This window comes from Cannabis sativa, chromosome 9 (genome assembly GCF_029168945.1).
Source record: "Cannabis sativa cultivar Pink pepper isolate KNU-18-1 chromosome 9, ASM2916894v1, whole genome shotgun sequence".
NCBI lineage: Eukaryota > Viridiplantae > Streptophyta > Magnoliopsida > Rosales > Cannabaceae > Cannabis > Cannabis sativa.
In genome coordinates, this window is record NC_083609.1 from 48,405,011 (window position 1) to 48,458,701 (window position 53,691).

At 33.2% G+C, this 53,691-nt stretch overlaps 3 protein-coding genes, 1 long non-coding RNA gene and 2 other non-coding genes across 8 annotated transcripts; 3 read left to right on the forward strand and 3 right to left on the reverse strand.

Moving 5' to 3' along the window:
- Window positions 1-6,921: 6,921 nt before the first annotated feature.
- On the forward strand, window positions 6,922-7,028 carry LOC115724378 (small nucleolar RNA R71). Its single transcript, XR_004013171.2, has one exon. It is a non-coding gene; the product is annotated as a small nucleolar RNA R71 (small nucleolar RNA).
- A 2,136-nt stretch (window positions 7,029-9,164) lies between these two features.
- Window positions 9,165-9,271, reverse strand: LOC133031591 (small nucleolar RNA R71). The gene has a single exon (XR_009684693.1). It is a non-coding gene; the product is annotated as a small nucleolar RNA R71 (small nucleolar RNA).
- A 12,073-nt stretch (window positions 9,272-21,344) lies between these two features.
- On the reverse strand, window positions 21,345-22,109 carry LOC115723650 (agamous-like MADS-box protein AGL11). Its single transcript, XM_030653133.2, has one exon. The coding sequence runs from the start codon at window positions 22,107-22,109 to the stop codon at window positions 21,345-21,347; it is 765 nt and encodes a 254-aa protein (XP_030508993.2).
- Window positions 22,110-26,296: 4,187 nt separating this feature from the next.
- On the forward strand, window positions 26,297-28,499 carry LOC115723649 (uncharacterized). Its single transcript, XM_061104942.1, has 3 exons — window positions 26,297-26,898; window positions 26,964-28,164; window positions 28,230-28,499. The coding sequence occupies exons 1-3, from the start codon at window positions 26,297-26,299 to the stop codon at window positions 28,497-28,499; spliced, it is 2,073 nt and encodes a 690-aa protein (XP_060960925.1).
- A 9,556-nt stretch (window positions 28,500-38,055) lies between these two features.
- Window positions 38,056-39,557, reverse strand: LOC133030951 (uncharacterized). 3 transcript variants are annotated; one of them, XR_009684489.1, is made up of 2 exons: window positions 39,217-39,557; window positions 38,056-38,577 (listed from the first exon to the last, which is right to left on the reverse strand). It is a non-coding gene; the product is annotated as an uncharacterized LOC133030951 (long non-coding RNA). The 3 variants fall into 3 exon arrangements; XR_009684491.1 differs by having other exon boundaries at window positions 38,056-38,853; XR_009684490.1 differs by having other exon boundaries at window positions 38,056-38,874.
- Window positions 39,558-45,851: 6,294 nt separating this feature from the next.
- On the forward strand, window positions 45,852-47,695 carry LOC115723631 (sugar carrier protein C-like). The gene has a single exon (XM_061103636.1). It carries the CDS (start codon window positions 45,956-45,958, stop codon window positions 47,420-47,422), a length of 1,467 nt encoding a protein of 488 aa, XP_060959619.1. The 5' UTR covers window positions 45,852-45,955; the 3' UTR covers window positions 47,423-47,695.
- The last annotated feature ends 5,996 nt before the right edge of the window (window positions 47,696-53,691 follow it).

Here is a 53,691-nt window from a genome sequence, read left to right on the forward strand (position 1 = left end):
CCCTTCCGATGCATACTCCATGCATCCAACCTGAGCTTTACTTTAACCAATGCTCTGGAAAGAACATAGCACTTCTCCAAATGCAAGTAAACTCTGTTGTAGATTATCATATCAGTAAAACCCTATGTCTGATAAATCTAGGAAACTTTATTCACATAGTCATGTTTACTTTCCAATGTGTTGACGGCACAATAAACAGGATCAAGTATGTGAAAAGGGTTTCAGATGAATTTATACATTGTGTGCATATAATCATGAAATAAATCATGTGAACCATGCAACATTAAATGTTATTTCTGATCTATATTAATAAGCAAATCTGATTATATTGAAAATGAGTTTTATTTAGGGCATAAAACCCAACAAACTCCCACTTGCACTAATATAAAACAAAAAGTGCGTTTCAAATAATCTCAACACCTTGATATACAAATCAAGTGTAGTAGTAGTAAACTCCTCGTAATAGGATCTGAAAGGTTGAATTAACCACAACCTTTTCTCCACTATTACTCTTCCTTTAATCACAAAATCATTGATAATGTGAAATTCCTCTCTATATGTCTACTCTCTTGGGATACTGGATTCTATATCTTTGGCAACTACATTTGGTTAATCAGGAAATTAACACTAGTAGTTTAAGGCAATTTGGAATGATGCCAAAAATGTATAGAACTTTCCTTAGACTGAATAAGTACCTTTCCTGCAACCTTAACATTCAGTCCCTCTCTGGTAGACCTAGAGACTTCAGATAGGTTTTTACACTTCTCCAAAATCACTATTTCACCCCCAGAGTAACCACCATCTTATCAGAAATATTTACTAGCACATAGGCAAATTTCGAAAATCTGATATGGTGTAGTCTAAGAGTTTTAAACACACTCTTATAGAATAACATATAGTTCCTCTTCTTAATCTTAGGATTTACTTGATTGTCTTCCAATGTTCTTCTCCTGGATTAATCTGATACCTACTCATTACTCCCACTCAACAGCAGGTGTCTGGTCTAAGGCATACAAAAGCATATCTAAGACCTCTCACTGTTGATCTAAGAAATTCTTTCATGGCTTTATCTTTTCTGGAATAGTTGAGACTTTTCCTTAGATAAATAAAATCTATGTCTAAGAAGTTGTGAAGCTTCTATAGGTTGCCATTAGAAAGAAAATGCTTCAGCATCTTACTAAAGTAAGTTGCTTGCATTAGAGTAAGTAATTACCAGGTATACCACAAGCCATAGGTTTAGATAAACTCAAACCTTAATACTAAGAACAGGAAGTTTGTTAAGTCCATTGAATAGACTTATAAACAAAAATTTCCTTTTATGTCCTTGTAATAGAAAACTTTAGGTTACTCCATGTGAATGGATTAAATCATAGTTCTATTGGCTTTCTTCTTAGTTTCTTATCTTGACAATCCATTACTTGTTTAAACTCACAATGGATTTTAATCACTAGTGTCTCCCAAGTCATAAGAAGGTGAGTTCCTAGAAACTCTCCCACTACGACAAGGCACCGTGAATTATGTCTAAGAAAACTAAATGGTATTGATCTCTTCGGTTGTGACAAGACAACAGAGGCTGTGGGATCATCATATGTTAAATAAGATGATAGAACACTTTTGGAATCAAGAATTAAATAGCTCCTTTATTTGCTACTTGTTTTCAGACTTAGTCATTATCTTAGAAAAGTAGTATTTGTTTGAACAAACACTTTCTTATCTATTGACTATGGGATGGTCCACCCCTAATCACTTAGAATAGCTAAGAAACCATGGTTAACAGTTCTAGCTTTTCTTAAGATTTTGATTAGGTCATCCATGAATCTAGTAATGATTTACACTAAGTATATAACCATTACATCATTCTAAAATTGTATTACCATAGAAGGAAGGCAACGACTAGTAACTAATCATCAACATGCAACTCGAAATTTCTGGGGAGGTAAGTTTGGATATAATTCAAAAATCAATTTAATGATCTTTGAACTGCATATCTACTAACTATTTCTCCACCCCTATCAGTTCGCAAGACCTTTAACCACATACCTTAATGGTGTTTAACCATTGCTAGAAATTTAAGAAATTTTTCAAACATTTCAAATTTCTTTGCATAAGGTATAATCTAGAGTGATCGTTTTAAGAATACAACGAAAAACTCATATCCACCCCTGAATGTACATCCATCTGCGAATGAGATGAACTACTTTCAGTGGATATAGGCATATTAACTCTTTGCAGAGATTGATCTTGTCAAATCCACTATGAACAAGATACAAATGCCATAGATTAAGAAAAATGTGGTAGTGTCTATGATGACATAGGTTTAGTTACATCAAAGAGTTCTTAGAATACTGCAAGTGGATCCTGGTCACAGAATACCTAACTCATATTCCATACAGTTTTAATCCATTAATAGAAGATGGATATTAAACACTTGAGAAAGTGTAACTGTATTGTATTCTGGAATTAGAAATATAAGAAAATTTCTATTTGGAATCTAAAATTAAAGTCAAAGACTTAAATTTATACCAAATATTATGAGTAATTCTATCTTGGACCACCACTACTGATACAAACTCTAAGTCAGATTTGTCCATACAAGTAGGAGATTTCTAAGATTGAGGATTTATATCAATTGGGAATAGAATTTCAAGATTATAATCATATGCGTCATTTAATTTCTGAAGAGAAAATATAATGACATGAAATGATTTATAGACCATTCATCCAATGATATGTTTTGAAGCTAATTCGAAATGAATAAGCTTAGAGGAATTAGGATAATTTCGTTTAAAATAAGAATCCAACGATGCTTCGATTAGCGAAAGTCAAAGTAATCTTATTTATATAATCTTCTTGTTTCATATCGTAAAAATACTAGTCTAAGGTGTCATCAATTGATGAACAGCTAGATGTCGCATATACAATATTTATCTTTCGAGATCTAACACTATTATGAATGTCTAATGGTGAAAATCCACTAGGGATTTATCTCATTAGATAAACAAGCCAAGTTAGACCAACAATGAAGATTCGAAATTAAACTACAACTTAATAACAGAAAATAACATGGTTCAATATAAATTCATACATAATTCAGAAATTATAAACATATAGCAAGTAGGAATGACAAGTGAAAATACTAAAACTTACAATCCTAAATAATTTCCAAGGTTTTCAACAAACTGATATCAGTGTCCCGTTTAGGCGAGAGTCAAAGCTACCATTCATTGAATAGAGTTGTCAGCTCGTCTAAAATGTTAAACATTCTAGCAACCTTTTATTCGATCAAGATTGGAATTCAGCGTTGTCCCGTTTAGGCGAGAGTCAAGGCAATTCTATCTTATGAGCTTCCACCATTGTTTCATAATTTGCAAGTCAAGTATGGTCGCCACCATTAGGGTGATCCATACCATACAAAACACTTACAAACTACTTATCATGCGAGGTTAAACGGTGCGAAATTGCTAATGAACGTTCCTCCATTAGGGAGGATTACTCACTAAAACAAACGCGGTGTAAAACCCACAATGGAGATCGAATGTCTCTAGATAATAAAGCTCATTATTTAAAAAGAGTTGTATTTTCTTTTATTCTCTTTATTTATTCTATTTATTTTAAATATATATTTATTTAAATAAAATTTCCAATTTAGAATGAAAAATTCTAAATATAAATTTTAATTTAATATTTATAAATTTTACTTAGATGGATATGAAATAATATGAATTATTTCCATCTTAGTAATAATTTCCAATAAATATTTAGAAAAATATTCAATTTAAGTTGTTACAAAATTAATATAAATTAATTTACAACTCAAATTTAATTTTCTATAAATATATATTGCATTTCGAAAAATTAAAGTATTTAAGAATACAATTTTCGAAAAAATGCATATTAAAATAAAGAATAAATCCTGGAAAAATTATTCTAATTTAATGTTGGCCCAAAATTAATTAATAAAATTAATTTACAACAAAAAAATATAATTTTCCTATTCAATTAAATATATAAGAAAAATTTCAAATATTTAAGTATGATGATGAAAATCAACTTAAATATTAATTTTCTATTTAATTAAATACACTAGAAAAATACTTCAAGCAAAAATATCATCTATCTAGATTTTCCATTGACTAATTAATTCAATTTCTAATAATATACTTTAATTCAATTTATTTTAAATTAATCAATAAATGAAAAAATCATTGATTTAAGTTGATCCAAGAATTAATTAAAATAAATAATTAATTTACAACTTAATCTATTTTTCAAGATAAAATTCGAAATTCTAGCATTTAAGAAATGCAATTTCGAAAATTGATTAATAAAATAAAAAAAATATATTTTGAAAATTATTTAAATTTAGTTGAAAAAAAAAATAAATTTCAACTAAAAATAATTTTCTATTTAATTAATGTCATGAAAAAAGAAATATTTAAGTATGATGATAAAAATCAACTTAGATATTTAATTTTCAAATTAATTAAATGTATTAAATTCAAGAAATAAATAATTAAGTGTAGAGAAGGCTTAATTATTAATCTCTAGTTTAATACTAGGAAAAATATACTTAAAATAAATTGTACCAAAATTAATTAAATAATTAATTTCACAATTTATAATATTTTCCTATTTAATATTAGAAATAATAAGTAGTCTAGAAATAACTATCTAGAAAATATCTTATTTGACTAAGTATCTTTTCCACAAAATTTGAAAAAATATCTAATTTAAGTTTTATTAGAAAAAATCTAGAACTTAAATATTTTTCAAATTAAAATTTAATTAAATATCAAAAATTAAGTTGTAACCACTTAATTTGAAAATATTCCATTTTAAGTTAATATTCGAAAAGATATTAACTTAACAAAAAATATCTAAAGAATCTTAATAACCAATGCCTAAAATTCCTCAACTTAATTTTGAAATTTGAGATTCAAAAGATATTCAGATTTAAGTTGGTTAGTTGTAGATAACTAAATATCAACTTAAATAAGAATATTTAATGAAAAATTTAAATTAAGTTCCAGAAAGAATCTAGATGGTTATAATTCTATATTTAATTAAATACAAGAAAATACATATAGTTTAGCTTAGAATAAAAAATACTTTAAACTATAATTTTCTTAAATTAATTTCAAAATAAATGAAATTAATTATGTTGCTAATCAATTTTATTAGGTTAAACTAGTGTAATTAACCTAGTACAGTTGTTCAAATCAGGCAAATGGGCCTTCACAATTGGGGTGGTTCATGTGAGGGGGTGCTAGGTTCAGTATGTCGTACCCACTTCTATGGCTCCCAACTCTCACACAAGGCCCAAAAGAGAGGAATTTAACCTTAATAAGAACAACTGTTATTAATTGAATAGGCCCAAAAACTAAATGGGCCTAAATAAATTCTATCAATAACTATGATAATTTATTTTAGCAACATTAACCTATATGCATCTATAATAAAATTAAACACATATGCTCACACAGGCACATTTTGGATGGGTCCTATCATGTTGCTAGGTCATACACAGATGAAAGAAGATTGTAAATTATACCTGTTACAAATTATTAACTTGACCAAGGGAGCCATCAGATCATTAGATCTGGCAAAAAGTAACCATGGCTATTTGCAATCAAGTAATAATAGGTTTTGAAAACTTACAAACAAGCTAAAACACATACTCCTGCAACAAGGTTAGCTGGATAGTTGGATGTAGGATTTATTTAATTTTAAATTAAATTATTAATTTCGAAATAATTAATTAAATAAATAAAATATTTATTTTTCTAAAATTTAAAAAAAATAAAAAAAAATTCGAAAATTTAAAAATTTAAAAAAAATTTAAATTTAAAATTAAACCCACAATTTTGAAAAATTAGGTTTCAACCAACCTAAATATCATTTCAAAATTTGCTAACTACTTTTAAAAATTAAATGTTATTTTAAAAATAAAAATTAAATAAAAATTAGAAAAGATAAATGAAATATCTTTTCAGATTTTAAATTTAATTTAAATAAATAAAATAACAAAATTTAAAAGTTAGCAAAATATCTTACATCTATTTAAAATTACATGATTATAAATATCTTATTTTAAATTTAAATAAGGTCAAAAATTCTAAAAAGATTTCATTTTAAAAAAAAAAAATCTTAAAAGATAAGATATAATTAAAAATATCTTAAAAGATAAGATATTTTAAAAAATATCTTAAAAGATTTTATAAATATCTTATAAAATCTGACCTTAAATTAAAAAAAATAAGATATAATCAAATTTAAAAATAAGATAGATTTTTAAGCAAGAAGATAGATACTAATTCTATTCAAATTCAAATTACACTAATATCTTGAATTAAATTTAAAAAATATTAAATTAATTCCATTTGAGTTTCTAGAGTTTTAATAGAGGCTCTAGTTTCCATCATGAATTGGAGCAATAAATCAGCTTGGATATTGGAGCCACTAGGACTTTGTTGTTGGTTTTGTTGGGGCTGATTTCTCTGCTGGTAGAACCCCTGTTGGTTGTGCCCATAATTATTATTTTGGGAGTAGTTCCCAATGGCTTTTGCTTGATCCATTGGCAAATTATCCACATCTGCCTGACACTCTGAAAAGTGATGGTTGCCTCCACATATCTCACAAATAACTTGGGCTTGTTTAGCTTGCCCTGCAATGATTTTAGTCAATGCCTCAACCTGAGCTGTTAACTTTGTGATGGCATCAACCTCTAGCACACCAGCTACTTTCTTAGTTTGACTCCTTTCAGTTGGCCACTGCTGATTATTTAGAGCCATCTCCTCTAATAGATCGTAAGCCTCATTAGCACTCTTTCTCATAAAAGCTCCACCAGCTGCTGCATCTATTAAAGTTCTAGTATTACCAACCAGCCCGTTATAAAAGTTGTGAACCAGCATCCACTTCTCTATACCATGATGAGGACACCTCCTGATCAGATCTTTAAACCTCTCCCAAGCCTCATGGAGAGATTCATTATCTTGTTGGCAGAAATTATTGATCTCTCCTCTTAGCTTTGCAGACTTAGCTGGAGGAAAGAACTTTGACAAGAATTTTGTTGCCAGATCATTCCATGTAGCAATAGAATTAGGTGGCAAAGAATTCAACCAACTCTTGGCTCGTTCTCTGAGCGAGAATGGAAACAACCTCAGTCGAATGGCATCATCGCTAACTCCATTAACCTTAAAAGTTTCACAAAGTTCCATGAAGTTAGAGAGATGCAAATTAGGATCTTCAGAAGGGAGACCACCAACCGAATCGAAGATCGCACCATTTGAAGGATGGCGAGGCTTAATCTCGAAATTATTTGCATCCATCGCCGTGGCCTGATACATGACTGCACTCCCGTCAGAGTAGGGAGAATGTAATCTCTCAAGCTACGGCCATTAGCTTGATCTTCCACGGCACCTCCATTATTACCGTTATTACCCCCATTGTTTCCAGCATTATTGTTCACATTGGCAGCCATGATCTCTGATGTTTCAGCGATTCTTTGAAACTCTTTCTTGCCTCTTGTTCTTTCGATTCCTCCTGCAAGTTTTCTCGATTTCAGGATCAACTGGTAATATGACTGTTTGTCCTTGACGGCGCATGCACTTAGGATTCCTGAAATAGATCAAGAAATTATTGCAAGAAAAAGGTTAGAAAAATCAGCAAGAGATTATATACCAAAGTAGAAGTTAGTATAATTTTATGTAATATTAATCTTTAACAATTCCCCGGCAACGGCGCCAAAAACTTGTTGCTATATTTTTAAACACTACGCAAGTATACGCAATCAAGTAGTAAATCTCACACAGGTGAGGTCGATCCCACAGGGAATTGGATTAAGTACTACTAAATTATACTTATGATTCTATTCGGTAAATCAAAAGCAATTATGATTTAAAAACAGTAAAATATGAAAGAAATTCAGAAAACTTAATAACACAATTTAAAGTTAAGCAAGATGAGACAATAGGGAGGAGAATCCTGTTGTTGTTTACCCAAATCGTTAATGATTAATTACTATCCTATTCTTGGAGTGAATGACAGATTATGAAATAACCTAGCTCCTTTCAGATCTTCTAGATTCTAAATCACATGTTATCTAATTAATTCCTTAATTAAACTAACATGAAATCAGCATTAAGTAATAATCTACTCGTCACATAAGTCATGTAAATACTTTCGTTTCACATAGAACATTGATTATCTTAATTTTAGCATTCTCAATTCTCACTTTTCAGATTTTGAATTGAGATCATAAAGCATGCACAAGGTGATCAATCTTAAACATGAAATTAAGAACAAATTAAGATAATTTCACACACAAGAATGGAGGAATGGTAATTAAACATTAACTAGGCAAAACATTAAACAACAATCATCATCCTCCCTAAATGGGAAATTTAGTTCAGAAACAAATCCATAACCATTCCTATGACAATATTCAACATAAATAAATTAAAGAGGAATAAAGAAAAGAACTGTTGGTGGATGAATTCTGGATCTTCACTTGAATCTCTATGCTCTTCCTGCCGCTCTCAGCTGTGTTTTAGGGTTCTAAATCGCTCTTCCTGACTTTCAATCGCAGTTTTCTATTTATAATTGAAATTTAGGGTTCGATGGACGAAAATGCCCCTGGTCCGTACGGGATCTCGCCGCGGCCAAGCTTCCTCTCGCCGCGGCGAGAAATTGCCAAATTTAGGCTCTCTCTGTATCTCGTAACTCGCCGCGGCCAGCCTCTTCATCGCCGCGGCGACTGATGCCTTCTGAATTCTCGAGATCTAGCCGCGGCCAAGTTGTGTTTAGCCGCGGCCAGATATGCACAAAAACTCAAAAATTGAGTTTTCTTCGGCTCAGCACGTCTTTTAACGAATTTCTGCACCCGAGATCTCTTTTATTCCAAAGAACCTGAAAACATAGAAAACAAGCGTAATTCCGTCCCAACACAGCTAAAAACGCACATAAATTGGATCCAAAACATAGGCTAAAAATAGCCTAACATTAATGGAGTTAGTGATGATGCTATTCGACTGAGACTGTTCCCATTCTCTCTTAGAGAGCGAGCCAAGAGTTGGCTAAACTCCTTGCCACCCAACTCTATTGCCACCTGGAATGATCTTGCAACGAAATTCTTGTCAAAGTTCTTTCCTCCAGCCAAGTCTGCAAAGCTGAGAGGAGAAATTAATAACTTCTGCCAACAAGATAATGAATCTCTCCATGAGGCTTGGGAGAGGTTTAAAGATCTGATCAGAAAGTGCCCGCACCATGGTATAGAGAAGTGGATGCTAGTCCACAACTTCTATAATGGATTGGTAGGAAATACAAGAACTTTAATAGATGCTGCAGCTGGAGGAGCCTTTATGAGGAAGAGTGCTAATGAGGCTTATGATCTATTAGAGGAGATGGCTCTTAACAATCAACAGTGGCCAACTGAGAGGAGTCAATCAAAGAAGATAGCTGGTGTGTTGGAGGTCGATGCCATCACCAAGTTGACAGCACAGGTTGAGGCATTGACAAAGATAATTGCAGGGCAAGCTAAACAAGCGCAAGTTGTGTGTGAGTTATGTGGGGGAAGCCATCACTTTTCAGAATGCCAAGCTGATGTGGATGATTTGCCAATGGATGAAGCTAAAGCCATTGGAAACTATTCACAGAACAACAACAACAACTATGGGTTCAACCAGGGTAATAACCGAAGAAACAGTGGGTTCTATCAGCAACGAAATCAGAACCAGAATCAGAATCAACAGTTTAATCAGCAACAAACCTCTGGTGGAAATTCTAGTTTGCAGACAGATTTACTGCTTCAATTCATGACTGAAACTAGATCTTCAATCAAAGACCTGCAGACACAGATGGGCCAACTAGCAACTCAAGTAGCAACCCGTCCTCAAGGGAATTTGCCTAGCACAACAGAAGTAAACCCCAAGGATAGCGCAAGGCAATTACACCGAGAAGCGGTAAAAATTATGATGGTCCTGAAATGCCACAACTACTGAATGGAGAAAAGGAGAATGAAGAGCAACCAATGTCAACCCCAACACCCACTCCAACGAGGACTACTGATAGTCAACCACAGCCACAGCAGTCTCCACCAACTAATATAGATCACCATGTGAAAATACCCTATCCTCAGAGGCTAAGAAAGTCAAGTCTAGACAAGCAGTTCACCAAATTCCTGGAAGTGTTCAAAAGACTTCACATTAACATTCCCTTTGCTGAAGCTTTAGAGCAGATGCCAAGTTATGTGAAGTTTATGAAGGAAATCTGTCAAGGAAGAGAAAGATGGAGGACTATGAGACAGCTTGCTCTAGCGAAGAGTGCAGTGCCATCCTACAGAAGAAACTCCCACCTAAACTCAGAGATCCAGGGAGTTTCACTATTCCTTGTACTATAGGAAAAATTGAGGGAATAAATGCACTTTGTGACTTGGGAGCTAGCATTAACTTGATGCCTCTATCGGTGTTTAAAAGACTGCAGTTGGGTGAAGCAAAGCCAACAACAGTAACTCTCCAATTGGCGGACCGATCACTAGCCCATCCTAGAGGAGTCATTGAAGATGTGTTAGTTAAGGTTGATAAGTTCATCTTTCCAGCTGATTTCATCTTTTTGGATATGGAAGAAGATAGCAATGTCCCAATTATTCTGGGGAGACCATTCTTGGCAACTGGCCAAGCCTTAATCGATGTTCAGAAGGGTGAATTAAAGCTGAGAGTCCAAGGAGAAGAAGTGGTCTTTAATGTGCTCAAGGCTATGACTTACCCAAAGGCAAGTGATAACTGTTTCTTCATTGATTTGATTGATGAAATGGTGAGTGAGAAAAAGCTGCTAGATGATCCTCTTGAACTAAGTCTAACTGAAGATGAATTGACGGAGCAAGAAGGACAAGAGGTCATGGGGTATGTGAAGTGGCTTGATTCTTATGGGCCTTTGAACAGAAGATACTTTGAGGAATTGGGAGCGGTTCTAAAAGAGCTGAAGCCATCGACTGAAAAGCCCCCAGAACTTGAATTGAAGGTGCTTCCTAGTCACTTGAGGTATGAGTTTTTAGGTCAAGATAAAAACTGCCAGTTATTGTTTCAGCTTCTCTCTCTGATGTGGAAACTGATAGACTTTTGAGGGTACTTCGAGCTCATAACAAGGCCATCGCTTGGACACTAGGAGATGTTAAAGGAATCAGTCCTTCAATAATGATGCATCGAATTCTCATGGAAGACAACGCCAAACCAACAATTGATGCTCAAAGAAGACTCAATCCACCCATGAAAGAAGTAGTCAGAAAAGAAGTAGTTAAGTGGTTGGATGCTGGAGTTGCTTATCCTATTTCAGATAGTAAATGGGTTAGCCCGGTGCAAGTGGTCCCGAAGAAAGGTGGAATGACGGTGATCAAGAATGAAAAGAATGAGTTGATTCCTACAAGAACAGTCACCGGTTGGAGGATCTGCATCGATTATAGGAAACTAAACAAGGCAACCAGAAAAGATCACTTCCCTTTGCCCTTCATTGATCAAATGCTAGACAGATTAGCAGGGCAAGAATATTACTGTTTTCTTGATGGATATTCTGGATACCACCAGATAGCTATAGCACCTGAAGATCAGGAGAAGACAACTTTCACATGCCCCTATGGTACCTTTGCTTTCAGAAGAATGCCCTTCGGCTTGTGCAACGCCCCTGCCACTTTTCAAAGGTGTATGATGGCTATCTTTTCAAATTTAATTGAATCTTGTATTGAAATTTTTATGGATGACTTCTCAGTGTTTGGTTCTTCCTTTGATCATTGTTTGGAATTCCTGGAAAAAGTACTAACAAGGTGCGAGAAGTCTAACTTGGTGTTAAACTGGGAGAAGTGTCACTTTATGGTAACAGAAGGAATTGTTCTTGGGCACAAAATTTCAAAAGCAGGAATTGAGGTGGATAAAGCAAAGGTCTCAACAATAGAAAATTTGCCACCTCCAGTTTCTGTAAAAGGAGTGAGGAGTTTCCTGGGACATGCTGGCTTCTACCGTAGATTTATCAAGGAATTCTCTAAAATCTCAAAACCTTTATCGAGCTTACTTGTAAATGGAGTTCCATTTGAGTTCGGAGAAGATTGTTTAAAAGCTTTCAAGATTTTAAAGGAGAAATTGATTACAGCACTGATAGTAACTTCACCAAATTGGGGACTGCCGTTTGAGTTGATGCGTGATGCTAGTGACTATGCCATTGGAGCGGTTCTGGGTCAAAGAGTTGACAGAGTATTCCACACAATCTACTATGCTAGTAGAACTCTGAATGATGCTCAATTAAACTACGCTACTACAGAGAAAGAAATGCTGGCAATAGTGTTTTCTTGTGACAAATTTCGACCCTACCTAATTGGAAATAAGGTAATTGTTTACACAGATCATTCAGCAATCAAATACCTTATGACCAAGAAGGATGCAAAACCAAGACTAATTCGGTGGGTACTCTTACTTCAAGAGTTCGATTTAGAGATAAAAGATAAAAAAGGGCACCGAGAACCTGGTAGCAGACAATTTGTCAAGATTAGAGCTGCAAGAGAGTCAGAATACAAAGGAGGTACAAATAAATGAGCAATTTCCTGATGAACAACTCTTTAGTGTGAGGGAAAACCTGATGGTACCTTGGTACGCTGACTATGTTAATTTCTTGGCTGCAAAAATAACTCCACCCGAGCTTTCGCGTCAACAATTGAAGAAATTCTTTTCTGAGGTGAAACATTACTATTGGGAAGAACCAATCCTCTACAAGCACTGCGCCGATCAGATCATAAGGAGATGTGTTCCTGAAGAGGAGATGTATTCTATCCTAAATCACTGTCATGCTTTACCATGTGGGGGACATTTTAGTGGAAATAGAACAGCTGCAAAGGTGTTGCAAAGTGGATTCTTTTGGCCAACGCTATTCAAGGATGCTACTACTTTTGTAAAGGCATGTGATCATTGTCAACGAACAGGTAATATCTCAAGAAGAAACGAGATGCCTTTAACAGGAATTCTAGAAGTTGAATTGTTTGATGTATGGGGAATAGACTTTATGGGTCCTTTTCCTTCATCCTTTAGCAATCAGTACATTCTTTTGGCTGTTGATTATGTGTCTAAATGGGTCGAAGCGTCAGCTACACCTCAAAATGATGGAAAGACAGTTCTCCGCTTCTTACAAAAGAACATTTTTACTCGGTTTGGTACTCCTCGAGCAATAGTAAGCGATGAAGGGAGCCACTTTGTAACAAGCAGTTTGAAGCACTTCTTTCAAGATATGGTGTTCGACATCGAACTGCTTTACCATACCATCCCCAAAGTAATGGCCAAGCTGAAATCTCTAACCGAGAGATTAAGATGATTCTGGAGAAAACAGTGCAAAGATCAAGGAAAGATTGGTCAAGGAAGTTGGATGATGCACTGTGGGCATACAGAACAGCTTTCAAAACACCGATTGGCATGTCCCCATATCGGTTGGTGTTTGGAAAGGTTTGTCATTTACCGGTGGAGTTAGAGCATAGAGCTTTTTGGGCCATGAAGACTCTTAACATGGAACTAAAAGTCATAGGAGAAAAGACTCGTTACATACCGAATGAGCTAGATGAATTTCGGAACGAAGCCTATGAAAACGCAAAGATATACAAAGAGAGAACTAAAAAGTGGCACGATCAAGGTCTAATACGAAAAGAGTTTCAACCAGGACAGCAAGTGTTAATCTTCAATTCAAGGCTGAAACTGTTTCCTGGAAAGCTGAAATCAAGATGGTCAGGACCATTTACGGTGGTCAAGGTGTTTCCTTATGGAGCGGTGGAGTTAAAAGGTGAAAGTCCAACAACTTTCAAAGTCAATGGACAAAGGTTAAAGCTCTACTTGGGAGGTCAGTTTGACCAAGCCAAGTCCGCCATGATCTTGGCGCCACTTTGAATTGCAAGGCTCAGCGTCTAGCTGTATGACGATAAACACAGCGCTTCTGGGAGGCAGCCCAAGTATTATTTTGTTTTGGTTGTTTTGTTAGTATTTCAATATTTTAGTTTTAGTACTACACATTATTTCTTTTTAATTGAATCGTGAAAAGCGTGAAAAAAAAAATAAATAAATTTCGACTGGAAGCCCAGAGGTCGCGACTAGCATTAAGCCTAGTCGCGACCCATTTCTCAAGTCGCGACCTCAGTCGCGACTTGCTGATTTTCCAGAAACACCTAAATTTTCCTCGTTAGCAAGTCGCGACTAGCCTTGGCCCAGGTCGCGACTTGCTGACCAAAAATTCTATAAATTCACACTTTCCCCCTCATTCAACCCTACACAAACCAAATTCAAATTTCAAATCCTCTCAGCCGACCCTACCCTATTTTCCTCTCAAAAATTCAAATTTTCATCTTCAAACTTCAATCTTTTCATCTTTTCTCAAATTTCTTAAACCCAATCCAATCAAAAACCCAATTTCACTCAACAATCTACACATATCAGCAAAACCCACACCAAATAATACCCAAATCCAAAACTCACCATTGTTGTCACCCTCAACCTCAAGCTTTTAAGAACATTCAACAATGGAGGTGGAATAAAGCGTTTTCGGGTTTGTAAGTATCACTTTCTTCATTCTTGCAAAAATTTGATTAATTATTTTAAATTTTGAGTGATATAATTGTGTGTGGTGTAAAAATATTGATGATATTGGGTTTATTATTATTGTATTGTGGTATTAAGTGGTTAGGAACATTGATTGAGTGAATTTTTTTTTATTGGGATAGAGGAAATATAAGGGGAGGTGCTGCCCAATTTTTTCTTAGGAAAAAAAAAGAGTTTTAGAAAAAAAGTTTCAGAAAAAAAAAAAAATCGAAAAAAAAAAAAATTTCTAAAAAAAAAAAAAAAAAAGAAAAAAATGGCACCAAAGAGGACAAGGAATGTTGAAGAAGGTTCGTCTTCGAACCCACCACCAACGGGTTTTGATAGAACCCGCTTCGGTAATATCGAGGCTCATAATCGCTTCGTAAGGTTGAAGAATAGAGCTTATATTGAAGATAGGGGTATTGAATTCCCTGAAAATCCATTGAGGCGCCAACCTCGGTTTGAGACAATCCGAGCGCAAATTGAAAGAATGAAGTGGGGAAGTTTTGTGGATACTCGGGGTCGGGCTAATGTTACTATGGCCTGTGAATTCCTTGCAAATTGGCCTGACCGCCGAAATGGGGAAGTGAAGGTTCGTGGAAAGAAAGTTCCCGCCACTGCTGACGCATTCAATGTGATGTTCTCTGTCCCAGATTATACTAGGGAGGAACAACGCCTCCGAATTATTGAGGAGGAAGAGCAATTTGATATGGTGGATGTCGCGGAGACAGTGGGATTTCCTGGGTTGAGGTTCCATGACAATGATGGTACCGAGGGGTCGCCCAATATTCTGTACGGGTGTGAGATTAACCCGGTGGCAAAAACATGGCTGTACTTTGTGAGTGCTCGGTTAGTGCCTAACAAGCATTTTTCCGATGTCCAAATGGATCGCCTTAAATATGTGTATGCCATAATGAAAGGGTACAACATTAACATTGGACAAGTCATACGGCAGAGCATTGACCAAATCGTGCAAGGAGCCACGGGAGGTGGTTTCGGTTTGGCAGGGGTTATCACAGAACTCTGCGGGGCATATGAAGTTCCCCAGTTAGAGTTTGACAACACGGTGTTGCCACTTCGTAAGATGGACATCGCCTTTGTCAACAGGCTGAAAGAGCCACACCCCTATGGGCAGCCACCACCTGATGCACCGCAAGGGCGTAGGTGGCAACGTGAGCCTAGTGTTGAAGAAGAAGAAGAGGAGCAAACACTTCAATTGCCTGGGCCCATCGATCCTACAACACAATACACTCATGCACAGCTGAGTTACATAATTCAGCAGAACAACCACATGCAACAATACATGGTGCAGAGGAGTATCTATGATGAGGGACAAGTTCAGCAACTCAACTCTCTCATCAACAGAATGAACATTGGGATTGATGACCCAAACTACTTGGCACAACCTCCTCGGTTCTATCCCTATGACCAGCCGCCACCACCCAACCCTTTCTGAGAGGGTCTCAGGTAAGTTTCTTCTCTCTGCATTTTACTGTATACATTGGGGACAATGTAATATTTTAGTTTGGGGGGAGAAACTTAAAATTTTTTTAAATTCTGCACTTTAATTTCTGCATTTTAATTTTCTGTTTTAATTTTTAATTTTAGTTAAGGAATGGCAATAAGCTTGATGATAGTTGTATACTGCTGATTAGTGTAATGTGATCTGAAATTGTAAAATAACTGTGTGCTTGATTCTGTTAACTCTTTGGATTAGTTTGGATGCTTAGAAACCTGTGTACAATTGCAATTACTCAGTTTATGAAAATTGTTATAACTGTTTTACTATGGTTTGTGGTAAGATTGACAGGATAGCTTAGAACTTGCATGTTTATTCTTTTGAGGCGAAATCCTTGATAGTGTTCAATTGAAATATGACTTAGGCATTTGTTGGATAGTTTGAGCCTTTCAAGCCTACCATAATAATGTTTATCCCTAGTTAACCCTATTGAGCCTAAACCTGTTATGTTTTTCACCCATTGATCCGAAAATTTTTAACCATACTATTGATTTTTCTTCACCATTATATGCATGATATCATAAGCTAAATAATTAGTTTGGGGGAGAGAAATATTTAGTGTGAGAAAATAGTAGAGGGAGAAGAACTTGTAAGATTGAGAAAAGAAAAAAATGTGTAATTCAATGTCACTGAAAAAAAAAATTTGAAATGATGAAAAAAAAAAAGAAAAAAAACACAATAAAAAAGTAAGAATGTGTTTGAAAAAAATTCAGTGATGTTGGGAAAAATAATAGAGATATCTTCTCTCAATCTTGGTAAATGTGGGAACACTATGGGGTATTGAAAAAGAAAAGTAAGAAGCTTGTGGGTTCTGTTTGTGCGCTTATGATATTTTGAGCCAAAATTGTTTGTTCGCCTATCCCTGAATATCTGAGCCATATCACTTAAACCTTGAAAAGACCTAATGATTCCAAAGAATACTGTCAACATTAGTGGAGAAAGGTAAGCATGCAAGCTTATGAGTTATCGGATTGTGGAATTAATGGAAAGAGTAAAATTATTATAACAATGTTTCACATTTGAGTAGATTGTTGCAGTTGTACATAGTGATTATAATTGAGCATCCGAGTTAATTGTTAGAGTTAGTAAGGTCAAAATTCTAGTTTATGCAAAGAAGAAAGCAGAGCATGAGTCAGCAGTGTAGTGATTATCTGATAGCGTAGTTAGTTTTTTTTTTCTTACTCGGGGGCGAGTAAGAATCTAGTTTGGGGGAATTTGTTAGGTTATAATTAACCTATATTTCGGGTCTTTAAAAGTTAGCATTATCTCGTCTATTGGTGTCTTTTGGAGCAGTTTTACGCTTGATTTTCATTATTTCAGGTTCCCGGGGTGTTAAAGTTCGAATTCAGTCAAATGGCGGAAAACTGGGACAAACTTGAAAAAAAATTGGAAAATTCGGCTCCAGATGCATCAGTAGTCGCGACCTCTGATGAGCCTGGTCGCGACCCTTTTTCCTGGTCGCGACCATGGTCGCGACTTCGTAAGATAGGCAAAAACTCGGTTTTTCGAGTTTTGCCTGTAGTCGCGACTTGCTTAAATGGTAGTCGCGACTAGGTACGGAAATCGCAGATTTGACTTAATTTTGATTTTTCACTCAATTGGAGGCTCACCACTCACCCCTATATAAGGAATACGACATTGAAGGTCAGATCTAAGCAAAAACAGACCTAATAGTGGAGGCAAAGTGGAGAGGAAGCTATCTTGAAGACCCGGAGCGATATCACCTTCTAGTTTCTTTCTTTTACCCTTTTATTCATCTTTATGTTTGTTTTTATTTATGAATTAATCATGGATGTTTTTAGAGTTATTATGAACTAAATTTCCCAATAAGGGAGGATGATGATTGTTGTTTAAGTTTATGCCTAGTTAATAAATAATTGCCATTCCTTCATCTTATGTGTGAATACTATCTTTATTTGTGTTTAATTTCATGTGCAAGCTTGATCACCTTTTACATGCTCTATGATCCTAATTCGAAATCTGAAAAGTGAGAATTAGGAATGCTAAAATTTGGATAGTCTAGGTTTTGATGTAAAACGAAAGTATTTACATAGCCTTAGTGACTAATAGATTATTGCTTAATGCTGATTTTGTGTTGATCTAATTAAGAAGTTAATTAGAGAACATATTATTTAGAACCTAAAAGATCTGAAAGGAGTTAGGTTAATTTATAATCTGTCTTTCACATTGAGATAAGGATAGCAATTAGGCATTAACATAGGTAACTTATCAACAGGATTCACCTCCCTAATCTCTCATCTTGATTAATCTTCGTTTATTTTCTCTTTAATTTCTGAGTTATTTACTTTTAAAATGCAACTTATTATTTACCGAATAGAATCATAATTATAATTTAGTAGTACTTAATCCAATTCCCTGTGGTTCGACCTCACTTGCGTGAGATACTACTTGATACGTTCACTTGCGTAATAAACAGAAATTTCGTAACAGGGACTCAACTTGATTTTTGGACTTGATTTTTATATGCGTTGTATAACACTGGACATATTCTAATTTTTATGATTTACAAATTGTTTGAAAAATTGAAAACTTAATCTGCATATTTTACGGATCGTTCGGGGCACTTTGAGTGCCAAATATATTTTTGTGTGCAAATATTTATGCAGGTTATGATTTTTTTTTTGGGTTTATTCAAAATACAGCTGTTATGCTGCCGAATTTTCTAGAAAATAAAAAAGAATATGTTCTTTTGTTATGCTTATTATTTGCCTGCTTTGGTTATATTGATGAGAGCCATGTTGATCATGTTCGGTGCATATTGTTGTTTCACGACCTAGTCTCTGTGTCATCATAGGTAGATCAGGTGTGCACTCACCTGTAGGTGAAAGACCTAGAATCTGTACAGGGAGTGAATTTAATCTTAGTCCCGGTATTTATGGTGGATATCAGATGCGACTACCCGGTTTTGGATGTCGTTTTCTATGATTTGGTATTGAGAGCTAGGGGTCTAGTGGACGGTGTGATATGCATTTGACGTTTGATTTGTGATTATTTGTGGCCTCTCTATTTTATTTGTACTTATTGATACTGTTGATGAGACATTTTATTTTTATAAAGCTAACCATGCAGGAATTTTATTAAACCAAAGGTCCTTTGATATTAGTTGTTTTCCTACTGGGCTTTATAAGCTCACCCCCTATTTTCTCCCATTCCAGGAACTCATTTTGATGCTAGTGGATGAGGATGGTACCGTTGGGAAAGGAATGTCGTTATTAGTTTAGTCATATTTTACTCTTTCACCTTATAATGAAACTGATTTTGTATTTAAGAACAAATGGATGGTCTGGATGACTTAAATTAGCTATGTACTAGTTAGAAATGAGAAATGATGGATGGTAGGTATTATTTTGGTATTTTATTGACTTATTAAATTTATCTATTTGGTGATTACATAACTGTGGGAATATTACTGTTCTCTTATATTGATGAGTGGTCCTGATTTTATTACTAATATTTTTTTTATTAATATAGGAGTTAATCCATATCTTTTAAATTAGTATTTTGTAATATAAATAAAAGGATCATTTATAAGCTTTATTTTCCTACAAGGGTCAAAGTGTGACCTTTGACCACCCAAGTTATGGATATTACACATCTGCCACAGCCTAGGGCTCGGGTCGTGACATATATACCTTACAATAGAAATATATATAATAATAACAACAAATAAAAATAAAAATATATAGGATGCTAATAAAATTATATAGGGGAATTACTCTATATACTATTTTTATTTTTTTTTAAATTTACGATTTGACTTTCTAAAGTGGTTGCAGTGCTAGTTACAATAGAGGTTTCTATACGATTTTTTGTTGCAATTTAGGTTGCAGCGCGAGTTGCAATAGGAGTTTCAATGTAGTATTTTGTAAAAATGCAAAAAAAAAAAAATTATTTTGAAATGTAAAAATGAAAACGGCCCAAATATATATCATGTCAACAGAAGTACAATAGAAAATAAAACTTAAATATTATTTAAAAAACTACATACCGTATAATAAAAAATACATATACAATACACCAAAACATATATACAAAAAATAATAATAATAAAAATATAGATTACTTATATATATATACTATACTAACCAAATTATATACCACAATTAAAATATATATACCATAACCATTGTATATAATAAAATAAAAACTAATTAAATATTATTTAAATTAAATAATCATACAATCAAAAAAATATAAAAATAATAATTAAATATATGTAGCATGACAATAAAATTATATACATACATTAAAATAATTTTATTATGCTAATAAAATTATATACCACTATTATACATATCATAATAAAAAATAAATATCATCTAAGAATAATAATATACCATACAACAAAATAGAAATATACCGTACAACAAAATCTATATACCAACAACCCAAAACAACTCATGAAAAATTAAAAAAAATTGACATAACTTTAAAATAAAAAAAAAAAAATTTAAAAAAACTAATATAGATATACCATAATGTTTAAATAATTTGCTTCTAATTCTAAAAAAATAAAGAAAAAATTAATGATTTTGAAATGAGGACATTTACTAACATAGTCTTATGAATTAGGGTTATTTGTTATATTTTTTTTGAAATGAGGACATAAACTAACATAGTCTTATGATTTGAGGCCATTTACTATAATTTCTCAAAACTATTAGGCACAATAGTAGAGGTGGTGGAGGCAAAGCTTTGAGGAAAATTTTGATAAAATATGTCATTGTCACTAATGCAAATATTTATTTGTTAGTTTTTGTAGGTAGTATTAATTTTTTTTTCTTTTTTTGAGAATTAAAGTCCCAAAGAAGGAAAGAAATGGGTTAGGCTCAATAAACTTACTCACTTAAAATAAAATAAAATGATTTTTTTTTTAAAAAAACCATATAATTGGCTTTCTCCCAAGCAAATAACAACTATCAAAATCCTTTAAATAACTCATATAATTAAGCAAAAGTTTCCAATACCATATTAAGAAAATATGGTCACTTATTACATCATAGAACATATGATAAACCAAAAGTAAAAAAACCCACATAATAAAAACTAATTAAACATAATTAAATTCCCTAATGAAGATCATCAATTATTACTACTACCAAGAAAGCATAATTAGACCATCACATAGGGCCAAATCTCATATTAGAGCCAGCTTGATTGTAAGGCCATTCAGTACTGTCAACCACTGAGCTAGGCATCAATGGTTGCAATGGTTAGCTCATCACATTCTCATCATTTTGTTGTAGCTCCCCTACTCCTCCAAATTCCAACATATTGTTGTTGTTACTACCATTAATTTTCAAATCATAATATTGACCATGTTGATCACGTTGATCTTCTTGAAAAAGATTAGTACCATTACCATTATAGTACTTATCAAATACATAATCATTAGAGTTCAATAGACTAGTGATATTATGATAATTCATGCCAAATAGAGGAGCTTTTGAAGAAGAAGAAATCATCTGATGTTGTTGTAGTAGCATTTGAAGCTTGAAATTGTGAGAAGAAATCAAATGTCTCATTCTCAAATTCAATTGTTTCATTTTGTTATCCAATTCAGAAGCAAACTTACAAAGTTGGTTACCATTAAGTTTTTCTTGGTTACTACCATTACCAACAACAATACCCTTTGACTTTTCTTGACTTTGACATAATTTCTCAATCTCCTTGTTGACTTTGTTGATTCTTTCCTTTAAGAAATCAGTCAAGTTTTGGAGACTTTTTGAAGATGGTTTTTGAGTAGTTTTGGCAATTTTGTAATCATTGATTAGAGACCTTACTTTGTGAGGATCCTTAGGCCATGTGGCTATAGGATTATTTGAAGGTTGGTTGGTTGAATCTTTGATTATTAAGCAAACTTTAACATCACAAAGTGTGCTTAACTCATAAGCTTTCTTGATTAGACTACTCTTTCTCTTTGAAAATGTTACTCTTCTTGCTTTCTCATTTGGTATCAATTTCAATGGTAATGTCATCTTTACTTATTTTCCTATAATGCCAAAAAAAAAAACTCAATAAACATTTTGATAAATATAAATATAATATGGTAAAAAGATGATCTCCAATGTAGGAAAATGAAAAATGAGTATTTTAAAACAAATTTAAGAATGTAGAAAGATATATAAATATATCTTTATATAAAAATAATTATATATATTTTAAATTAATTTTAATTACATTTATTAATGGAAAATTTTAATTTATTTCAAAACAATCAATGAAATTTTATTGGAATCCACCAATAAATGTAATTAAATTATAAAATGAATTTAAATAAACCTTAAACCATAGGAAGAGAAATAAAAGAAAATATTAATTAATGAATAACAGAAAAAGAAATAGAAATAATTTGAATATTGATTATTGGTATTTCTAAATATTTAAGTCCAAGAGTACTGGTTTTTCTTTTTGCATACTTCTTTCCTTTTTTGTTTTTTATTTTCTTTAATTACCCATTTAGTGTTAGGGTTTGGGAATGCCTTATTTAGAGGGAAGAATATGATCTCACGCTTTGGTTTTTTTTTTTCTTTTGTTCTTTTTTTAGAAAAAATTGAAAGTAGAAAACTCAGTACACATGCCTGCATGCCTCTGTACACATGTAATTAATATATATATATATTTAGATATAGGAGGACAATTAATTAGGCGATGATGATGTTAGGAATTAATTAAATCCATTAATGAAAAAGAAATATTGTATGAGGTAGGATTAATTAATTAGTTGGATTGGATGAAGTAATGAGTCCAGTCTTTGCAAAATCAGAATTGTAGAAAGATGAGTTCATGATGACGAAAGATGTAGGCATGCATGCATGTGACCTAAGTAACATCATTTCACACCAGCTGAACTGCATACGTAATTAATACAAGGTCACCCACCACCTTAGAAGAATCTCAAAACACTTACAATCCCATAAACAGTACAAGGTCACTTACTAACTGGGGTTACCTTAAATAGGAGAGTTCTACTAATTTATCATTAAAAGAGAATATATACATTAAAAAGAAAAAAACAATCCCTACTTAACAAAAATAAGTTTGAAAAATTTTATGAGTGAGGAGAATTCGAATTCTATTAAAATATTAATAGAATGAATTTTAATCAAATACTATAATCTTTTTATTAATTTATAGAATATAATAAAGGTAATTTATTAATCTATATTTCAAATAATTACATATTTGTTATACCCAAATTCTCTCAAATAACAAATAAGTTTCCTTATTTATTATTTTTAAAAAATAATTAATTACTTATTTATTTTGGTTTTAACAAAGAACGTACATTTTATATTCTTTATTTTTTTTTTAATAAAAAAACCTTGACTCTAGCTATTATTGAACTATATAATTTCATATAATTTCACATATATTGAACTATATAATAATATAATTCCTCAATTAACTCATTATTATCTAATTAGGGCTTTGCTAATCATTTTCTTAATTCCGGGTATTACAATATATCTCACTCACATCTTTGTTGTATTATTAATGCAAAGGTTATATTTGCAAAATAACGAAAAAAGTTGCATGAAATCATACTTTAAACATACTATAAAATATAATCATCAACTATTAGAAATAAGATTATATCAAATAACTATGATTAATTAATATTAGACATAACTTTGATTACATTCGGTCAGTTCAACTCAACAATACCATTTGGCCATTTTCATTATATTCTAATTCTCAATAATAATCCCACATGATAAATTTACATTCTAAAAATTGTAAAAGGAAAACTTACCCTTTGAACACCTCTAATCTACAAAGGTTTTTTTAGTCAATAATTTAATTTAAATTAAAAAAAAAATTATTAGTTATGCACACTACAAGAAATTAGGTTAATACCGGCGGTATTATTCCCGGCGGAATAGCACCGCCGGTAATAGTCTGGGTATTACCGGCGGATTTAGTAATCCGCCGGTAATAGTTATTAAATAAAATTCATTTACCGAAAATATATATTAATTAATTATAAATATATTATTACCGGCGGATAACATTTATTACCGGCGGAATCCCGCCTCGAAAAATGAGGGCGGGAATTTTGCCGCCCATTTAATTGAAATTAGTATTGCCGGCGGATTAATACCGGCGGGTCCCGCCGGTATTAATTGGGGATTCTGACCGTTTAGTTTTATACCGGCGGAACCCAATTAATACCGGCGGGTCCCGCCGGTATTAAAAGTCTATATAAACCCCTCCCCATTTCAGAAACCCATTTTCCCCATTTTTCATTTCCACCTCCCCCATTCACCTCTTCCCCTTCCTTCAAACACAGCCGCCCCATATTTTCCACCTTCTTCGTTCAACTTTTTTCCGGCACCGCCCGTGCGTCAGTCGTCCACCACCACCACTGCAGTGGCCGAATATCAGTGCACGGTAATGTATTTGTTGTTGTTCTTTATCATTTTTATATATTATTTTTTTAATTTTTAATATGTAATTTTTTTCATCTTCAAAGTTTTGAGATTAATAATCGGTGGGGAGTATATTTCTGAGTAAAACGCCGGGATTGATCGGAGTTCTAAATATTTGGAGGTTAGTTTTTATTATATTTATGTATATATCTCATAAATTTTTTTTTTTCTGTAAAAATATGATATATGTGTTATATTTGAAAATTTTATATATACTCTTATAAATTATATATTTGTAGAGATTTAGGATTTATAGTTTACTGTCATTTTAATTTTTGTTTTGTGTATATTGTATAATGTGTTTTATATATTTTGTATTTATACTGTGTATTGTATATTGTATAATGTGTATTGTATAATGTGTATATTGTTAGTTTATACACTGTGTGTACAATATATGCAGGGTATATAATGTGTATACAATATATACAGTACCGTATATACACTGTATATACTGTATATACACAGTATATATACTGTATATACAATGTATATATACTGTATATACATTGTATATACTGTATATTTAATATAATGTTATATAATGTTATATATATATTATGTAATATTAAATGTAATTTATAGAGTTTAGTGTTTAATTTTTTCAAAAAATTATATATCATTAATATTTTAGAACAATAAACAACTTGTAAATATATATAAAATTGATATACAATTAATTATTTTTAAAAAAATGTATTAAAAAAGTTAGGATAAATTTAAATTATTAGAAAAGATACTTATAAGTAAAATATTTATTAACATTTATGATTTAAATATAAATAAATATAATTTATTTTTATGAATATAAAACATAAAAAAAAATAAAGTTTGTTACATAAATTATTAAATAAATAAGATTTGATAGTTTTTTTTAATTAAGTTAAAATTTGTTTTTATGAAATAAATTTTTAATAATTAAATAATTAAATTTTAACATTTAAATATGTGAAAAATAAATATTAAAAATAATAATGTATTTTTTTAAAATAAAAAATTTAATAAATGAAAATTTTAGTGTAATATTTTCTTTAAAAATAAATACAAAAGGGAAAAAAATATTTTGATGTAAAGAACAAAAAATATATTTTACGATTTTTACAATAATTTTATTTTAAAAAAATAGTGTCGTAAAATATTTTTAAATAATATTCCTTTAAAAGTTAACAATATAAAATGTAATTAATAATGAATTTTAATATTATAATAATATATAAATAATTATGGAAGTTATAATAAAATAATAATGTAATTTTTCTTAATAAAAAGTCATAAGATATCATAAAATAGCATAAAATATCATAAAACGTTTTTACATAGATTATTAAATAAGATTTGGTAGTTTTTTTTAATAATAATATATTTTTTTATAATTAAAAAAATTTTAATAAATGAAAATTTTAGTGTAATATTTACTTTAAAAATAAATATAAAAGGAAAAAATTATATTTTTTACGATTTTAATTATAATTTTATTGAAAAAAAAAGTGTCAATATAGGAAAATATTTTAAAATAATAATCCTTTAAAAATTAACAATATAAAAGATAATTAATAATGAACTGTAGTTATTATAATAATATATAAATAATTGTGTAAGTTAATATAAATTAATAATGTAAATTTTTTTAATAAAATATCATAAGATATCATAAAATATCATAAAATAGCATAAAATTTGATGATTCAATTTTTCGTTATACTTTTAAATCTTATGTCTTCATAAAATTTTAGATGACAATCGACAAGTCTTGGACCACTTTGCGAAATCGTAGATGTCCACAATATTGGGATGGTCTAAATGCATTTTTAGAGATGGCCTCGAAATGTAAAGATTGTGATGGTAGGATTAGGTGCCCTTGTGTAAGATGTGTGAACAATAGGCTTCAAACTTTACCTGTTGTGAAAGCACACATATTCGATTGGGGTTTTTTTACTGGTTACGAGAAGTGGACATACCACGGGGAAGCAGAATCTAGTGCCACTAATGCAATGAACGACCATGATGCCGCTGATGATGATCCTGAAATTGACGAGATGATTCCAATAGTGGATGACTTCCTTCAGCCGTCATTCGAAATGGATGATAATCCTGATGCAAATCAATGGCGCGACGAATTATTTGAAGAAATTGAGGCCGAGTTGTTTCCTGGTTGTGATTGGATATCTTCTCTTAACTTTTTGGCAAAATTATTGCATTTGAAAGTTAGGGGAAAAATTCCTAACAACATATTTGATGAATTACTGAAGTTACTAAAATTTGCTTTTCCAAAGGAAAATAAAATTCCATCAAACTATTATGATGCCAAGAAAAGATTGAAAAAATTAGGATTGGGGTATGAGTCAATTCATGTGTGCAAGCACAATTGCTGTTTATTTTATAATGAACATGCAAATGAAGATTCATGTCCAGTCTGTGTGGCACTAGTAGATGGATAACTTCAGAAAATTTAGGAGCAAAAAAGGTGCCTCATAAGGTGATGCATTATTTTCCGTTAATTCCGCGACTGAAAAGACTGTATACTTCAAGGCATACGGCGAAATACATGGTATGGCACCACAGTGGTAAATCAAAAGATGAGGGTGTGATGCGACACCCTGTGGATGGTGCAGCGTGGAAAGACTTTGATGCCAAACATCCTGATTTTGCTAGTGAACCTCGAAATGTTCGTCTCGGTTTAGCTGCCGATGGCTTTAATCCATTTGGCAATATGAGCCAAGCTTACAGTATGTGGCCTGTAGTTTTGGCGAACTATAATCTTCCACCTTGGTTATGTATGAAAGATAATAATTTTATGTTGACCATTCTAATTCCTGGAGATAAATCACCCGGAATGGACATAGACATATTTTTAAGACCCTTGGTGGATGAGTTGAAGGAGTTGTGGGTTAACGGAGTAGATACCAGAGATTGTCGAACCAACACTGTCTTCAAGTTGCGTGCAGCTCTTTTGTGGACAGTGAATGATTTTCCTGCTCGTAGTTATTTGTCTGGTTGGAGTGGTCAGGGATATAAAGCTTGTCCTACTTGCAATGAAGATACATCTTCTATTCGAGTAATTGGTAAGACATCTTACGTGGGTCATAGAAGATTTCTGCCAAATAACCATCGAATGAGAAGGGATACTCAATTTGACGGACAAATTGAGAGAAGACCTCCTCCAAGACGTTTTACTTGTGAAGAAGTATTAGAACAAGTAAACAAACTCCCACCCCACCTCCCTGGAAATCATGAGCTCTTTGGTGGTGTGAAACGTAGGCGAGTTGCAGAAAATCATAATTGGCGGAAAAAAAGCATCTTCTACGAGCTTGACTATTGGTGTTCAAATATTCTTAAACACAATATTGATGTCATGCATGTTGAGAAGAATGTTTGTGATAGTTTATTGGGCACAATATTGGACAATGAGAAATCCAAGGACACTACCAATGCAAGACATGATTTAAAGAAGCTAGGCGTCAGAGAATCGTTGTGGATTTATGAAGACGAGAGGGGGAAGTTGTTGAAACCTCATGCACCTTACGTGCTTAAACCTGATCACAGTCTCCTCCTATATTTTTTTCGGAAGCCGCTGGAGGATCTCAGACACAACCTATGGTTGGTAATATTGGAGGCTCATCCCAACAACCATACCCTGTGTACGGTCAATTTGGGTCATTGTTGCAGCAACAACCAGTGTATGGTCAAATGGGAGGATCTCCACAACAGCCTATGTATGGAGGCTTTTTCAGTGCTCAGAGTCAGCAACAACAGCAACAACCAATTTTGGTTCGCCCGCACCCTCGACAATATGTGGAGATCTTACCTACGCCGCAGACTGGACAACCTTATTACCCTGCCCCGCCGGCTCAATCCCGTGAAAATATTGATGGTTCAAGACTTAGCGCAAATGCAGATGAATTTTTAGAGTTTACTGATTTGAACAATGATAGTTAGTTTATTTTTAATTATGTGTTATGTTTTAAAGTTTATTTAAAGACAATTTCTAATTTTATTTAAGCTAATATATTTTTTATTGTAATGGACAAATTAATTTTAATACTTAATTTCTTAATTAATGTTTAATGCTTAATTTCTTAATATTGATATTTTATTTTTAATTAATATATTTATTTATAAAATAATTATTATAATTAATTTAATTATATTAAATAATCAGAATAATTTTTTTTTTTTAATATTTAAAATTATTATTACCGGCGAATGGGTCCGCCGGTATTTATGATTATAATATTTTTTTTTTATTATTTAAAAATATTAATACCGGCGGACCCCACCGCTATTAATCCGCCAGTATTAATATTATTACCGGCGGAATCCCCCTTTCGTCGGTAATAACCATTTTTAGCGACCAATTAATACCGGCGGATAATTACCGGCGGATTCCGCCGGTATTAATAATTACCGGCGGCCTAGATACTTATTACCGGCGGATGTTTCCGCCGGTAATAATTAAATTTGTTGTAGTGGCAGGTAAGAATAAATAAATAAATTGATAAAATTTAGTCATAATTAATTAATGATAATTTTTTATTTGGTGAAAACTGAAATTCAAATTGTATTATTTTGTGTTTTTAGATTTTCAAAATCATATATATGTAGAAGGAATATTTCTTATCTTATAAAATGATATATAATAGAGTCAAGGTTTTTTTATTAAAAAAAAAATAAAGAATATAAAATGTACGTTCTTTGTTAAAGACGAAATAAATAAGTAATTGATTATTTTTTAAAAATAATAAATAAGGAAACTTATTTGTTATTTGAGAGAATTTGGGTATAACAAATATGTAATTATTTGAAATATAGATTAATAAATTACCTTTATTATATTCTATAAATTAATAAAAAGATTATAGTATTTGATTAAAATTCATTCTATTAATATTTTAATAGAATTCGAATTCTCCTCACTCATAAAATTTTTCAAACTTATTTTTGTTAAGTAGGGATTGTTTTTTTCTTTTTAATGTATATATTCTCTTTTAATGATAAATTAGTAGAACTCTCCTATTTAAGGTAACCCCAGTTAGTAAGTGACCTTGTACTGTTTATGGGATTGTAAGTCTTTTGAGATTCTTCTGAGGTGGTGGGTGACCTTGTATTAATTACGTATGCAGTTCAGCTGGTGTGAAATGATGTTACTTAGGTCACATGCATGCATGCCTACATCTTTCGTCATCATGAACTCATCTTTCTACAATTCTGATTTTGCAAGGGAATTTAAAAAATAAAAAAAAATTTATTATTAAACCAAAAACTTAAAACCTAAAAAAACTATACATTTTTTTTTCAAAACCCCAAAAATACCCCCTCACAATTCTCTCTCTGCATCATCTCTCTCTCTCTATCTCACATCCCAGCCGCCACCCTCACCACCACCTCCATTCTCCGACCTCCGACCCTCACCGCCACCTCCGACCACCCGCACCAACACCCCGACCCAGTCCCACTCTCTCAGACCGCCCAAAATTGCACCCCGAAAGTCGCAGAAAAAAAAAAAAAATTGGTCCCGTCCGATGGTCGGACCATGGGTCCGATGGGTCCGACAAGTCGGACCCATCGGACGGGACCAATTTTTCTCTCTGAAATCGCAGAAGAAAAAAAAAATTGGTCCGTCCGATGGTCGGACCATGGGTCCGATGGGGTCCGATTTGGTCGGACCCCATCGGACCCATCGGACGGGACCAATTTTTTTTTTCTGCGATTTCAGAGAGAAGAAGAGAGAGTGGGCTTTCGGGGTGCGACTTTTGGGCGGTCCGAGAGAGTGGGGCTGGGTCGGGGTGTTGGTGCGGGTGGTCGGAGGTGGCGGTGAGGGTTGGAGGTCGGAGAATGGAAGTCGGAGGTGGTGGTGAGAGTGGCGGCTGGGATGTGAGATAGAGAGAGAGAGAGATGATGTAGAGAGAGAATTGTGAGGGGGTATTTTTGGGGTTTTGAAAAAAAAGGTATAGTTTTTTTAGGGTTTAAGTTTTAAGTTTAATAATAAAATTTTTTTCTTGTGTTTTTGCTTGTGTTTTTTTCTTTACTTTTTTTCTTTTTGAGTAGAAGCATGCACATGTAAGTAATCAAAAACAAATTAATATATAGTTCCCAATCCATATGTATATATAATAATGAATATGATTGAGGACCCTCAAACACAAAATTACAGATGTATCCTTCTAGCTGAAAAGGTTTGGTAGTTCACTAGTATTTTTTTTAACCATTAAGTGTGAGTTTAGAAATATATGACAATATATTATTAAAGAGCATTGCTATTATTAGGTATGGTGTCTAACACCTTCTCGACATGTCGTGTTGCGATTGGCTAGCGATACTCCCTAAAAGCTATTATATTAAATTATATAGAACCTAATACTTAGTTGGACCAATAGCGATATTGACTCATAACAAGATGCTAAGCACTGCTAATGCCTCATTATTAAATTAGAAGTATTAAATAAGCTAAAAAAAATATGTTACTATGTATTTTTGAGTTCTTAATTAACACAAAATAATAAGAAGAAAATCTCTAATTAATACATATTAAAATTAATAATAAGAAAAGAGAAGAATGTTTTGTTAGTCTTCACCAATCTGGCAGTCTTTAGCCGGTAATCTACCGGTCAATCCTAGAACAACTCCTTGCACCTAGATTTCCACAACCAACAGCTGACTGACACGTGTCAATTGACTTATTATATAAGCCTTTTTATTATTATGTTAGACAAAATTTTGAAATCATATGAAATTTCCTAAAATTTGCTTTTTAGGAGCGAAAACAAAGAAAGAAAAGTCCCTTTCCAAAATCCCTTTTTGTGTTTTATAATTACATCAGTAATTTCAGACCCCATTTCATTATTTTCAATGTGTCATCATTATATATATGTATGTATATCTATATATATATATTGGCTCTGAAAGAAGAAGCTACAACAAAAACTTATTACAAGAGGTATTAATGATCTTCTCTTCAATTGTGCAATTCTCTCATCATCGGAGTAATAAGTTTTTCTCGTGTGAGTTCTTTATATACATAAATATATAATTTATATATTAATTAAGCTTAATTATTTGTTATGATAAAGCGCACTTAAATTTACTTTCTTTTTTATTATTTTATTTACGGGAATAATTTGTCTTTTTAATATATATATAAGCTTTGTTAGAATAGTATATATTAATTAAATTTAGCGCCGTTAATTGTAAAATTTTAATGCATTTATTTACTTGTTTTATTAAGTATACTCCTTAATTATACATGCACGCCATGATAAGCCCTGCAAAAAATATTTTAATAAAATTAATATATGTATTTTTGTATGATTAATAATACTATTATTTTTGGGGTTAGATAGACTCAGTAGTCACTGACTATATATATATACTTAAAGCAAAACCTAATCCACTCCATTCCTACTATATATATTACTATATACTACTCGTTTCTTAATTACTTATGAAAAATGACTAGTTGTGGAGGATGGTCTTCTACTTTTCCTTGGTTACTCCTACTTCCCCGTGTCCTTTCTTTCCTTTACTTCCTTCCTATGATGTTTGTCCCTGTTGTTTTGTGTGACCCCTCTCCATTATTCTTCTTCCTTGCATTACTGTCGTTTCTCAAATCCTTTATTTTGTCTTCTTTCGTCGTGTGGTGTTTGGTTGGTGGGTTTAAAAACTCATGTGCCAAACTCAATTATTCACCACGTGCAATGGTTGGTGGGTGGGGTTAATATCATTATCATGGATAAATTATGTAAAGGGTGTTACTGGGTTGGCTTTAGTGACTAGTGGGCCCGTCTGCTTAAATGGTAATAACATTGATGGTCCCCACATTCACACACAACACATCTTATTGCTATGCTTATTAGTAGGTACGTAAATTTTCGTAAACCGCCCAACCCGAATAACCCGACTAAACCAAACCCACCAATCCGAAAAAAAATACAAACCGACAGAACTTGACAAAATTCTAAACCGCCCAATGATACGTAAATTGGGCGGGTTGAATTTTGACCCAAACCGCCCAATGAACCCGCCCAAACCGATTTAACCCGATTAAGAGTTTTTTTTTTTTTTTTTTATATATATTATATATTATATAATATATAATAATATATAATATATATTAAAAAAAACCTAATCCCTAAATTGAATTTAGATTTGGAATATTATGTATTTAATGTTATTAATTTTTATTTTAGTTGAATACGAAAAAAAAAAAAAAAAAAAAAAAAAAAAACTCCTAATTCGGTTTGGGCGGGTTAACCCAACCCGTCGGTCGAGTCCGAGAATTTTTTTTTTTTTTAAAATTGGGCAGTTTGCATGCAGAATTTTATAACCCGATCTTTATGTCGGGTTGGAAAATATATAGTATAAACCGACTAAACCGACCGATGTACAGCCCTACTTATTAGTTACTATATATGTCGCGAAACGTCGGTACAAAAGACGTTCCCACATTAAATGGTAATTAATGTGACATTTATTATCCCGCCTAACCAACTACTTGACTATGTCGATAACATGTCGCTCTGTGTCGCGACATGTCGCGAAAATTGCCCAGATTGCTTTGTGCATGACAAACATGTGTACAATTGTGTAATTCAATTTTTACATTTATTATCCCACCTTCCCAACTACTAGTTTTCTCTATAAAAGCCAATTGTCTATCTCATAAGTTACATATTTTCTTAATTTTTTCCCTCTTAAGATAATTCTTACAGCAATGTCTACTAGAAGGAACAAGGGCAAATATCCGATTCTTACTCCTGAAGAGATCAAGCAGGAGCCTGATTGTGGGGAAATTACGCCTCAAATGCAAAAAGTGCTTGATGACATGAAGCGTTTTGAAGATGAACGGCTTATGAACGAGTGGAGGTTTGAAAAACTTGAAAAAAAATTTAACAAAACGGGTGTATGGCGGCTCCACCACCGGGGTTCCCGAAGGCTGCCGTCGCTGCAAGTTAGGTTATTTAAATGGTAAACAGGTGAAGCCTGGATCTCTATGCAAATATTGCAAGGCTACATGTCGCTTCATGTCGCAAATATAATCGTTAAACGTCGCTAAATATCGACTTTTCATTGAATAAATAAAAGTTCCATTAATGTCGCTAAATGTCGCTAACTTAATCGTGAAACGTCGCTATTTTTTATTTTTTCCAGAATTGATAAAAGTTCTTCCTACATCGCACCATGTCGCTAGTGTAATCGTGGAATGTCGCAGTTTTTAAATTTTTCCATAATTGATAAAAGTTCTTCCTATATCGCGACATGTCGCTAGTGTAGTCGTGGAAAGTCGCATTTTCAGGACCTTCTCCAGAATAAAATAAATTTCCAAATATGTCGTGAAAGTGTCGCTACATATCGCAAAATGTCGTGAAATACACAATTATATACAAAAATCTGAGATAGTGAGAGTAAACAACCACATACATAGAAAATAATGTCCATAAAACATAGTCATACATAAAAAAATACAAGTAACATGTCATAAACCATAATAATAATAATGCATGCAATTTCAAAACGAAAATGCTGCTCAAACCCTGGCCTTGCAAGTAGCTTTGTTGTGTCCCAATGCGCCACCGTTTGAACATTTGCGTGGTTCCTTGACTTTTTGACCGTTCGATGGAAATCGGTTAGTCCGTAGTCTTCCTGCATTGCTCTTTCTTGGACGACCTACAGGTTTCTTCTCCACTGGTACACCGATTCTCATGTTACGCATGTGTTCGGAAGCACCCATTCATCCTCCTCGCCCACAACATTAATTGTTGCATCGTAAGTATTCTTCCACGTCTCCTTTGTGTAATAGGGGGATGACGGAGCGTAGACAACGACATTACGAGTAAGCTGCTGCGGCTTGCATGGGGACAAGGAATTTTCAACAATTGGAACATGCCGCAAGTGCAAGTTCTCTCAACTAAGTTCACATCTCCGCCTTTTTCAAAGTCAGAACCGTCAGCACCTCTTCCAACATTAAACAATTGTGCACCGTTACGTAGGACACTTCTACGTCTACCATCCTCGTGTTGCTTTATCAAATCTTCCTCAAAATGAGTTGCCAAAGGGGTAACACACTTACTTGCCTTCTCCAGACGGTTAGCAAACCAATTTTGTAGTGTGAACCTTATGAACTCAACTAGAGTAGTTATTGGATATGCCGGAATTCTTCGATCACGTTGTTAAGGCTTTGCGGCGTTGTTTGTCATGATGTTGTACTGTCTCCTAGACAATAAGGACGAGCCCATTTTTCTAATCCTATTTTGTCAACATAAGCAGCGATGGGAGGATCCATCTGTCGGAGCACCTGCAAATGTCTATCACATTCCCTCTTCGACCATGCGTAAGCGGCCAACCATATTTGCGTGTTACATACATCAGTCTTGAACTTGTGGGTGACATTCATAGAAATATGTTTGTAGCATGCACAGTGGCATGCTTCGGGGAAAATAACCTCGACAGCATGTTCAATGCTTTGATGCCTATCCGATACAAACACTAAGTTTTCAACCTCCCCAATCGCTTCCTTTAACTTCTGCAAGAAATACTTCCAAGAGTCATGATTCTCGCTGTCAACAATTGCAAAGGCAATCGAAAACAGTTGGTTATTTGCATCGTACGCTACAGCAACTAGCATTGTGCCCCCAAACCTTGTCTTCAAGAACGTGCCGTCGATACTAATCACAGGACGACAAAACTTAAATCCCCTCCTACAAGCGGCCGGTGACCGAAACAAGATTACTTGAACCCGTTATCCTCCGTGATAATGTACGTAATAGTACTCGGATTCTTCGTTCCGGCACGTAAAAGTAACCGTGACGACTATAAGCCGCCGGCGTACCCCTCGAATACATAAGTCCCTTCTCTCGGCACCTCCAAGCCTTCTCATAGCTCATCTTGATCCCATACTCTGAAACATATCCCTTTGTATGTCTTTAGCTTTGTACTTAGTTCCATCCGATTTGAACTTGTTCTTAATGAGGTGGCCAACAACCCACGGTCTTTGCTTGACGGTTATCGGCATGTCTAGAATCCGGGCTACATGTGTGTTCGTTGTGGAATACAAGAACCTCAAACATGTCACAACGTGCCCTCTTCCTCCCCCTCACTCTCCATTTGCAATCCGAACCCCCGCAAGTTGCATAAAAAACATCGGTCCCGTACTTCTTCACCATGAACTCAAAATTCATTTTCAATGCAAACCTTCCAACCACATTTTTCAATTCAGTCTTATTTGTATACAGCTTGCCAACATATATTTCCCCTGAATGTGTACCAGTAAAAGAAGTTGTATAAACATTATTTTCCTCTATGTCTTCCCTTGTCCACACAATAGGTTTGAATTTTGTACAAACTTCAAAATCGGATGGTACGGTACTACGAGGAGGACACAGGCGGGCTCTTCTTGGTGCTCGGTGTTTCGTGATTTTCACTCAGGGGTTCTTCTTTCTTGGTCTTTCCTTTGCTCCCTTGGACGTGGTGGAGATGGTGGAGGTAGTTCTAACCTTAAAGAAGGTACTTCTATAGGTTCATGAACTTCCAACTCGCATCACCATCCTCGTTCAAATCTACTATAGGATCATTGTTGTAAAATGCACCATCAAACTCATTGAGGCGGTCAAATCCATAGTCAACCCTATTATCCTCCTCTATATTAGTAGGGGCTGCTCATTCATCCCTACCGGATGCGTTTACGGGACAAAACTCCCAACAACACTTCTTGGGAGGACGAGCTTGGCGGAGTAGGCCCCAAAAGCGCATGCCTTTTAACCTTAGTCACAAACAGTGGCAGCAAGTTCTCCACACTCATTTTTGCCTTCATTCTTAAGAACAATCTTACTTGACTATCTTTCACTAAAACTTCTGGCGGTATCATATTGCCTTTCATGTACATATAACACACCTCTATTTTCAGTTCATACACAATAGGGTCTATATCCAATTCTTCATACAAAATATCATTCATCTTTTCTAAAGTAGTGTCAACCTCAAACATTAACATCTTACTTTTGGGATTATTGAAAATCCAGTTGAAACCTTCAACTGCCCAAGCCCCATCATATAGTACAACTACAAACACATTCGAATCACGCAAAACAAAATGACCACAAATTATAACAAACCAATATGTCGCAAGATATCGCGAACCTATCGCTACTTATCGCGAAATAATTGCAAAATACAGTAAGTCGACAAACGTCGCGAACATGTCGAGAAAAATAAAAAATATCCACAATATAACACAATAATTCTATGTGTCGCGACTTGTGTCGCGACATGTCGATACATGTCGCTAAATGTCATCCCTAACCTCTTGTCAGCTCTTAATCGCTAAATGTCGCTAACCATGTCGAAAAATATCGCTAAAATTGCAAAAAAAAACCAGTAAACTCGTGAGACTTCTTGCATTTCGTGTTTCATTGACAAAGGGTGTCAAAAGGGTACATAAAAACCACGGATATGTGTAGATCTATTACTTTCAACATAAATACATCTAAATCAAACAATAATTACTAAAGAAATTACATACCCATTATTGTTTAAAGGAATGACTTTCTTAGAGCTTTGGTTGGGTTTCAAGTTCCCTTTGAGTAAGTCGGCCGAACACTAGCTCCGGTGGTGGCAATGTGTGTATTGTAGAGAGAGAGAGAGAGAGAGAGAGAGAGAGAGAGAGAGAGAGAGAGAGAGAGAGAGAGAGAGAGAGAGAGAGAGAGAGAGAGAGAGAGAGAGAGAGAGAGAGATAGAGAGAGAGAAAGTGTTATGAATATTTTTTGGTTTGTTTTAGGAGTAAAATTGTAAGGGAAAAATGTTTTAAGTATAGTTTCCATAATGTAAAAAATGCTAGCATAGTTTTAGTGTATTATATATTTTTAAGCATATATTGTCAAATTTCCCTTTTAATTTCAACTTGCTCTTTGATATTCCTGTTATTCTATTTTTTTATTATTATTAGATTTTCTAACATTTGAAAATGTCACTTTTAGGTAGTTTTAGTAACATTAATGGCTTTAATAACATTTGTGAAAAATGTAAGATATACCCATGTGAGTATAGGTACAAATGTCACTATATTCTTTTTAGTATCATTTGGAAAAATGTTACTAAAAAATAATTAAATTAATATTAATTTCATAATAAAATTGTATATATTTTAATTTTTTTATTAAATAATTTTTTAATAAAAAAACATATAATTAGAAAATAGAATTTTGTAATGCAAATATATAGACATTATCATAAGATAAAATTTTATAAATACTTTTCATTAATTTATATCAATAACAGATTAACATTACAATAAAATTTATGTATACAAAATATCACGTAACAAAAACTTAAATCAATACATTTACAAAGATGGAGTAAAACTAAGTTCATGTCCATACAATCAATTTCTTTTATTTCTTTAAAGAAGATCTCTTTATTTTGTTTTACAATAATCCAAAATGCTTGTACAGTGAAAATTATAATCGTACACAAAAAGTAAAATAGATGTTCGTAAACAAAAGTATGAGAACCATCAAGATCAAAGGAAATTCATTAACAATAATCAATATCATGAATACATCTGCAAAAAATAACTCAGGAATTGATAAAATGAACAATAGTATATGCACAGTAAATCAAAAAAATTATATCACAAAACTCAAAAACAAATTCAAACCAAAAGTTTATACAATAAACATACATATACAATCAAAAGAAAATTAAATATAAATGTATGGGAGCTTTACCTAGACTCACACTGGGTTTAGAAATCTAAACTATGGCATCCTCATCCATCCACAAAAACGAGATGGGAGCAGACACATAATTAAGAGCTTCAAAACCAATTTTTGGATGGATCGTGTTGTCGAGATGAGAGGATTTCTTTCGTGTTGGGTGGATCGCATTTGAGGAAAGATCCAAAAGTGTTAAACTCACTTTTTAAAACATATACGAAATTGTCACTCATTTATCCTGAAAACGCTCTCTGCATAAGTAGTGAAGTCCAATGCAGGATATCATCCTCTTATCTTACACTTGTGTCTTACTACAATAATAACCAGTCAAAAATAAAGAAACTAACATAATCTCATTGCTCAAAAAATTTACCAAGCTTATCTGAAATAAGATCATATAAACTAAAAAATTAATATTTGTACCAAGAATAAGAGTCACCATAATTTTTCATAATCCATATGTGAACTACTGTGTCTTCATCCACATATATCATAGAAAGACACCCACCCAAAAATTTTAGCTATGTCCCCACCATCATTACCTCTCCAAAATTTAGGTAACTTTATAAGATTAAATTTCTCCTTACCTATATCAAAAGCAATTATCCCTGTAAATAATTCCAGTTCATCTTCATCATTAGTTGTATTACTATTTTCATAGCTAATAGACCAATAAATGAAGTTATTAACATTAATGGACATGCCCATAGATAGTATAACAGAACAGTAGCAGAGTCAAATTCTGGAAATAGGTTAGACATTGAAATTCCTTTCCATGAATTGTTTCTCAAACTCCCAATTTGGTGACCCTCTTTAAAAGAATGTCGAGGTGTGAACACCACCACATTAAAATCATTGGTTAAGGGGTCATAGCCAAGCCACCAAAATAATAATATTAACTCATATACAGAGAAGAGAGAAAAAAATAGAGAAAGCAGAGAGAGAATTACCCATTCAGAGAAAGATCCCATCGAAAGAACGAGAGAGAGAATGAGAGGACCGAGAAAGGGGAAGGAAGCTTGATCTGTGTCCGCTTGCACCGTCAATGGCTGAACAATAGCCGTCTGAGATGCGTCGTCGTGCTCGGAGAAGGAGAGAGCTTATGGGTGTTAGGTTTTAGGGGCCGGCGAATCTCACGGTGGGGTCGGATTTGACCGTCGGTGACAGAAAAAATTTCTACCGGGACTGAGAAGAGAAACCGTGTAGCTGTAAAATGGCATTTTTTCATCTTAAAATTTTTAATTTTTTACTAATATTTATTTATTTATTTGAAAATTTTAGTAATATTATTTTTTTAAAACAGTTAGAAATATTAATTTAAGGCATTATTTTATATTGTTAAAAAATTGGTATTTTTACTCACATTTTAAAATGTTAGTCATTTTCATATTTTGTGACACTTTTACAAATGTGATTATTTATATATTTTAATGACATTTTTTTTTTTAAATACTATTAAATTTAAATATATATAAACTAGTGACGTTTTATGTCAAATGTCAATAAAACATATCAATGTTGACATTTTGAAGAGATGTTATTAATCAAAGGGTTTATTTTATAAATATGGCTTTTTTTTGTAAGTGGTTTAGAAATATACGGAGAAATAAAGAAATTTTATAAAAACTGGAAAAATGAATAAAAAATTTAAAATATAGAAATAACTAATTAGTATATATAACCTCTCTCAACCATGATTTGGAAAGTTGAGAACCCCCATTTTTTAGAACTCCCATTTTTTCTAGTGTTTTGCTTAAGCCAAGATTTTTTTTTTTTTTAGCAACAATCAAATTATTTTTTATTGAGTAATAGTCTAATTTTTTGTTTGACACCCAATAACAAATTTCTAAAGTTTTTTTTTATAACTTTTAATATTCTACACAAATATTTATGAAGTTTTGTCATTGATCTTAACTTTTTTTTTTTTTAAATTTGGATTTTAAGTTTGCTAGTGCCACACATAATGAAATAACATATATATATTTAGCTATTTACCCTAATTAATATGAAGAAAAAAAAAAGAATGTTAATTTTCAATATATAAAGATTAAAAAAAAAAGTAACCTAATAGTCATATAAGTGATACTTTTTAACACCATATAATTAATTTGGAACCATAAAAAAAAGCAATAACAAAAAAAAAACGTAGTAAAAAAAAGTAAAAAAAAAAATTATCCTGATACTTTTTGGACACTATAGAAGTAACTATAAAAGTAACCTGAAACAATTAATAAAGATAATGATAAAAGGAACCTACTTATTTTAACATTATTAAAGTAACCTAAATAATTACATGCATAACAAATAGTAACCTAGTACTTTTAAATGCCATAAAAATTAACATATGCTAGAGACAACATCACAAAGTAACCCGATATATTTTTAATACCACTACCATAATATTTTTTTAACTCCACTACCATTACACATGCAACTTATTGGCAACATCAAAAAGTAACTCGATGATTCTAAAGTAACCTGGTACCTAGAATATTGAATTTAGTTGTGTGCTACATTTTGACTGATTTTAATGCAAACATAACATTTTTTTTCCTTTTTGTCTTTTATTATATTTTTGAAAGTAACTCGGTACTTGAAATATTAAATTTTCTTGTTATTCTATATATTTTTTACACATGTAACCTATTAATAACATCAAAAAGTAACCTGATATTTTCTAAAGTAACTTGGTACCTGGAATATTGAATTTTGTTAGTAACATAATTTTTTATATTTTGTCTTTTATTTTGCTTTCTAGAGTAATTTGATACCTAAAATATGAAATTTTGTTGATGTGCTACATTTTTTACACATATGTAACCTATTCGCAACATCAAAAAGTAACCCAATATTTTTTAAAATAATTCGATACCTGAAATATTAAATTTGGTTGATGTGTTATATTTCTTACACATGTAACCTATTGACAAATCAAAAGTAACCTGATGTTTGCTAAAGTAACTTAGAACCTGAAATATTAAATTAGGTTTAGTGTGTTATATTTTGACTGGTTTTAATGCAAAAGTAACATGTTTTTTTGTTTTTGTCTTTTTGTCTTTTATCCTGCTTTCTAAAGTAACTTGGTACTTGAGAATTTAAATAAAATATCATTGCATTCCTTTATAAAATATAATATCAAAATGTTAATTTATATTCAAATAAATAAAAAAAAATACTTTGTAATAATTAAGTTAAAAATAAAATAAACCTTCTACATATATTAATAAATAGATTTTTTAAAGAAAAAATAAAATAGAAATTTAAGTTAAGAAAGAATGATTATGTAGAGTTAAAATAAATAAAATAATTATAATATAAAAATAATATAAATGTATATATATATATTAATGATTTGCTTTAAAAAATATTAGAAATCTCTAAACATAAGTTAATAAAATGAAAATGTGGCTTTATTTAATAAAAACTTAAAAATATGGAAATATTTTTCCATACAACTAACTTAAATTGTAAAAAAGCCATAAGTTAAGTAAATCTCTAATTTTTTCATATCTATGAAATTTAAGGAAAAAATGCCATATTCTACGTAATTTCCTCTTAATCAAAATGTCATTTATTCACTTTGAACTGACATTTTTTTTTATCAAAAAACAATATTTTTTCAACATTTTTCTACAAATGTTACAAAACCAAATGTCATTAATTTATTTTATTTTTATATTAATTATATAGAAAATTAATATTTCTAGCTATTTATAAGGATGTTAAACACTAAGGACCCGTTTGAAACAGCTTTTGGAAAAGCTAAAAGCTGTTTTTTAAAAAAACTGTGATAAAAATATGTTTGGCAAACATTAGAAAAACAACTTTTTGAATAATTTTTGGAGAAGCTACAGCTAAAAGCTGAAGCTGCTCCAACTCAACTTTTAAAAAAAGTTATTTTGATTAAAAGATTATAATAATTTTTTTTTGTACTAAAACTATATTTACTTATTTATTACATATTAAAAAAATACAAAAAAAAAATTAAAATAAACTAATTATAATAAAATAAATAATTATTAAATCTCTTATTTTTTTAAAAAAAATAATTTATATTTTATTTTAATATTAACAAACAACATTAACCTAGAATTTTTCTTATATACTTGAGTTTCTAATTTTTTTTTACATTTGATAAAACATAATAAACAAATACTATAAATTATTTTTATCAAATACATATAAATTTATATTTGAAAAAAAAATTAAAAAATATATAAAAAAATAAAATATTATATAACATAAGTTCTTACATATTTGTGATTATAATAAACTAGATTATAACATTATCATTATCATTATAATAGATCTTAACAACTCACATTACTTTAAAATTTATAATTTACCAAACACTCAGCTCAACTTTTTTCCACAGTTTTTCTACAGCTGCTTTTTCTCACAGCACAGCTAACTCTGCTTTTTCCTACAGCACAGCTATGCCAAACTGGCCCTAAGATACCTAATAACAATATTCATGCGCATTTAGTTGTATATATTTTTAAGTTAACATTCATATTCATAACCTCATAAATCTATATACACATATTGGTGTAACCAAATAATGAATCATGTGAATTATATAGATTGAGTTGAGCCGGAGAGGGGACCTCAGAATCAGTTTGTTTGTGTACATGATAATACGGACAAACTTATCATCGAAACTTAACCGGCTTAACATTGCACACAGGTAGGACCATTCTACCCTATTATAGGCTTTACTCAAATCCAGTTTCAAAGCCATATAGCCATCTTGACCCTTTTGCTTTCTTTTCAAATAATGGAGGACTTCATACGAGACCATTAAGTTATCAGTTTTAAGACGGCCAAGAACGAAAACACTCTGATTACTCGAAATAACATCACCCAATAGACATTTTTAATCTCTTTGTCACAACTTTAGATATGATTTAGGCAATCACATTGCACAAAGAGATCGGCCGCAACTCGCTCATATTCTCAGGGCACTTCTTTTTAGGAATAAGGATCAAATTAGCATAGAGTCCATATGGTAGAATTGTCTAACTGTCTCAACCATGTCAACTCCCACAATATCCCAATACTTTTGAAAGAAAGTTGGGTTCATACCATCCAGTCCTGGTGACTTATCTGGATGCATCCGGGCACTTCTTGCAGCAGTTGGTGCTGCTGCTATGATGTTCTCCAGTGGTTTGATGAAGGGTTAAGGTAGTGGACGTCAGGTGAAACTATTGAAGCTGCTATGATGTGTTGGTCGATATGGCATCACCGAAACCAACTGGTTTGGAATGCTAAACAACCAAATGTTGATGATGTAAGTCTGTTAGCTAAGCTAAGCTTTGAGGAATGGAGTAATGCTCAAAAGATTTAACCATTTACCAACCTTGCTTCTCGGCAGGTTGAGATTAAGCATTGGACAAAACCGATTTATCCACAGATCAAAGTTAATATTGACGGAGCTGTGTTCATTGATAGCAGGCGTTTTGGCTGTGGTCACTACAAGAAATATCACTTTTACCAGCACAGTTCGCTACTGCCCATTTTGCAAACTGCATCGGCAAAAATGTCAAAGTTTTACCAGCATACATTTGCAGTGGCTAAAATCTAACTTTTACCAGCACATAAGGAAAAGTCATTTTTGCCAGCTCTTTTCATTTTATGCTGGCCAAAATTCTAATACCAATATTAATTTGCCAACCCCTTTTTGCCAACACAACACAAGTAAATTCTATTTTACAAGCACAATACTAACTTTTGCCAGCACAAAAATGTGCTGGAAAAAGTGACATTTCTTGTAGTGGGTTGTGTAGGAGATAAGAAGACAAGTTTTTCCTACAGCTCCATCGCCAACAGTAACACACTTCATGAACCTCAAAGTACTCATTTTTTCTACTTTCAATTTTTTTTTTTTAAAAGAACAAAAGAAAAAAAAAACCAAAGCATGAGATCATATTCTTTCCTCTAAATAAGGCATTCCCAAACCCTAACACTAAATGGGTAATTAAAGAAAAGAAAAAACAAAAAAGAAAAGAAGTATACAAAAAGAAAAAGCAGTACTCTTGGACTTAAATATTTAGAAATACCAATAATGAATAAATTTCAAATTATTTGTTTTCTATTTTGGACTTAAACTTCAAATATTTAGGAATAATCCAATTTTCTATTAAATTGTAGTTTTTGTTTGAATACTCTTTGAATACAGTTTATTATGTTTCATCCTTAGTTTTGGATGATATTTCTTAATAAAGTGTTGTTTTTATTAAAAAAAAAAAAAACTACACATGCATCATATTACTAATTAAAAAAAATAGCAATAATTAATGAGATTCTTAGGAGACAAATAATAATAATTATTTATTGATATAATTAATATTACACACATATACATAAATGATTATATAAAAAACACACACACTCTTTTTAATTAATCATTAAAATAAAAATTTTCTAAGTAAATAATGACATTCTACATATAGGGCATTGGGTGAGCTTTCCATTGATCATGTCACGAGTGCATTTTTTGTGAAAACAATAATCACATTTGGTGATTCTTACTTCCTCACCATTCTCAAATTCATAAGCACATATTGAGCATTGGTTTCCAAATATTGTATGCCCTTTGCATGGATATTTGCTTAGCTCAAACATTAGAATTTTGGAAGCAATCTCCTTATTAGTAACTAGGTAATATAGCAACTTTTCGCGCAACTTTTTATGACATTAGAAAAAAATTCATTAGTTTGTTCTGTTATTATTAATTTATATGTTCTAAAATATTGATTATTGTTTTTTAAATATCTTAATTAAAAAAAATATATAAAAAATGTGATATTTTAGTTATGAGAAAATTATATTTGATTTAAATTTTAATATATTTTTTTTTAAAATTATTTCTTATTTTCTAACTTTTTTTTTAAATATTTTATATTTTTATAGAAAATTAAAATAATAGTAAAATATCAATTTGTAAATTTATGTTTTTTTTTTTTAAATATTTATATTTTTATAAAAAATTAAAATAATAGTAAAATATTAATTTGTAAAGTTTGTTTTTTAGAAAAATTATTAAAATAATAGTAAAATATCAATTTGTAGATTTATGCTTTCATAAAATATTAAAATTGAGAGAATTAAGGAGAGAAGAGAAAAATAATTTTGGAGTGATTTTAGAATGTCATGTGACCGCCTCATACTTCTCCTTTATAGATATATAGATATATATATAAAAAATAAAGACCTGCTATTACTATATACATATAAAAATACGCAAATAGCTACAACAATAATACTGTCCTAATAATAGAAATTAGGATGAAGAAGATGGTAACAAAAGTAGTAATAATAATAAATGCATGCCATGATAAGCCCTGCAAAAAATATTTTAATAAAATTAATATATGTATTTTCGTATGATTAATAATACTATTATTTTTGGGGTAAGATAGACTCAATCACTGACTCTCTATATATATATACATAAAGCAAAACCTAATCCACTCCATTCCTACTATATACTGTTTCTCTCTAGAGCTTTCTCTCATATATTTTAATAAACTTAGTTTCATAATAATTCATTAATCCGTAGTCATTAAAAATAAATCTAATTAAGTTGAAGCGATCAAATCAATTAAAAATGGGTGGTGGTGCAATTATTGATAGTAATAATGGGAAAGAATATCTGAAAAACTGGCATGAAGAGTTGTATGGAGTTGCATGGTTGGTGCATCAGGAGGTTTAATATTTGGATATGATCTTGGAATTTCAGGTGGACTCACCTCCATGGATTCATTCCTAAACCAATTCTTTCCATCCGTTTATGCAAAACAAAATTCAATGACAATCTCAGATGATCAATATTGTAAATTCGACAGCCAACTCCTAACACTCTTCACATCATCACTATACGTAGCATCTTTGGTATCTTCCATTGGAGCCTCCAAAATACCAAGACTTTTGGGAAGAAGAGTCACTATGCTTTGGGGTGGAATCCTCTTTCTCATTGGAGCAATTCTCAATGCATCTGCCCAAAACATTTGGATGCTCATTCTTGGAAGACTCTTCTTGGGATTTGGCATTGGCTGTGCTAATCAGTCTGTCCCAATTTATGTCTCTGAGATGGCCCCATACAAGTACCGTGGAGCTCTCAACATGCTATTCCAGCTTACCATCACCATTGGAATATTGGTAGCCAATTTGTTAAACTACTTCTTCGCCAAGATAGAAGGCGGTTGGGGATGGCGCCTCAGCTTAGGCGGAGCCGCCGTGCCTGCTCTGCTAATCATAGCTGGAAGCTTAACCCTACCTGACACTCCTAACTCCTTGATTGAGCGTGGAAAACAGGACGAGGCTAAGGACCAGCTCACCAAAATCAGAGGAGTGGCCAATGTAGAGGAAGAGTTCAATGACTTAGTCAGTGCAAGTGAAGCGTCAAAGAAAGTTAAACACCCTTGGAGAACTCTTTTGCAAAAGAAGTACAGACCCCAATTAGCATTTGCAATTGCAATCCCAGCTTTTCAACAACTTACGGGAATGAATGTGATCACATTATACGCCCCTGTTTTATTTAAGACCATTGGGTTTGGAAGCAGTGCCTCGCTCATGTCCGCGGTCATCACGGGCCTAGTTAACACACTCGCCACCTTCGTCTCGATCCTAACCGTCGATAAGTTTGGGAGAAGGACTCTGTTCTTGGAAGGGGGAGTACAGATGTTCCTTTGCCAAGTTATCATTACAATTGCGTTGAAGTTTGGTGTGAGCGGCAACCCGGGCGTTCTTCCCAACTGGTATGCATATGGATTGGTGTTCTTTATCTGTGTCTACGTGGCGGGATTCGCTTGGTCGTGGGGTCTGTTAGGGTGGTTAGTTTCTAGTGAAATATTCCCTCTGGAGGTTCGATCAGCGGCTCAGAGTGTTAACGTGTCGGTGAACATGATCTTCACTTTGTGTATTGCTCAGCTGTTCACAACCATGCTTTGTCACCTTAAGTTTGGTCTGTTTATTTTCTTTGCGGTGTTCGTGGTGATCATGACTGGGTTTATCTACATGTTACTTCCGGAGACTAAGGGAGTTCCTATTGATGAAATGTCTATCGTGTGGCGTAAACATCCTTATTGGCAAAAATATTATGATGATGATGATCAACAACACAGAGTTGTCCCACCAAACTTGGAGATGGTTTAAGTTGCAAAGTTTTCTTGATGGGAAGTAACATGTAGATAACTATTCTATTTTTTATCAAATAAGTAGGGTTATCCAACGGCCAAAAAGTAAAATTCTTGTATTGTTGAGGCAAGTAGACAAGTAGAAGATTGTTTAAGGGTTTTACTCCCTCTTTCTCCTCTTCGGTTCAAAATCTTATCCTCAAATACAAAATAAATAAATAAATAATTGAGGGTGCATGTGAAAATTGCCTTTGATTAGAAACAAGATATTATTTATTTCTCTATACATAAAAAAAAAAATATACAGGTTTCCCTTTTAAGCTCGTTTTTCTCACAATCTTTTCCTTCTCTTAGCCCTAGAAAGAAAGAAAGTTCAGTTGTAAGAAAATGCCAGCCGTCGGCATACCTACCGGTGGTGCCGATAAGTCCTACCTAGGGAAACTGACTCCATTTGTGACCATCACATGTATTGTTGCAGCCATGGGCGGTCTGATTTTCGGTTACGATATTGGGATTTCTGGTACTTAAACTTAACTTCTTGTATCTATATATTTTCTTTTTCTTTTTCTACCTGTTGCTATATTTTTAAACACTACGCAAGTATACGCAATCAAGTAGTAAATCTCACACAGGTGAGGTCGATCCCACAGGGAATTGGATTAAGTACCACTAAATTATACTTATGATTCTATTCAGTAAATCAAAAGCAATTACAGTTTAAAAACAGTAAAATTTGAAAGAAATTCAGAAAACTTAATAACACAGTTTAAAGTTGAGCAAGATGAGACAATAGGGAGGAGAATCCTGTTGTTGTTTACCCAAATTGTTAATGATTAATTACTATCCTATTCTTGGGGTGAATGACAGATTATAAAATAACCTAGCTCCTTCCAGATCTTCTAGATTCTAAATCACATGTTATCTAATTAATTCCTTAATCAAACTAACATGAAATCAGCATTAAGCAATAATCTACTCGTCACATAAGTCATGTAAATACTTTCGTTTCACATAGAACATCGATTATCTTAATTTTAGCATTCTCAATTCTCACTTTTCAGATTTTGAATTGAGATCATAGAGCATGCACAAGGTGATCAATCTTAAACATGAAATTAAACACAAATTAAGATAATTTCACACACAAGAATTGAGGAATGGTAATTAAACATTAACTAGGAAAACATTAAACAACAATCATCATCCTCCCTAAATGGGAGATTTAGTTCAGAAACAAATCCATAACCATTCCTATAGCAATATTCAACATAAATAAATTAAAGAGGAATAAAGAAAAGAACTGTTTGAAGGTGAATTCTGGATCTTCACTTGAATCTCTACGCTCTTCCTGCCGCTCTCAGCTGTGTTTTAGGGTTCCAAATCGCTCTCCCTGACTTCCAATCGCAGTTTTCTATTTATACTTGAAATTTAGGGTTCGATGGACGAAATTGCCCCTGGTCCGTACGGGATCTCGCCGCGGCCAAGCTTCCTCTCGCCGCGGCGAGAATTTGCCAATTTTAGGTGCTTTCTGTAAGTCGAATCTCGCCGCGGCGAGCCTCTTCATCGCCGCGGCCAGATATGCAAAAAACTCAGAAATTAAGTTTTTCTTCGGCTCAGCACGTCTTTCAATGAATTTCTGCACCCGAAACCTCTTTTACTCCAAAGAACCTGAAAACATAGAAAACAAGCGTAATTCCGTCCCAACACAGCTAAAAATGCACATAAATTGGATCCAAAACATAGGCTAAAAATAGCCTAACAAACTCCCCCAAACTGACTCTTTACTCGTCCCCGAGTAAACTAAGACTAAACTAAAAAAAAAAAACTGACAATGATAGCTGAACTTTCCAACAATTAAATTGTTACCACCACCTGCACAACTTCAATCCATCAATAACCAGAATTTCAACTTGCCAACTCTAGGAACTAAGTTGAATGTGCAATTTACAAGTAAGTAATTCATACAAACATAAAGCATCGCAATTTCCATCAATATCACAACTGTTCTAACTTTCCAACATCCCACTAACACATGATCAATAAGTTTGAATGACATACCTCTCTCCACTAATGTTGACAAATTTCTATTTGGAATCAATAGGTCTTTTTCGGTTAGCATCACATGGCTTAGGTACATGGGTAGGTGAGAAGTCATTTAGGCTATACTATACCATAAGCACTATTAACCAAGCAAGCCTAGACATTTATTTTGCTTTCTTTCCATATATCCCAAAAACAGAAATAAGAGATTGTAATTTTTCTTGTGTGTGTACCTCATAATTTTCTTAACTTTTTTTTTCAAGAAGACACATTTTTTTTCTTTATATAGGCACAACACACAATATTATTCTGTTTTTTTTTCTTTTTTTCTTTTCAATCTCTCATTCCTACACTTTATATTTTTTTCACTTACAGCACTTATTCCCCCCCAAACTTGCTTCAAGGCTCATGGCATAATAAGATATGTTCAGGGTGAAAAGAGTTGAAGATAACGAATTTAGCTCAGTTAAGTGGTGAAAATTTTTTTTTCAAACAGGCTAAGGCTCAACTTTGGGTATACTATGGTAAAAAAAAAAATTCATAGGCAGGCTTGAAAGGCTCAATCGTTCCAAAGAAAAATTGCCTAAATCACTTTCCAAACAAAAATCATCAAGGATTTCGCTTCAAGAGAGTATGTCAAACAAATTCTATTCCATGTTCAATCAATCATTCCACAATCCAAATAGAACAGAGGTGATATGTGAGAATAGCAAATGTTTTAGATCTACATGAATCACTTCCTAGCACACATCCAGTTTAATTCAAACAGTTGCAAGTCAAGCACACAGTTATGTTTCAATCCATTGCACAAGTGAATAACAACAATTCAATCCGTTTTTCAATTTAGCTATCACGCAAGACTAAAAAAAACTAAACTAAAACAAATAAACGCGAAAAAATAAATTAAGTTTCCCCCCCCCCCCCCAAACTAAAATGCACATTGTCCCCAATGTGTGAAAATAAACCAGGGTGAGAGAAACTTACCTGAGCCCCTTAAAAGGGGTTTGGCGGCGGTGGCTGGTCATAAGGGTTGAAACGGGGTGGCATGGGAAAATAGTTTGGATCATCCACACCGATATTCATCCTCGTGACAAGTGTGTTCAATTGAGCCACCTGCTGCTCATCGAAGATACTCCTCTGGGCCATGTAATTTTGCATATGCATGTTCTGCTGAATCAGATAATTCAGCTGATTGTGAGTGTACTGCATGGCAGGGTCAAGAGGCCCGACAAGACGTGGTGGTTCGATGTCCTCACGTTCTTCTTCTTCTCTTGCCGGAGGACCTCCTTGAACTGGCGGTTGACCATGAGGATGGGGAGGTTTGAAGCGAAGAACAGTCGCCAAGTTAATAGGGCGCTGGGGCGGTACCTTTGTATCATATGAGTACTGTGGTACTCCATGTTTCTCACATAGGTCAGTGATTATTCCAGCCAACCCTAGTCCTCCACCGGAAGATCCCTCAACCATAATGTCAAAGGTCGTTCGAACAATATCCCCCACATTCAAATTATACCCTTTCATAATACCGTAAACCCATTTAAGTCTGTCCATTTGGGCATCAGAAAAATGCTTGTTGGGGAGCATCCTTGCACTAACAAAGTAAAGCCAAGCCTTGGCCACTGGGTTGAGTTCACATCGGTACAATTGGTATGGTACTCCACTAAGCTCATGGAACCTAAGGCCAGGATACCCTAGAGTCTCAGCCATATCCACATAATTCGTACTTCTCTCATAAAATTGTCGTTTCAAGGGTTGTTCTTCATAAGTGAAAGTTTGGAGATCATAAAGGGCATGAATAGCGTCTGTGGTAGCAGGCACTCTAACCCCCCTAACTCTAACTTTGCCCTCTTCTCTTTCAGGCCAGTTGGCTAAAAATTCCAAAGCTAGAGTTTGATTACCACGCTCAGTGACATCTACGAACTTAGTCCACTGCCTCTGTAGGATTTGATCCCTAATAGATGCAAAAGCAGGGGGAATGTTGGCAGTTTGGCTTAGGTTGACAATGTCTATCCCTCTATCTTCAATGAATGCCCTATCTTTCAATTTCAAAAACCGCTCTTGAGCCTCGATGTTGGTAAACCTAACTCTATCTAGATTAGGGCGTCCCCTAGATGGGTTGGATGATGAAGCTCCCTCTTCATTAACCCTTGACCTCTTTGGACCCATAGCACCCAAATTTTTTTCTAACTCCCAAGATTTTTCAAAATTTTGGCAGCACTTCCCCTTAAAAATCGACTTCCCGGGATTTAACCCTTTCACAATCACATTCAATTGACTCACCACAATAATGTTCAACAATGTATGATCAACAATTCCAAAAATTTCAACACAAAGTCTAATATTCTCTAGCAATCCACAAATAATCCAATCAAACTTGTGTAGAGAAATTAAAATTTGTTACCTCAATGAAAATCACTCTTTAGTCAACCTCCATTGATGAGAACCTTGAAGCTTTAGGGAAGAAGAAGGTGAATAGTGATTTTTCTGAAATTTGGGTGAGGTTTAGGGATTTTGGAATGGATTTTTAGAGGAAAAGAGTGTTAGATGAGAGAAATAAGGGATTATGATGATTTGGGATGAAAGTTTATGGGTAATTTTGAGGAAAATTGGTTTGAATGGGGTTAGATGAAGAAATTAGGGTGAAAAGGGTGGTTTTCGGCTGGAGAAGGTAGGGTTGGAATGTGGGGTTTTGATTTGAAATGTTAGGGATTTGGGGTTTAAAAAGGGAAACTGACCATTCTCGCCGCGGCGACATGTAGCCTCGCCGCGGCGAGAATCCGTGAAAATAAGGGACTTTCTGTAAGTCCTATCTCGCCGCGGCGGTATGTCCCCTCGCCGCGGCTAGAAATCGCGAAAATTGGCCTGTTTCTGTAAGACTATTCTGGCCGCGGCCAGACATCTCATGGCCGCGGCCACTGACCCAAATAATTTTTTTTTTTTTTTTTTTCAGTAACGAAACAGAATGAACATCAAGAAAAATAACAGTAAACTTAAAGAGAGTTCAACTAAATCAAAAGAAAACTTGGGTTGCCTCCCAATTAGCGCTAACTTTATCGTCGCTCAGCTAGACGTTGATCGAGATCTTTAAAGTGGCGCCAGAATCATGGCGGACTTGGTTTGATCAAATTGACCTCCCAAGTAGAGCTTTAATCGCTGTCCATTCACTTTGAAAGTATTAGGACTTTCACCTTTTAGTTCCACTGCTCCGTAGGGAAACACTTTGACCACCGTAAATGGCCCTGACCACCTTGATTTTAATTTACCAGGAAACAACTTTAGTCTTGAGTTAAAGAGTAGAACTTGTTGACCAGGTTGAAACTCCTTTCTGACTAGATTTCTGTCATGCCATCTCTTAGTTCTTTCCTTGTAAATCTTGGCGTTTTCATAAGCTTCATTTCGAAATTCTTCCAACTCATCCAACTGTAGTAGTCTTTTCTGCCCAGCAGCTTTTAAATCCATGTTCAAAGTTTTCATTGCCCAATACGCCTTGTGTTCTAGTTCCACCGGTAAATGACACGCCTTTCCAAACACCAACCGATATGGTGACATCCCGATTGGTGTTTTGAACGCTGTTCTATAAGCCCACAATGCGTCATCCAACTTTCTTGACCAATCTTTCCTTGATCTCTGCACCGTTTTCTCCAGAATCATCTTTATTTCACGGTTAGAAATCTCAGCTTGGCCATTACTTTGCGGATGATAAGGTAGAGCTGTTCTATGACGAACACCATATCTCGAAAGGAGTGCTTCGAATTGTTTGTTGCAAAAGTGACTCCCTTCATCGCTTATGATTGCTCGGGGAGTTCCAAACCGAGTGAATATGTTCTTTTGAAGGAACCGAAGGACTGTTTTACCATCATTAGCTGGTGTGGCTGCAGCTTCCACCCATTTTGATACGTAATCCACAGCTAATAGGATGTATAGATTGCTAAACGATGAAGGAAAAGGACCCATAAAGTCTATCCCCCATACATCAAACAACTCTACTTCCAAGATTCCTGTCAAAGGCATTTCGTTTCTCCTTGAGATGTTTCCTGTACGCTGACAACGATCACATGCCTTCACAAAAGTACTAGCATCCTTGAAAAGCGTTGGCCAAAAGAATCCACTTTGCAACACCTTGGCAGCTGTTCTAGTTCCACTGAAGTGTCCCCCACATGGTAAAGCATGACAGTGATTAAGAATAGAGTACATCTCCTCTTCAGGCACACACCTTCTTATTATCTGATCTGCACAGTGCTTGTAGAG

Bases quoted from the DNA above. Each gene is read 5' to 3' on its own strand.
- LOC115723649 (XM_061104942.1), top strand. From the start codon at position 26,297: ATGACAATCGACAAGTCTTGGACCACTTTGCGAAATCGTAGATGTCCA. The intron at 26,899-26,963 runs GTATGAGTCAAT...ATGCAAATGAAG, and splicing joins TTGAAAAAATTAGGATTGGG to ATTCATGTCCAGTCTGTGTG. The intron at 28,165-28,229 runs GTAATATTGGAG...TCATTGTTGCAG, and splicing joins TCAGACACAACCTATGGTTG to CAACAACCAGTGTATGGTCA.
- LOC115723650 (XM_030653133.2), bottom strand. From the start codon at position 22,109: ATGACATTACCATTGAAATTGATACCAAATGAGAAAGCAAGAAGAGTA.
- LOC115723631 (XM_061103636.1), top strand. From the start codon at position 45,956: ATGGTTGGTGCATCAGGAGGTTTAATATTTGGATATGATCTTGGAATT.